This window comes from Lactuca sativa, chromosome 2 (genome assembly GCF_002870075.4).
Source record: "Lactuca sativa cultivar Salinas chromosome 2, Lsat_Salinas_v11, whole genome shotgun sequence".
NCBI classification, from domain to species: domain Eukaryota; kingdom Viridiplantae; phylum Streptophyta; class Magnoliopsida; order Asterales; family Asteraceae; genus Lactuca; species Lactuca sativa.
Window position 1 is genome coordinate 166,761,591 of NC_056624.2, and position 71,559 is coordinate 166,833,149.

The window sequence follows — 71,559 nt, forward strand, 5'->3', positions numbered from 1 at the left end:
TCGAGGGAGGAAGAGAAAAAGCTCTTCTAAGGGTACCAAGGTTCGGACCCTTGATGGCTCTTCTTCAAGTGGAACCAAGAAAGGTTTCATTACTCCTTCTTCTGACCCAAAAGAGGCTGAATGCTTCTATTGCCATGAAAAAGCTCATTGGAAGCGGAACTGCCCAAAATACCAGCAAGATGTGAAGGATGGGAAAGTTAAACCCAACCATGCAGGTATTTACACTATCATTTCTAATAACTCACCCCATTCTAATTCTTGGGTCCTTGATACCGGGTGTGGTATTCACATTTGTTGTGACTTGCAGGGACTAAGAAGAAGTGAGGATGTGGAGCAAGGAAGAATAAACTTGATCATGGGGAATAGGAAAGCTATACTTGTTACCAAGATTGGAGTTTATACTTTATCGCTAAGTAGTGGGTTTAGTTTAGATTTGAATAAGTGTTGTTATTCGCCAGGAATGGCAAGAAATATTATTTCCTTTCATGCTTTGTACAAACAAGGGTTTACCTTTTCATTTAATAATGAAGTTGGTTCTATAGATGTTTTCTATAATAATGTCTTTTATTTTAAAGCATTACCTTGTGATGGTGTGTATGAAGCTGTATCTGTTGTAGATAACTTGGGAAATAATGTTTTGTGTATTGATTCTACTAATAATAACTTGGATAAAGCATCTTTATGGCATTGTCGTCTTGGACATATAAGCAAGAAACGCATAGGCCAACTCCAAAAGGATGGAGTCTTGGAGTCGTTTGACCTAAAGTCAGATGATAGTTGCGAATCATGCTTACTTGGAAAAATAACAAAGTCACCCTTCACAGGTTCGTGTGAGAGGGGTGAAGGTTTGTTGGACCTTATACACACGGATGTGTGTGGACCATTCAAACATGCCACAAGGGATGCTAATCGTTATTATTTGACTTTTACTGATGATTATAGTAGATATGGATATGTCTACTTGATCAAGCATAAGTCAGAGACTTTCGAGAGGTTTAAGGAATTTAAACAGGAAGTCGAGAATCAATTGGGCAGGAATATTAAGATGCTTCGATCCGATCGTGGTGGTGAGTATCTTAGTTCAGAGTTCCTCGACTATCTAAGGGAATGTGGGATAGACTCACAATTGACACCTCCCAGGACACCACAGTTGAATGGTGTGGCTGAGAGGCGTAATCGAACCTTGTTGGATATGGTTCGTTCCATGATGAGTCGAGCTTCGCTACCAATCTCATTCTGGGGGTATGCCTTAGAGACTGCCGCCCATATTCTTAATCTAGTCCCTACAAAGAAAGTTGCCAAAACTCCTCACGAGATGTGGACTGGTAAAGTACCTAAACTAGACCACATCAAGATTTGGGGTTGCGAGGCTTTCGTGAGACGCGAGACTCATGATAAGCTCGAACCTCGAAGCGAGAGGTGTATTTTCATCGGTTACCCACAGCGATCCTTTGGTTACCTCTTCTACAGACCTAGTGACAATGTGGTCTTTGTAGCAAGAAGAGGAGTCTTTCGAGAAAGAGAGTTTATAAGCCAAGGAGACAGTGGGAGGCAAATTGATCTTGAAGAAATTCAAGAATCAAGCGGTGAAGGAACTTCAAACTCTAGCCCTCAACTTGAGGAGGAAACTCCTGTTGAGCCAATTGACAAATCTGTACCTCTGAGACGTTCCACGAGAGTTAGGAGTGCACCTGAGCATTACTATGGATTCCATATTACTGCAGAAGGTGAGACACTTATTAGTGATGAGACACTAGTAAGTCAAGATGACCCTAACAGCTACGAGGAAGCCATGGCAGGCCCCGAGTCTGCTAAATGGAAAGAGGCTATGGATAGCGAGATACAATCCATGTATGACAATCAAGTTTGGAACTTGGTTGAAAATGTACCAGGTCGTAAGACAGTAGGGTGCAAATGGGTCTTCAAGAAGAAGACTGACATGGATGGTAAAGTACACACTTATAAGGCTAGACTGGTTGCAAAGGGCTTCTCTCAAATTCCTGGAGTGGATTATGATGAGACCTTTTCTCCGGTAGCCAAGATTAAGTCTATTCGGGTTCTGTTAGCCATAGCTGCATTTCATGACTATGAAATATGGCAGATGGATGTCAAAAACGCTTTCCTTAATGGAAAGTTGGCTGAAGATGTTTACATGAGTCAGCCAGAGGGTTTTGTCAGCAACGAGTACCCTAATAGAGTGTGTAAGCTTGAGAAATCCATTTATGGATTGAAGCAAGCACCTCGCAGATGGAATCTTTGCTTTGATGAAAAGGTCAAGGAATTTGGCTTTTCTAGGAGTGAAGATGAATCTTGTGTGTATGTCAAGGCTAGTGGGAGTATAGTTAGCTTTTTGGTATTGTATGTGGATGACATACTACTCATAGGAAATGACATTCCAACCCTGCAGGAAGTAAAGTCCTGGCTTGGGAAGTGTTTCGCTATGAAGGACCTTGGTGAAGCTGCCTATATTCTAGGGATAAGGATCTTGAGAGATCGGAGTAAAAGACTAATTGGACTTAGTCAGAGTACCTACTTGGATAAAGTGCTGAAGCGATTCAGCATGCAGGATTCCAAGAAAGGAGAGTTACCCATCCAGAGTAACACCAGATTGAGTAAGACACAAAGCCCTAGCACTGAGGCTGAGATAGCAGAAATGAGTCGAACACCTTACGCTTCGGCTGTAGGATCGATCATGTATGCTATGACGTGTACTCGACCCGATGTAGCCTTTTCCCTGAGCATGGTTAGCAGGTATCAGGCAAACCCTGGCAAGGCACACTGGACTGCGGTAAAGAATATCCTCAAGTACCTACGGAGGACTAAGGACTGGGTTCTTACCCTCGGTGGGAGTGATGACTTGAGAGTTGTAGGGTATAGTGATGCTAGCTTCCAGACTGATAGGGATAATTTCCACTCTCAGTCGGGCTGGGTCTTTACCCTAAACGGAGGAGCAATTTCTTGGAAGAGTTCCAAGCAAGAGACAGTGGCAGATTCTACTTGTGAATCAGAGTATATTGCAGCTAGCGAAGTAGCAAAGGAAGCGATATGGCTGAAGAACTTCATTGGAGACCTTGGAGTTGTACCAGCTATTAAAGAGCCAATGGAAATTTTCTGTGATAGTGAAAGTGCTGTTGCCTTAGCTAAGGAACCAAGGGATCACGGGAGATCCAGACACATCGACAGAAAATACCATTTCATCAGACATCGGATCGAAGAAGGACTCCTCGTGGCAAAGAGGGTATCATCGGATGAGAACCCAGCAGATCCCCTCACGAAGGGACTGAGTAGGGTTAACCATCTTCAGCATGCTCGGAGCATAGGGCTGAAGGATGATATAAGTTTTAGTAGTTAGATAACCCAGAAATTTGTAAAGTGTAATTGACATTTGATGATGAATAAAAGGAGTTTTATTTATGAGTAAAGTGTTGCCATCTCTTGTCGATCGTTTACTATATTTCTTTTGCATGTTTTGACTTCCAGAATAATTTTGTTTGGTATAACATATTATTCAAACCTCCACAGTCGGTCATATGTTGGAAGTAGATATGAATCAAGACTGTCATGTTTGGTTGTAGAGGTCTTGGACAAGGCTACAACAATCATGAGTGCTCATAAGTTCTGAGCATTGGACTCAACCCACGCTCACTGGAATCACTTCATGGAATTCTATCTCGAGTGATCGTGAGACGGTAATATCATATAAGTCTTCAAACCTAGAGATATGATTTGTTACTTACGAGTTGGTTATGCATTGACTGTACGAAACCGCATTGGTAACTCGATGTTATAAAACGTACTTTTGTGTGTAATTCAATGAGTGGTAGAACAAACATATGAGTCGAAGTTTATCTGTTCCTTCTTGGATTAGAAGCTGATATCTGGGCCCCTCGATGATTTTGTTTTGACCCATGTACCGGGCCCGGTCAGAACTAAGTTGATGTGTTCAATTAAGTTCTATGTCAAACAAATCAGAAATCGGGAAACAAATGCTGGACAATAAGCAAGACAATGTTCCATGTATTTGTCCGGATGATATCTAGAACGGAGGATTATATGATCACTTATCTTAAATGGCGTACTATCATCTTCTCAGTTCCGAGAAACCTTGAAAGAGCTACGATTGCCGGTCGGTTCCTGAAGTACTAGAGATATAGTTATTAGACTTATCCAAGTGGGAGACTGTTGGATAAGGTGTCTAAGTCCATAACTATTTCGGGCTTGTACTTGACCCGACCCGGCATGGTCCATTTGGGTTGCATGGCACCATGCAATTGGATAGACTAAATGAGAGAAATAACACTTGGAGATTATTAATATATTATAAGTTCTAATATATTAATAATATTATTTGATTAGTTGATCAAAGAATTAATTTGGAATTAATTAAGTGATCAAAGGATAACTAATTAAATATATGGGTTGATTATGTAAATCATCCATATCTTGTATAGTGGGCTAAGAGGCTCCATGGATTATCAAGTTGGGCTCTACCCATAGGATACTCCATGGATGCTCCATGGGAGTTACAAACCCATGGGTCATGGAAATGAAGAGTCATGACACATTAGGGTTTACATGGTGTAACCCTAGATGTGTCAACACTATATAAGAAGCATATTCTCCACCAAAATCGGCATTACTAAGAAACTAGAGGGCTTGGCCGATTTTGAGAAGTGTGTGTTATCTCAAGAGTCTTTCCAAGAGCATTTGGTGTTGTGTGAAGCATTTGAGGCATCACACTTGGGGTGCTAGGCTCACAAGGTTTCAAGGAACACAAGCAACAACAAGGTAAGTTATTCTATCTATGATTCAAGTTAAAATTGTTCCCCATGTATGCTAGATAGGAATATAACCTTGGAATTCAACTTTGCATGATAGTTAGACAAACATAGATCCAAGGTTATTAGGGTTGCATGTACACTTAGGAAGTGTTAGAATGCTCAAAACCCTTCAGGCCGGTGGCGGCAGGAGGCGGCAACCACCACCCTACGGTGGTGGTGACAGATTTTCTTTTCCATTATTCCATTTTGTTACAATTTACAACACCATCCAATTAACACACACTCACACATATTAATAGACACACATACAAACATAGCCACCTAATAGCGGCAGGCGGCTGTTCATGGCGGCAGCCACTACCTCACGGTGGCGGTGGTGACTTTTCCGGCCAAATAAACACCCAACACCGCTTCACTATAATGAACACACGCATATACACGATTATAACTCCATACAACAACATACACACCCACCATGGCTGTCTTTGAGGCAGCAGCCACCATGGCCGGCTGCCATGGTGGTTCCTCACGGCTCCCATTCGATAGAAACCATACACATATGAAATCTCACCGCAAACCACAACCACAGTCACTAACACGAGATGCAATATCGAGAGAACACCCATCCTTGAGACGCATGGCTGAGACACACGCACGACAGCCACCCTTGGGGTGGTGGATGTTGACTGGAGTTTGGAATAAGAGTCCTATGAGCGGCGGCGGGCGGAACTGGAACATTGCACCAGAGAAATGACGACGACGATGCAATTCGTGAACGACAGCAGCGGCGACGACGGCTTCAACCGCTCATAACACACACCGGTGCTCACATATCCCAAAACGATCTTCGACGGTTCTCTCTCTCGGCCGATTACGTCATCCGACAGCAAGGTCCGCCAGTGGCCTTGGCCGATCGGAGCAGCAATTTGAGGAAGGGAGGTGGCGGCTGGGTGATGGGGAAGAAGATGGCGGCTGCACATAAAGTTTAGGGTTAGGGTTTGTGGCCGATGCATGGTGACGGGTTTAATACCCGATCATAACCAAATTTTCCTTCAATGCACACCTTTGGCCCCTCCTTCCTTATATATTTTCATTATAAGGCTATAATTTACAAATCAACCCCCATCATCCAAGATCTTTTCAATTTAAGTCCGAAATTTACTCTTTAACCCCCTGCTTCCACAATTATCTTATATTAAGCCCAAATAATACCAAATACCCCTTGAGTTGTAAAATTCTTTGCACAATAAATCCCAAAATTATACTTTAACCCCTTGAGAATCAAATCTTGTCATTTGGCTTCCCGAAAACGACTCCTAGATAATTATTATCAGATTTTGGACTATAATAACATATGATAATAATAAAAATCGCTTCTCGGGGTTCCGGGTTTATTATTAAATTATTATATTTAAATGGGATGTTACAGATGTCTTTGTGATTCATGCATGTTTATGTGTTATCTGTTATGTGTTCTGGACTTCGGTTCGATGTCGGGCAAGCCCGATGCAATATATATGATTATGCTATATGTTATGTGTTCCGGGGTAAGCCCGATGTAAGTTAGTCATTATGTCATGTATTATGTATTTCGGGGCAAGCCCGATGTATGCTAGTTTATGTGTTATATGTTGTTGTTCCGGACTCCGGTACGATGTTGGGGCAAGCCCGATGCAGATTATGTGATTATGTTATATATGTGTCGGGGTAAGTCCGATGCCGAGGTGATCCCGATGCCCGATGAGGTCGGATTCCGGGGTGAGCCCGATGTCGGACAGGAGTCCGATGTTGGGTAAGCCGATGTCGGGATTCATCCCGATGCAGTGGGAGTAGTCCCACAGTTATGTGGTTTGTTATATGTGTTTTGTATGGTATATGGTAGTTTGGGGGAGCTCACTAAGCTTCGTGCTTACGGTTTTCAGTTTTGGTTTCAGGTACTTCAGATAGCAAAGGGAAGGGCTCGGGATGATTGCATGGCACACACCACAGATTTCAGTCTGGGATTTATTGAGACTCTGATATATTTCCTCAATTGTTTTTGATACAATATTTGATTTGAGATTTTGAGACACATGATACTGGGTTTTCTTATTGATAATGGATGATTATAGTTTCTTATAATATTTTCAAACAAAATTTTTGGGTCATATTTTTGGTGTGTTACATATAGTATTGGGAAGAACTGAGGTACTCCTTTAGACGTCAGAGCTCATCTATCAGATTAGACAGAGGTTGCAGACAGCTTAGAGTCGGCAGAAGCGTTATGCCAACAAACATCGATCTAAGTTGGAGTTTCAGGTCGGTGATATGGTTTTGCTGAAGGTATCACCCAGGAAGGGTGTAATACGCTCCTGGAAGAGGGGAAAATTAGGGCCCAAGTATATCGGGACATTTCGGGTGATTTTTATGGTTGGAAAGGTAGCTTATATGTTGGATTTACTTGAGGAGCTCAGTCAGGTTCGCAACACCTTCCATGTCTTGCAGTTACGGAAGTGTATGATTGATGATTAAGTGGTTATTCCTTTGGATGATGTTCATGTTAATGATCGCCTGAGTACATTGAGAGACCGGTGGCGATTTTAGATCAGAAGACGAAGGCCTTGCGCAACAAGGTGATATCTTTGGTCAAGGTTCAGTGGGAACATTGGAAGGGTTTTGAATGGACATGGGAACCCGAGTCGGAGATGTGAGAGTATTACCCGGAGTTGTTCACAATAGCAGATTTCGAGGACGAAATCTAGTTTAAGTGGGGGAGAATAGTAACATCCTGATGATGAGGCATTTATAAATTTAACCCTAGTATGAAAAAATATTGCATTTTGACCCTTGGAATGAGTTTTGTTTGCAAATTGGTCCCATTTGGCACTTACGGAAGAGAAGCGCTCTGCATGAGTACATTGGGTGTACTCCCAGAGTACGTTGGGCATAAGGTTCATGAAAGAAAACGTCTTCATTTTGGAGTATGTTGGGCATACTTGGTCTGGATGAAAACCCTAATGTTTGGGATTTGTGCACTATTTAATCTCCTCTATCGCCTTAACACCTTTCCTTTCATCAACCTCCATCATCCATCTCAACCTTTGCAAACCCTAACCTATAGTGTAGATATTTTAACCTTGTGTGTGTGTTTTTTGTGACCTTGAAGGAATGGGAAGGTGGTGGAATCATCTTAGGAACTCAAAGGGAGCATAGATCTAGAAGTACCAAAGTACCAACATTTTAACACTAATTATAATTATATAATATAAGATATCACGAAACTATTATATAATGAAATTATTCGGTATCTATCACTTCGTTATCATATAGCATCATGCTAGAAAATAATGTTAGTAGTTAATATAGAAACATGTAATCGATATTGATTGAGTAGAAGAAATGGTTGACCAAGACCCAATAAATACAAAGTAGAATATATGGTAGGTGAGATATGAATCTATGATACATGACGGATGCATAATAATACTAATGATTTGTGTGTGCCCTTTCTTGATGCTGGCATGGCATGGGATTGTACCATAGTGACGAATGGAGGTCCATACCATTAGTTTGTAGGTATTATGTATTTATGACACCAAAATTCACTTGAATTATTGTAAACTATTGAATATATTTTTTGTACCTATATGCATTGATAATTTGATACGTAACATCTTAAATTTCACACTTTTTGGTAATGAATTACTTTTACTGATAAATAATATTAAAAAAATATTTATATAGTTTACGGATTAGTGATATGAACACAAGAGGCATTTCGTATTTTTTTTAAACAAGGATGTTATTAAAAACTAGCTTTGAACTACTAAAATTAAAATTATCAAAGCAATAGCTAGGATCATGTTTTGTGTCCTTCAGATCCAATTAATTTTAAACTTGGTACTTCTATTACAAATCTTAAATAAGATCGTGCCACAATCTTATAAAATAAAATCGTCACCTTTTTTTTTTTTTTTTTTTTTTTTTTTTTTTTTTTTTTTGTATGATTGCGAATAGTCCACAATGCCCATATTGTAGTTAGGACTACCACATCCAAACATTTTTACCGAATCATGTTAAGATAACACAATCCTTTAATCATTTTATAAAAAGGGAAAAATGACCATATGAATATCATAAATATAGGTAATTAATCTAGGTTTATATATATATATATATATATATATATATATATATATATATATATATATATATATATATATATATATATATATATATATATATATATATAGGACTAGGTTATAATGTGGATAAACAGTTATTGTACGGATGTGTGGACAGTGTTATTCTATGAGAATTACTAAAAGAATAAGTTGTTTAGTAATGCAAATACGTTCAACCTTACAAAAATATCGTCATTTTCATGCATTCTTACTAATTATTATTCATTTTTGTTTTTACACATCGTTTTTCACTCATTTTCATTATGACAGAATACGACTCAATAAACATTCTGACAGAATGAGCATAATAATAAAAATTATATAATAACCTTATAGACGATTTAATTAGTAAGAATGTGTGATAATGACAATAGTTATGTAAGATTGAACGTATTCATATTATCAAACAACATATTTTTTTGTCATTCTCACAGAATAGTACTGTCCACACGTCCGCACAATAGATGTCAATCCACATTTAAACCTATCTCTCTCTCTCTCTCTCTCTCTCTCTCTCTCTCTCTATATATATATATATATATATATATATATATATATATATATATATATATATATATATATATATATATATATCATGGTTGTAAAAATCGGTCTAGGCGGCCGATTAATCGGCGCCTAGGCGCTTGACGGCCTCCAACCGCTTACGAATAAGGGTTAGAGGGTAAAATAATCGGCCTTGGTCAATATCGGTCCAAATCGGACCCAAATCGGACCCAAAATGGAGCTCAAAGGACCCACCGGCTCAAAGGAGATAGCTAGCCCAAAGGAGAGTTAGATATGGATTTCAATAAGCCTTCTACGCTTTTTATAAAATTGTTTTCCCTTGATATTTTATCCCACCAACGATGTGGGATACTCATTTGAAAAAAACACAGGACACACAAAGATAAATCAATTTGCTTCATTTTTCTTCAATCTCGACTCCGATCAGGTCATAATCGAAGAGAACTCGATCAGGTAATACTCTACATAGGTGGAAACAATCAAGAAACATGGATTGAAAACATATAATCATGGTGAAAACAAACACTCGTTCTAAAGAGCCTTTTCGATCGACAATTCCCTGGCGTAACTCTCTTTTGCTTTGCAGAAGAAACATATTTGCAATTACAAAGACCATATACGTGAGGATTACATGCCATCAGAGGTAGAGCACTGGTTCGTTCTCATCACAGGTTATCACACCCATCAACCATCTTTGTGTACCCTACTTCCTTTTTTGTAATCGAGATTCTATTTGGCAGTTGCAAGATCTGTAATTGTTCTAGTGGGATCTAATTGCTTATTCATTTGATTAGTCTGATTCGTTTTCTTGTTTATGGATGGAATCACTTTCGACTAAAATTGTTGATTTGTTTAATTATCTGATTATTATTCTTGTTCTTGGTAAAATTGATCACTGGATTGAAGGCAAACCCATAAACTCTATTTGCTATTAAACAGATTTTAGAGAATCCCATAAAATCGATTGAAGGCAGCTTTAAATTGATACTATGTTTGTGCAAATGGTTGTTCGATCACTAGGATTCACAATTTCAGTGATTTTGGTTATATAATGCTTAAGAGAAATTTCAATGATATGGTTGATAATAACAAGCATGCCAAGTGTTTGTATAAATGCTTAAGAGAAATTTAATGTTATAATGTTATACTTATTAAAATTTTAATAAGTTTTTTAATTTACAATGTTATATCTATTAATATTATATTTAATGTAATATTCTTAGGATTAATGTTTTATTTATTAAATTTTTAATAATATTTTTAATAATTAATGGTCCCCGATTAATCCCCGCCTAGCCGATTAATCCCTTGACCTCAGTCCACCGATTAACCTACGTCGAACGATTTCTACAACCTTTATATATATATATATATATATATATATATATATATATATATATATATATATATATATATATATATATATATATATATATATATATATATATATATATATATTTCAAAATGATTATCATGCCTGACATAAGTCAATTTGGATTTATTCGATAAAATACTTGAAATTTTTTTTTATCTTTCAACACCTTGATCTCGAAAAAATACTTGAAAAAAAATAAATATTCCTTTTCAAAATCTAGATTTGAAATGTGAATATCATCATTTCTTCAACGACATGTGACATTTGCATACCCTTATATCAAAATATATTTCGTTTTTGTTAAGTTTTGTGATTTATGAATCGTATTTCAGAAATATTATTTTGGCTTTAGAGTCGGTAATACTATTTTTTATCATTTTGACTCCAAAACAAAATCAATATGTTTCTTTGTTAGTTATATCAAATAGTAAACCAAAAAAAAAAAAAAAAAATGAAATCATTTTAGACGGATGTCCCTCCCATGAAATGTAGCATTTTGAATATCCAATATTTTTACTTTCAAAATGTGCTTTCTGTTTCAGAATTTTCCGTGCGAGGATAATTATATTTAATTCGTGGTTGTTCTGTCATGTTAAAACATATCATCAATAGTCAAAAAAGGAATTTATAAAGGTCGCCAATTATCCATTCATAAATCTATATTACATTAAAAAAAAAAATCTCATTATTTTTAAAAATAGATTGAATATAATAATAATATTTTTTAAGATGTTCAAAATACAACCAAACATCAATAAAATAATATTAAAATATTAAACAACGAGTTTAAGATTTTATCTATGTTTGACTCAGCTTTTATGATGATCGAATCTTGTTGATGCCGAGATATTGACAAATATATGTGGTCGTCTTCCCCTGTACCATAGCCCCCATCCCCTTTATAAGATCAATTGAATCCACAAATTACAATGAATCATAGAAGCACATCCATTTTCTTCCGGTTAAACCTTAGTTGTCATCACCAACACCACCCCTATCCTTGTTCTATCCTCCCGTTGGCGGCCTTCACCATTGTTCGATATAATTTCCGCTTCTATGAATAAACTTGAAGAAGGGGGGGGGGTGTTGCTAATCCATTTTAGAGTTTTCAGTTTTTGTTTTTGTTCATTTTTACCTTTCTGTCTACGAACCCTAACCACCAGCCACTGCTAGCAGCATCACTAATGTACCATATTTGCTACACCTCCATTACCACCATACCTGACTAATGTACCATATTTTTTGACAGGGGTGGGCAAAAACCGAAAAATCCACATAAACGGAAACCGAAATGAAAACCAACGGTATGGTTTTTAGTTTTGCAAAAACCGAAAATGTTCGGTGCGGTGCGTTTCTAGTCTTACAAAAACTGCAAAAAAACCGAACCGACCGGATATATATATATATATATATATATATATATATATATATATATATATATATATATATATATATATATATATATATATAACTCATGATAAGTGTTGATATCTGTAAGAACGAATAACTCATGATAATTAAAATTTCTATAAATATAAATATTTATCTTATCAGAGGATGATTATATATTTTTAAGCATACATATAGTAATATTTACAAGAACAAATAATGTTTATTATCTTTTTTAACATTTAAATATGAAGAGTATTAGTGATGATTGTATCATTTTTATGAATACATTAATTGATATTATTACATGTACCTGTGAAACAAATATCATATTTAATTTGTATTATATTCAAACATTGGAAGCATGTTGGATGAGTAATTATGTCATTTGATTTCAAACCAAGAGGTGGTGGTATCATTTAATCTCTAATATATCATTTGAGTTTTAATTTTGCCAACCTTATAAGAGTATCCCCCATCGTCTTTAAGATAAAACATTCACCAATCTCACATTTCATATAAGAGAGTCAATACGACATTCCTCATCTTTATATAAAGTTTTTCAATAAATGATTAATATTCATCATCCGAGTCAAAGTAACTCGTTGAGTTACTGAGTTTTAGTAAAAATGCAAAACAAAAACCAAATAAAAAAATGACAAAAAACTGCAAAAAAAAAAACAAACCGCAAAACAAAACTAAAACTGAAGTTGCGGTTTTCGGTTCGATTTTAGCCAAAACTACACCGAACCGTATCATGTTCACACCGATTTGTTGAACATTGTTTTACAGGTATCTAGATCTATACCTTTTGTTTCTTCTTGGTTTTATTTTCATTCTCTTATGCTCCATTCCAATTTATTTTCTTTTTTAATGATTAATCAATAACAATTTCACCTTAAACGTAAGATTAGAGTTCCTAAAGTAGTTTCCGGGTAAACATAGATATTCCATTGCATCGCCCATAAATGGCATCTAGATCGATTTAATAATTTGTTCGCTGTTATAGCTATCAGATTTTTTTAATTAAGATTTTTTTGTGATTCCTTTTTGTAACAACATGACTGAGGGGCTGTTTGGTAGGATCTGAATTTTTAAGCTCTGAATTTTTAAGAGATCTGAATTTCTAAGAGGGTCTGAAATTTTAAGAGCTGAATGTTTAACATGTTGTTTGGTTGGGACCTCTGAATTGTTGTGCTGAATTATTAAAATGACCATTTTACCCTTCTGTTTTATTTTTTATTGAATTCAACTGTTTGTTTAGAAAATAACCTAATAAATTTCTTAAATATGTATTAAAAAATATAAACTCTTATAAAATCCAAATTTAGGATAAATCAAAACTACCATAATTATACATCCTTTGGTGTCATTTATTAATAATAAACCACACAAAAAGTAGCATAAATTTCCTAGAATTGTGCAACAAACCAAACAAAAAACATCTAAAGACATTTCACAATAGAAGTTGATACATGAATACATCCTTTCAAAACTCAACTTTCATTCAACAAATATAATGAATCTATATAAATCATCTACCTACAATTACATAATATCCCCCATAATCAACAAAAGTTGATACATGAATACATACTTTCAAAACTTCAACTGCTTTTATAATCAATTCATTGATTAATCTTGCTTCTTTGTTTACTCCATTGTTTCTGGTATCAAACCACAAGTCAACCTGTATGCAAATATTATATACAACCCACAATAAACCACTATCCAGCCACCATAACCAACACAACCACCATAGTATAATAACAAGAACATATATGAGTTCACTATAACATCAAACGCAAATATGATTTCAGCAACAACATTTCAACATAATAATCGAATATAAAAACATTGAACATAAAAAATTGAGTATAAAAATCAAATATAATATCAAAACCATCAAACATTGAACAAATAACATCAAAATTGAGCAAATCAAGAACAAATAACATCAAGATGAGCATATAACATCAAGATTGAACAAATAACATCAACATTGAACAAATCAGGAACTCATGCCAGGGAAATCGATTTTTGATTTCGAATTTTGAACAAATCAAGAACAAATAACATCAAGATGATTTCGAATTTTTATTTTCAGGTTTGGGAGCAGCAAGGAAATCGATTTTTAGAATAAGGAAGAAATAGAAGAACAACAAAGAAATCCAGTTTCAGAAGAAGAAAAACTTACCTGATTGGCAGATTCTGAAAACGCGTTGGAGCCGTGAGGACGTGCGGCGGCAGCGGCGGCGTTGCAGTGTGCAGCGTCATCGACGGGGAAGGTTTGAGACCTCGTCGTCGGATCCTTGTTGGTGAAGAGAACCAGGCGCGATTGGGAGAAGATACGATTGGGAGCAGATGCGAAGGGAAGAAAACTAGTCGATCGTTTATTAGGGCAAAATAGGTACGCATGTTTTTTTTAATCTTTCAGACCTTGTTCAATATCTGAAAAAATAAGAGGCAATTATAATTTTAAGTGGTAAAAAATAAGATGCAAACAAACGGTCTGAATCTGAATTTTTAAGAGTTTGCCTCTTAATTTTGCAATTAAGAGGTAAACAAACGGGCCCTGAGCTCGAGCTCAATGGTTGGAAGATTTATCTAGAGGTATTAGATTCATTCAACCAGATTCTCAGGTAGATACTAACAATGCTTATCCTTTATCTTCCTCTTCAAGGATGGTCCTGGTTACTCATAATTTTGGATTTTTGTGATTTTTAAAACATACTCCGGTTACATTTTTAGAAAATCATTCGATTGATTTTCCAAGGTGGGCTTTGCTTCTATATCTCACCAGACACAATGAGAAATTTAGTAACAATGTTTGTTGTATTTTTGGTCCCTGATTTATTTTTTTTATTTTTTTTTATTTTTTTTTTATTTTTTTATTTTTTATTTTTTTCGATGTGTGCTAGTTAATTATGAACTTCATATTGTTTAATGAAATGAGTGCTAGTTGTAAACCAATATACATATTGTTAGCCAAATTGCAATAAAACAATAAATCAGGGACCAAAAATACAACAAGTCAATCGTCTGGATTATAAATGCAACTTTTTAGGGAATATAATGATTTTATTATAAAAAATATTTTAGCTATTAATTAAATAACTTATATAATTAAACTATTTTTTAAATAATCCATACGAAAACATGTAACCATCGTTCGCAAAACCAATAAACCATTAACTTTGAAGCTTCAGAGTTCCAGTGGGGCAAGCAAGTGCAAAATCAAAAATGGAGAAGCGGATGGCTGCTGCTACTGCTTCTGCTTCTTATCGTCTACTCAACCAAAAGAATCACACCTCTAAAAGATTTCTGGATCATCGCCGATTGGTCACTAATTCCAGTGAAGTTCACCGATCGTCTTCAAGTTCACGAGGTAAGGTATCGCTCTACAGTTACACTTATAGTTATGCACCCCTCTTTTCCACGTCCTATGCTTATAGTTATCCCAATTCACTTCGCAATCCACATGAAATAATGTTTTACAATCTCTTTTTAGGTCATACATCACAACTGTTGTTTATTGTTTGTAATATTTCCTGAAGAGTTAGTAACCGGGATTAATGAACATCCAAATGAATTGGGGAAAGTGCGAATTATCTGACACTAATTCCACAGGTTTTATGCATCATTGTGGCACCGCGCCTCTCAAGAATTTTCTTGCACGTTTTCCATGGGATCTTCAGAAATCCTCTCTAATTCACATACAGAATCTTCCTGGAATCCAGCACAGAACTTTTGGTTCAGCAACTTCCACTATAATTCAACGAAACCCCTTGTTTTCAACCATAAATCATGATGATATCATCTATTTTGAAAACAAATTAGGGATGAAAAACGTAATTCAGGACGAAGAAGAACTACAAACTGCAAACACAGATTGGATGCATAAGTACAAAGGCTCAAGTAAGCTTATGCTCCTACCTGAGAACACTGATCAGGTTTGTATTATCTTTCCTTTTTCCAAAGTTGTTTCTTATGCTGTTTTTAATCACATATAGTTAGTTATCACTATGGGTGTGTTTTCATGCAGTTATCTCAAATTCTTAAGTATTGCAATTCCAGATGTTTGGCAGTTGTTCCTCAAGGTGGAAACACAGGTCTTGTTGGAGGAAGTGTTCCTGTTTTTGATGAGGTAACACTAACACCAACACTACACTAGTATCCCTTCATCTTAAATTTATTGTTTGCTTTTGTTCTAGTTTTTGATTTACTATATCAATTTCAGGTGATTATAAATACTCGGCGCATGAATAATATTATTTCCTTTGACGAGGTAGGGAGGTCAGTCTTCTTATATTACTAATCCAAAGGACTTTTTGGTCATTTTTATTAATATCAATATATATTAAAGTTGTACAATTTTACAGGTGAGTGGTGTACTGGTATGTGAAGCAGGATGCATACTGGAAAATCTAATGTCTTTCCTAGACAAACAAGGGTAATAGTTTTAAAATTTATAATATTGTTAAAAGTTATAATATTTGTGTAAACATATTTAATTTAATTTTTGTTTCAGATTTATTATGCCATTAGATTTAGGTGCAAAAGGAAGTTGTCAGATTGGTGGAAATGTTTCAACTAATGCTGGTGGATTACGCCTTGTACGTTATGGATCTCTTCATGGAACTGTTCTTGGTAAGCCTTTTTTTCTCATTTTATTTTATTCAACTATTTAAAATTTTGGAATTAAACATTTATATAATTAAAAAATATAATAATTTCAGGTCTTGAAGTTGTTTTGGCAAATGGAAATGTGATTGATATGCTTGGGACTTTGCGAAAAGACAACACTGGCTATGACCTAAAGCATTTATTTATCGGTATGACATAAAAATCAACTTTTATTTTATAAATATATAAAAATATTTTGCTGATTTATTACTCAATTATGTATGTATTTTTCAGGAAGTGAAGGGTCTTTGGGTATTATAACAAAAGTTTCCATATTAACACCTCCAAAGCTGTCTTCTGTAAACATCGCTTTCCTTGCTTGTCAAGATTATATCAGTTGCCAGGTAAAACATTGTTTTTCTTTTTATTCTCTTAAAAAATAAAAATCTTATATTATTATTATTATTATTATTATTATTATTATTATTATTTTGCTGTCTATTAGAAACTTCTATTCCAAGCTAAAAGAAGACTTGGTGAAATATTATCTGCATTTGAGTTTCTTGATGCACAAGCAATGAATCTTGTTCTTCATCATTTAGACAGTGTCAGAAATCCATTACCATCTTCAATTTACAACTTCTATGTTCTTATCGAGACAACTGGAAGCAATGAATCTGATGACAAGTAACTTTTTTTCTATTTTACTTTACCTATTTATATATTTATATATATATAATATATAATAATAATAATTATCTGATTTTTGTAGAGAGAAGGTTGAGGGTTTTCTTGTGGATGCAATGGAAAGTGGTTTAGTAAGTGATGGAGCCATAGCACAGGATTTGAATCAGGCATCATCATTTTGGCAAATTCGTGAGGGAATTCCAGAAGCATTGCAGAAAGCTGGAGCTGTATATAAATATGATTTATCAATTCCTGTTGAGAAAATGTATGATCTTGTTGAAGAAATGAGGATACGTTTAGGTAAAAGTGCAACTTTTTTTTTTTCTCAATTTGTTATGATTTGCTGATTTTGGTTTTAAAAAAGAAAAATAGGTGGTAAAGCAAATGTAGTGGGATATGGTCACCTTGGAGATGGAAACCTTCATTTGAATGTCTCGGCTCCACAGTATGATGATGCTGTAAGATTTGTGATTTTGTTTTTCAAAAATATAAAATTATATTTTGTTGTAATTGTTAAAATAAAAAAAAAATTTATATTTACAGATTTTGGGAGAAATTGAACCATTTGTGTATGAATGGACATCAAAGCAACGTGGGAGTATAAGTGCTGAACATGGATTAGGTCTTATGAAAGCTGAAAAGATTTATTATAGCAAGTCAACTGCAACTGTAAGTCTGCTTTTGTAAATATTAATTTCACTAAGTGTATTTATTACTTTTATAAATGTTGTCTAAAGACTAAATATGATATATGATAATTTGTAGGTAGAGCTGATGGCTTCTATGAAGAAGATGTTGGATCCTAATGGGATACTGAATCCTTACAAAGTTATCCCACAATCACTCCTATCCTGAATTCATCCTCCTAATATCAATGTTGTTAATTGTGGTACTACTTTTTAATTTAAATTAACAACTACTCTTTTGTAAATTACTTCATATTCAATAAATATAAAATAGTAGTTCATATTGTTTGTGTAAGTTTTGTGTGGTAGACTTAGATAAGGTAAGAGGGCATGAAGATACTGATTCAAGATGATTATGAAGTTATTAGATTTTCATCATTAATGACAGTTATTATTATGTCACACTTTATCACTACAAAGCTACTTCATTATTTTTGACCTTTTAAAAATTTGTTTTTGATGTTTTCTAGGTAGTTTTTTTTATTCGCTTAATGAAATACAGAAAAACTCATAGCATTGCCTGAAATAATTTTTTTTTTCTTTTGAAAAAACAATTACCTTGCTTTGATATTTTAGCGAAAAAAATCATATTGTTGTGTTTGCTTTAATTTTTTGTTGAAAAAACGATTACAAAGTTTATAGAAAGAAAACGTAAACCAAAATGATTTAAATGGTCATAACTCATAAGTACAAGGAGTAGTAGTTGGTGGGTGCACTTAACATCAAAGATGCATGCATTAACTTCGATTTTGGGTTTGAACCCATTCCCATTAATGGTGATTTTGAACTTTTGTTGGTTGAAAGTGATACATTTGTAGTAATAAACTATGAGCAATGTGAAGTAAAGCTCAAAATACATAGTAGAGTAAATTATAGGAATGATCCCTATGGTTTAGAGTAATTTGTACGTTTGGTCCTTAACTTATTTTTTTAACTCGGAAGGTCCTTATTGTTTGTTTTTGTTAACGCGCTCTATCTTACCTAAAAAGACTATTTTGCCATTGATTTTTTAATTTATTTAGATAAACACACCCCAAACCCATCCCCTTCATCTTACCTTATCCACCCCATCATTTTTCCACATTTAAATAATAGTCTTTTTAGGTTAGACGGGGATCGAACGCGTAACAAAAACAATAAGTAGGGACCAAGCGTGCAAAAAAAACAAACAGTAGGGACCTTCCGAGTTAAAAAAAACAATTTAGGAATTAAACACGCAAATTACCCCTAACCATAGGGACCATTTGTGTAATTTACTTAAAAAAAGTGTATTTGGAGGGTTGAATTCATAAAAGAAAATAACATTTTTACCTTATATTTTACATGTTTTCATAACACTAACTAAAGTTCTATTAGATATTTAGATTTGTATATTCTTAAAAACCAATAATGTAAAATAAACAATTCAAACACCACAAATTGAAATATACCAGCAACCTGAGGGACTATTTATGTAATTACTCGTAAATAAAATTGAGCAGCCAGCCATCCATGTATCTGTCACAACTCACAACACCGCATCACCACCCTCACACATACAAAAGTCAATCTCTCTCTCTCTCTCTCTCTCTCTCTCTCTCTCTCTCTCTCCGGCATCACCTCCGGCTTTGTGACTCGCTCTGCCGTTTACCTCCGTCATGACCGGCTCTTCCACTTCTTCTCGCAAGGTGCTCTCTCCATCTTTCACATGCACTTCTTTATCTGTTCTGTATACGTATATGCGTGTGTGTGCACGACTTTAGGGACTTTATAGTACACCCACACAGATGCGTATCTAAATTACGCGTTCCACTGACTTCGTCTCCAGAAAATTGATTGCGATCAGTTGTCAATTTGTCTAAAATTTGATGTTGATTGATCAGGTTTTGAGCAAAATAGCTAGCAATAGACTTCAAAAGGAGCTGGTAGAGTGGCAGGTCAATCCTCCTTCTGGATTTGTACACAAAGTCACCGACAATCTTCAGAGGTTATTAACTTTTCATTTCAATTATTTTTCTAGGTTTATCTATCCCAAAGTGTGATTTCCGATATTATTTCCTCGTGGTATACTCATAAAAGGGGATATAACTGTAAATTTTGATTCAAGGTTCCACGACCATGTTAAAATTCTCCACATATCCGCTGTCTAGTAACGATTTTCTTCTTACAATTCTCCATGAAATTTGCTAACAACTTTGATTTAAGGAAATTGTATGATCTTTTAATATGAAATTACCTACCATTAATAATTACCTACAATCAATGTTATTCCTCCAGTCTGTTACTTCCTTGAGCATATTGCAACCTCTAAGAATATGGAAATGGTTTGAACTTCCTTTCAGTTTGACAAAAGTAGGAATCTTGTTGAACCAAAACGATGGAAAATCTAACGTTCTTGCAATGATAATGATGAATCAACTTTTTTGCACAATACTACATAAATGGACAAAAAATGGCCATATGTAATTGTGTCCAAAGTTGGTGAAAACCCATGTGATGTGTTCCATCAAAGAAAAATCATGTTTTTTCAACATATGATATGTGAGAGTTATTGTTTTCAAATAACTATATCTGAAAAACCTAAAATCCCTCTTAGAAGGAATTGACACAACCAACTATTTTGTAACTATTTAAACATTCAACATGAAAAGTTTTGATAAAGATATTTGTTATTTCTTGTTTAAAGATGGGTGATTGAAGTGTATGGAGCTCAGGGGACAATTTATGCTAATGAAAAGTATCAACTCCAAGTTGATTTTCCTGAGAATTATCCTATGGAAGCACCTCAGGTCAGTGTCGGAAATCTGTATTGATCAAGTCAATTATGTGTTTTACTTAGCTTAGCTTAAGCTTATGTTATGGTTTGTTTGGTGGAAGGATACAGGTGATATTTTTGCATCCAGCTCCTTTACACCCACACATCTATAGCAATGGCCATATTTGTTTAGGTAAGTAATTATTATTCATGTCCATTATACCATTTTTGTTAATATTTTTTTCAACTGTTTGTTTTGTAGATATTTTATATGACTCATGGTCGCCAGCCATGACTGTTAGCTCTGTCTGTATCAGTATTCTCTCCATGCTTTCAAGTTCAACAGTCAAGGTTCGTTCGTTTTCTTTTCTTCAAAAAAAACATAGATAATATAACAAACATTTTGTATTGTTTTAGTAATAACTGATAACACAAACACTTAACCTATGGATGCAGGAAAGACCAGAAGATAATGATCGATATGTTAGAAACTGTAGAAATGGTAGATCTCCTAAAGAAACAAGATGGTGGTTTCATGATGATAAAGTTTAATGAAATCTTAATGTGATGGATGTAGCTGTAAAGTGGTAATTAATATTAATGTCTGTAAATGAAGCCAGGTCACATTTCTTGGTTATTTTACTCGGTCAGAAAGAACATCTTCTTCTTCTGGCTCTGGGCTGGCTGTTATTATGTAATTGATCAAGCTGTTGGAAAGGATGCTTTCATTTTACACATTTTATCAATCTATACCATGAGAAGTACTGCATCATTTATTTATGGGAACAATGCATTAAAAATAAAAGTACACATCAGATTTAGTTTGTTAGTAGATAGTCTTTTAACTTTGATTATAATTTATACACAAGTGTTGTGTTGGGTAAGTAACGAATATCAGCTTTATGGTGTATTTTTACTAACATTTCATAAAAGTTGGGCTTTGGGTTTGCTTATTTCGATGAGATTGGAAGACTAGTTATGTTGCTTGCCCCCTTCCTTATATTTTTGAATGCTTATAATGACTGAATGATTCAAAGGAAGTTTTGTTCTTGACAGACAATAACAGCGATAACCAATTACATGTTCCCTACATATACATTCCTTGAAAACTAAGAAAAAAAAATGAAGAAAGCAAGCGTATTAAATGAATTGTTGTTTTTATGCCAAAAGTGGTACCATAAAATAAATACAGTACATGTGTGTGTGTCAGTTGTTTGCCCTTTCGCTAGTTGTCTTTGCAAGTTTTAGCAGATGCAGAACGTTTTCATACACAATGAAAGTTATTGAAGCTGCAGGCAGGTTTTTCAAAAGGTTTGCTGTTATCCCTCTGTAAAAACCTCTTACGCCTTCTAACCTGCAGCAACCCACCCATAATTAATTTATATTTATAAATCATAATATAGTATTAATTAAGATTTTTCATAAAAAAGATAAATAAAACTGACCGAGCAGTTTCCTTCACGGCATGCCAGCTGTCCATGTATCTTGGAACCCCATTCATGGGCCGTTGCTACAGTAAGTACATACAATTCAAAATCATTAAAAAAAAAAAAAAAAAAAGAAGGAAACTTCATTGCTATATATTTCGCTTCAAAATTCAAAATTTAATGATGCTATAAAACCTACCTGCAAGCGAGAACGAATGACCTGAAACGGATACGTCGCCAGGCTGGCAGCTAGTTTCGAGGAAGCTCCTAAAACTGCGTAATCAACTGTTGTCTGTCACGAAATTATTATCATTATTATCAAAGTTTAATAATAAATCACCTAAATTAAATAATAATATTATGAATTATGAATTACCAATGACTCAGGAGTGTAAGAACTCAAGCCTCTTTGTTTATCCCTAAAGTCACGCAATTTCTTACGAAAACTTGCTAATAAGTCAGCAGCAGTGGTAATGGAGGCCATTTGTTTATCCCTTCGATCAACCAAAAGCTTACGAAGCTCCTCGTATGCTGTAAACTGAATAGCACCATGCGTCACCTGTATTTAAAAAAAAAAAAAAAAACAATAAGATTATTTTCTAATATTCAAAACCAACAATTTTGTTCTTCTATTCTAACATTTTTGAACAGAGATAACAGTACCAAATCTAACCAGAAAAAGACCCGGTAAAAGCCCTTTGTATAACGCCCTCCATCCTTCATCTTTCAGTATCGTTTTCAAAGCATCTAAATAAGGAAACAGCACAGTGAGGGTAATTTTGTCTTTTTAGTTATTAAAAGGAGGAATGGAAGAATGGGAATTGAACATACCAGCTAAGCCAGTATATGCACGAGTGTTTTGAGGAGTTTGAAGTTGTAATCGTGTTTTCACAAGCCAGATAGGATTCGTGAAAAGACATACCTGAAAAAAAGTAACAATAATAATAATAACAACCTATACATATTAGATCTATGAAATGACATATAGTAAACCAAAAAAAAAAAAAGTGAAAGAAACTCACCAATCCTCCAGCTTCTGCAGCTGATGCAAGATGAATATGAACAGTTGTTTCCTGTTGATTTTTCAGGTACCTTTGTTTGGCTCTGTTATAGCTATTCAACAAAAGGGTATATATGTCAACAAGTTGGATATGCATGATTCTAAAATACCCTCGGGTTCAACAATATTCTAAAATACCCTCGGGTTCAGCAATGTGCAATTGTATGGGTATCCATGTAGGAAAAGCTTGTATAGGTTCTAAAATCCAAAGTCGGATTTTGGTAAGCAGGGAAGGAATGGAATGGTGCATTCCATGTAATGGACTATTCCTGAGGGAATGTAATTCCTTTCATTTGACTGATTTTCATTCCATGGTTGAGTGTGTTCTTTTCCTTCCAAAATATTATATTATATATATATATATATATATATATATATATATATATATATATATATATATATATATATATATATAAAGAAATTACAATAAAGTATATATATTTTTATTGGTCTTACTTGAAGTTAATAAACTTTTACTATGTTTAATATTTTATAGAGCACTAAACTTTAATTAGCTCCGTTTTGATAGTAGCATATTTTGTAATGTCCGAGTAAACCCATACATTACTACCCAAATTTAATTACGAGAATAGAAAGCTTGAATTCTTCAACTGGCTACAGGTGTTCATATTACATATCAAGCCAGAGTAATTTATCATTGTTTATGACTGAAAGGACAAGAGCATTACAATAGATCTATTACGTACTATGCACTATGCACTATGGTGCCCTATTATAAAACCTTCAATAGAATAATTAAGTATAGCTTAAGTACTGCAGGGCTCAATGCTTCACTTACAAAAAGAAGTATAGACCCCATGAGATAGTTGATCCTAGCACTGCAGGGCAAAAGCCAGAATAGAGCCCTCTGAGACCCTGAAAAAATAAATGGCAACCATATAATTACTACATTAAGCAGAACATGTGAACAACTTCCAAAGGGATAAAATTCTACTTGGAATGATGAATACAATATGTCAATATCATATCTAGTTATAGGAGTAATTCAATTCAATAATTACAGCAGCATGAATACTGAACAGGGAAACAGAACGAAATGTTTATAGTGGTATGAGATTTTATGTTGAGTTAGATGATTCCAGACATGAGTAGTTAAGCATATCTTACTAATACTAATAAAAAATCAATGGAGTTGGATGTAGAACACTGCTTATGGTACTTGATCTGTTACTACCAAATTAAATTGAATTAGAAGTTAAGCCGGGGTTGACTCAATCTGTATAAATGCTTATTAACATGAGAAATAATCATGTTAGCTATGGGGTCATCAGCACTAGAGATTAGAGAATGGACTTTCATACGAAGCAGTATGTAAAAACCAAACCCTATCGTACCAATCATACATCATGCTTCCTTCATATATCTTTAATCTGTATCTGGAACTGAGACCAACAATAATTAAAAATGATTAAGTTCGCTTTTGAAACACTAAATTGTATCAAATCACCATATGCACGAAACAAGAACGCAATAGAATTATCAAATTCCTTTCCTAGTTGTAAGTTTACAATAAATGAGCTATAAAACGCCCGTTTGCATGAACAGGAGAAATTGAAATTTAGCAACAACGAATAGTGTTGAATAAACGCACCTCTGATCGACCAATGGTGAAGAGAGCATGAGGAGTGTGCTTGTAGGTCGGAAGGTTAGGGTTCCGACCATCATTAACTGTTAAATCGAATAAAATCAACGAAAATAGATGTAGAATAAACTTGTTATTAGAGTACGAAACTAGACACGATCAATCTGAGTAAATCAACATTTACGCACCTTGGAATCTAGTCCGGACAACATCGAGCGGATGAGAAAACGTGACGGTAGCAAGACCGGCAACGGATCCCGCGGTGGCGTTCTCCCATCGCCAATCCGTCGACTGAGTCATAATTTAGTTTTGGCGACGACAGTTAGCGTTCGTAGTATGCAAGTTTAGGTGTTTATGGAGGGAGAAGAAATGGCAGTACGTAATGTTACACCGACCTGTTTGTTTGAAGAGCATATAAGATCCCGTCTATACGGATCCACTTTTGGTAATGGAATTTCAAATTTGAGTTAATAAAAAAAAATGAGAAAACTGTTTAACACGAAACGATTTTTATATTTATAATATTTATCTTAAAATAATTATATATTTATAATAGAATTCCATTGATTCCTAAAAAAACATTTTAAGGTTTTTTGATAATGGTTAATTGAGTCGAAGCTTGTCTCATGCTAGTAAGAGGTATATCATATGTTGTTATAGTATCAAATTGTCATAATATTATTGATCTAAACCCAAAAAGACCCAATAAAAAACATATCAAACAACCCAAAACATAATATTTTGCTAACTCGTGTTTATTTAGCAAATGATATAATTCAATATTTTTTGATATGTAAATAAAATTCTGTATAGTAAAATTGGTTTCCGGTTTTTTGGGGGAAAATTATGATACTAGAAAAAACAATGCAAAATATATTTGGTCATTGTGATAAAAATATGTTGAAAAATGGTTATTTGTGTTATATTATTATATACTTACCTCTTTTGATCATTTTTGGACCAACTCATTCAAATTTTGTGCTTGGAGGTTTCATCACTTAAATTTCATTTGATTCTATTTATGTGAAAAATGTAATATACAACTTGTTTTCATGTTTTGCATGATGTTTTACTTAAAATAATTTTATTAAATAAAAAAACACAAAAACAAGCTTGAGAAGACCAATCAGGATTGTTTTTTTTTTTTTTCAGGTAAGAAATGAAGACTATTTTACTAGCGCATGCGATCATGATGCACAAATTGTTCAAAATCTGGATCACAACTCTCTGTTACAATTATTTTGGGATGAAAAAATATCAAAAAGAGAAGGTAAATGATCTTCTAAAAAGCTTCAGTTCCTATGATACCAGTGTACCAAACCTTAAAACCTTAAATGTTGCTTTTTTGGCATAGAAATATGAATGAACACTTCTACAAAGAACATAAGTATGCGTATGAGGTTAAGAAACTCTGCCATGATCTCCAAAGTTACCTGAATATGAGAAAAGGGCAAATGATTATTGATTTCTTATTACTCATGTGAAAAAGAAATTAAAAAACAATATTAAAAGAACAATTGCTAGTTATCAACATATAGATATACATAGTAGCATTTGAGAAACCTGCTCTTTTTTGCTAAAGTGTTGTTTGGATAAAGGATGATTAAAAATATTTGAGAAAATAATGGCACACTTGGGAAAATGGAAGGGAGTAAAAGGTTAGGATTTTATGGGGAAAGTCTCATTTCCAAAAAAAAAATCTGTTAAATTGTTCTTTCTGCATAAATTCAAAAAGAAGCACTCATATATAACTCACCGGATTAAGGGGCTGTTTCTTTTTAACTTAACTGGCTTAGTGGGTTAAGCATTTAATCTGGATTCAGCTATACATGGTTGTTTCTTTTTGACTTAATCTGGACACAATGACATAATGAGTTAAGACAAAAACCTGGATTAATGTATCACACTAATCCTTTGCCAATTTGCCATTCTTCATTTTTCCTCTAAAACCCGGCTTAATGTATCAAGAAACTAATCCTTTGCTAATGGCCATTTTACATTTATTTGTGTAAACCAAATTAAAATAAATGTTATGGGGAAGTCGATTTTAGCTATGTCAAATATAAGTACATGTACATCATGAGTCAACTCCATTCAACTAAAATGAAACTAAACCAGTAGTATTGAACTAAACAGCGTGTACAGAATAAAGTACATAAATTGAAAATACCTCTGATCTAAAACATGAAAAAACCATAAGTTCATGTGATTCAAAATCAAATAAACGAGTCGCAACTTAACATTTAATTCAGGATTAGTACCTTCAAAATGGAAGTATAAAATTGATTTCGCCACAAATTTACCAGCAAGATTGTTCTATTTGCAGCAATATGTGTAATGTGTAATCAACATTAACTCAAAGGTTCAAAAACACTTCTGACATCTTAAACATCAGTTCAAGATCATACATATGAAAGAACAGGATATCAACTAATTAATCTGATACTTTAAAGGATTTCAAATACAATTACCTCATTCCATAATGACTTTAGCCCCAATTGCCTTCATTTTCTCAATAATCTTCTCAGCTTCCTCTTTTGGTACTCCTTTCTTCAACAAGGTAGGAGCTTTCTCCACTAATTCTTTAGCCTCCTTCAAACCCAGATCAGTAAATGTTCTCACTTCCTTAATGATCTTAATCTTCGACCCAGCATCAAATCCACCTTCAAGTTTCAAATCAAACGCTGTCTTCTCTGCCGCCTTCTCTTCCCCACCTTTCACCGCACCGCCGGCGCCTCCTTTCATTCCGGTCTTCAGCCCCATGCCGGGCATCATCACCGCCATTACCGGCATCTCATTTATACCCATTTTCTTCCTCATAACCTCAGTCAAGTCTGCGGATTCAAGCAACGTTAAATTCATTAGCTCGTTAACGATGTCCGAGACGCGACTGGACGGCGTTGAAGGGTTTGAATTTGATTGTTGTGGAGAAGCGCAGAATCCTCGGATGGTATGCAAATTGGTACATTGTGGGGGATGAGATTCAATCAAATTGGAGCTTCGAAGCCCTAATAAACGAAATTGGTGAAGTGAGAGGGATTGGGAAAGTCTTTGGTAGTAGTATTTCTTCATGTTAATAGCCTTATTCTTGCGTGATCATGGAAAATATTGATGGGAAAAATGAAAAACCAGGAATGCAGGGTTTTAGACAAGATTTACAGTCCGACGGCGATAGGTTTTCAAGATTTGCATCAGCAGGAGGTTTTAGGGAATATAAAAGTTAAAGGGGGCACTTTGTATTTCTGATAAAAAGCAGGGGATCTCTGGTTACTTTTTGTCTTTTTGATCTATTTTTTTTTTAATTATTTTTTTAAACCATTAAAATAGCAGTTTGTAAAACAGTATAAAGAGTTACTGGACGTCGTAGTTTTTATTTATATATAAATATATATAGTTTGATATTTTTAAAACATGTAAAATTATATAAACCGAATTATCAAAAACATGCCATTTGATTTTTTTAAAATGAAATCAATTTGCAAAATTATTAAAGGTTTTTTTTGTTAGCTTTTGAATTTGAATTTTTTCGTTTTATTTAAAACCAGAATCTTTTACTGTTGAACAAAACTTTTTTTTGTTAAATGCTATTACTATTAGAAGCTTTCAAAAATTGTGTGTCAAACACGCTCCTATTTTACTCTTAATATCACTATGTTTCAAATGAGACTTTTGAACGGTTGAATCATCGTCATGGAACTGCATACTATAAGTTAATTTGTCTTTTTAGTTTATTGTAATGTAGTTTTTTTTTTTAAAATTGTTATATAATTTATTAATAATTTTTATAATATGTTCAAAATTTTCATATTTTTTTAAAATAATTTTATGTTTTATAAAACTTAATTTTTTTTTTACAACTTTATGAATCGGTTTGTATAATTTTATTAAAGATTTTTAATTTGTACCAATTAGTATTTTGTTTCAAATTCATTTTCTAAATTACTTTATATATTTATTTTTAAAATTGTAAGATTATAAACATGTAAAAAAATCATTTTTCTATATATTCGTTTTACAAATTTGTAAATATAAACCAGTAGTAATTATTTTTTGTAAATTTCTTTTTGTCAAAAACGTAATTTAAAAAAAGGTATAAATCATAAAATGGCCGTTTAAAAAAAATACATTTGTAGAAAAATAAGAGAATAATTAACAACAATTTTTAAGATCGACTAATTCTTGATGTAATAAATATATAAATTGACTTTTATAGCTATTTGAGATAGTTTGTTGGCAAATTTGGTAATTCTTGATGTAATAAATATATAAATTGATTTTTATAGCTATTTGAGATAGTTTGTTGGCAAATTTGGTGTAAACTCGTTTATAATTATAACTTTAAATGTATTTTTATGTAATTTTATATTTTCTGTCTAGTTATCTATAATTTTACTTGGGGATAAGTAAATGGATCAGCTAAACCAAACCAAACCAAACCGATCCTACATTATACAGTACGATTTACGCGTGATAAAGTTTATTATCCTTATAATTTATCATTAACCCAACTTGAAACCACATCTTTGTATTTAGTTTCTCTTTGTTTGATAATTTTTTTTTTCTAATCATCCCTATTTTTTATAACTAAGAAAGAATACAATCTCAAACAAACCTATCATTTAAACTACAATCTTGAACCATACACAATCAACTAAAGCTCGAAACATGCTTGCTTCTTTGATATGTAAACAACATAAAGCACTATAACTCTATAAGTTCAAACTCCATGAACATGATCCCACATAGGATTATTCCCAAACAATGTAAATGTAATTTTGTCACAACAAATACAGTCAAGAAACACTTAGATCCAATGCTTGTACTCCCGTGGGGAACACTAGAATCTGGTTGGAGGGCATAATAGGAAAAAGAAACGCCTTCCCTTGTATATCACTTGAAGTTAACAAGAATAGGCCAAAAGGGTAATTACGTCCCATATTTTCTCTCACTTGTTCTTGAAGATCCTGAAGCCACTTCAGTAGGCTCACGTGTCCATGAAGCTTGACTTGTAAAAACATCATTAGGATCATCCACCCTTAGGTACCCTGACCCTGACCCTGACCCCCCTCCAACACCACTCACCTGATTTTTTTAATTTTATTTTGTGTCAAAAATTATAAAACTTTTTTTTTTTTTATGTATAAAAATATTCACTTACAGTCTCCAAACATGCAGATAAAATTGTCATTCCCGGCAATGCATCAATCCCATGCTGCATTTATCAACAAAAGTTTATAAATTTTCATCAGAAAAACAAAACAAAATAATGTTTATATTTTTATAAAAGACGAAATTAGACATATATGATATATATCCTACCTGTTTTTGTACTCGAGTCTTGTAAACAAAGCCACCACAGCAGAATAGTATTGAAATGACAAAGAATCTGCTCCATTTACAATGTGTTTTGCATTAATAACACTAAGAAAGTAATCTACCCTTTGAAATATGCAATTTATTAAAGATATAAGTGCTGTGTAAATAGAGATAATTAAATTTACATACACGCAGGAAAAAATTCCAAATAGAGCCCATCCTTTAGTAGAATCCCCTCCTTTATTTTGCCTAGATTCTGCAATGTTATGAAGAAAAATCATGCATCAGATGATGCCACTATTTTTCATATTGAGGGGCATTTTAGACATTTTTGATTAATAGTCAAACACTTTGGTCAAACAGATAAGAAATTGAGTATTACCGCACATTTTTGTAAGAGTAAACTGAATGGGATCATAACCCTCCACTGGGATAGTTATTTCAACCTCATACGGATTCTCACTGGTTTTTTCACCTGAAATTTTATAAATTTTATAAAAAATTGAGTCATGATGAAATATAGAATAATAGATATATAAAATAATTGTACATCTCCAATCGATGTTCAACAATGTTGGAGACAAAGTTGTAGGTGGAGTCCCGGTTGCCCCTGAACCAGACAAAGTAACCTCCAAACCGGTCTCTGGAGAAACCTTAAAATTTACAAAAAGATTAAATTTAAAAAAAATAAAAATGAAAAATAGAATCCAATCAATGGAAACAAAAGAAACTGGGTAAATATGATTATATATATACCTTTATGGATGGTTTTTTTACTAAATGTGAAAGGGATGCAATTGCTGTCATATAGAGTGATACATCACTCTGGTCTGTATCAAACCTGCAATAAAGTAAACAAAGGGTAAAATAGTAATTTTCTAACAAAACATTAGTTTAAGAACCAATAAATGAAAGTACATCTTCTTCTCACACCTGTAATCCTTATAAGCCTTTTCGTAACCGATTTGAGTCATGCCATTGTAAACCTATGAGGAGTTAAGCAGTGAGTCAAGGGTATAACAGTAATTTTTCCAACATAACTTCAAATCAATCATGATTTATAGAATATGATACAATATCTTACAATTTCCCATGATCTTGGATGAAGACCCACTGTGAATCCTTCAAACACTCGTAAACCTGGTTTCTCACATGGAATTGCAAGTTCAACAATAATTCTGCATTCAAATATTAGAAATAATTTCAAAAAAAAAAATTATTAGCATGTAGGAGTGAAAAAATTAGTGCCAATGAAAAACACAAGTTTTGCTAGAGAAAACCTGCAATCTGACTCAAGTGTCACATTGCATACACATTCAAGTCCACCTGAGAATTGGGTACAATTGTTTTATTAAAAAAAACATGCAAATATCTTTAGAACATTTAAAAAGTTTTAAATTCAGAGAAAAAACAAAAAAGATCCAAAAAAACTCACATACCTTTGCAACGCCCATTTGGGCAATCACCACATATGATGTTTACTTGAGCTGTACGCCCCCTTTTGTCAAGACTTATTTCACAGTGTTGAAGATCACCATTATAAAATTCCTAATGCATAAAAAAAACCACTATTATAAATCAAACATATTGAAGAACAAATTTTCATGAATGAGATATAAAGATTCTCAAATTCAGCTTACTTGAACAAAATCATAACGTCCTGAACCAGCAACAAAATAATTGAAGTCATCAAATCTGCCAAAAGCAACATACCCCTGCAGTAAGCTCACACATTTACAATTTTGCCATCATGTTTATAATAAATATAATACATTTTAATCATTAAACAAAGTATGATGAGTCACCGGTTGTGATCTTGTTTCCACATCTTTACAGAATCGAATTGCATAATCAGTATCCTAAATACAAGGAAATCAAGATCAATATGTACAAAAGAAACTATCCCAAATTAAAACAACTAGAATGAAATCAAGGTCAAAATGTACAAAAGGAAATTACCACTCCATCATACTCAATAGGGTGTCCAAACCAGCTACTCTGTATAGTATGTTAGAGAAAACAAACTTTTTTTTGTCACCAAGTAATACAGAATTTAATTCCAAATTGCAGTTACTTGAGGAGGATACAAAATCATGAATGTGGCTAGAATTGTCAAGAGCATAGCAACTGGTTGCAGGTACAACCACAGAACCAACGATGCCTGTTTGATAGAGGAAAGCTAGAAATGAAACAAGAAAACGAAGTTGTCATTCAAAAAAAGAACAAAACTGATATACATTCAACAGTTTGTTTCTTAATTCTTACAGAGACGAGTAAATAACTACTAATTCATCAATTACCTGTAAAAAGGGAAAAGAAAAAACTGATCTGGAGCTTCATACTAACAGAAGGAGAAGGAAGAGACTGTAAGTAAGACATCGACATATCTTGAAGCGAAAGGCATTTAGTTTTATGTAAGGTAATGGATTTGAGATTTAATAGTAATCAGTTGGGGATAATCAAGGAACCTATACCTGGTTTCTATGCACAAACTGATCGCGATAACGAATTACAGGAGGCAGGCAAGCGATTATTACAATGGCATTTGAATCATCGAACACCTGAAGATAACTATGACAGTTACCCTGAAGTTCAACAACGACGGTTTTGTATTATTTTGGGTTTTGCAAGTTATTAGGGTTCGAATCTAGGGGTTCAATTCCGATGAAGGATCAAATATAATAAATAAACTAGCAAACAATATTATTTCATTTTTAGGGATTTTACACAAAAACATTTTAATTTTAATTATTATATTCTATTCCACTCAATAAAAACCATCTGTTTTTTTGTTTTTTAAATAATTTCCACTGCAACCTTTTATTTTCCTTGTCCGTTTAATATGTGCTAAAAGCCTAAAACTAACATAATTTTTTCATTTATTTGTCAGTTTAGCATAGGTATTCAATGAAAACTTATTTTGTTTCTTAAAATGATTTTTGTAGTTGTCCGCTATACATACAAGCTAAACAGATATATGAGAAATCATTTTAGAAAATTAAATGTTATTTTGTAAATCACATGTAATGTTATGTAAGTTAAAAAGAAATCATGGCAACTTTTATACATGCTAAACTATAAATAACAAGTTCTTACAAAAATTTTAAATTCGAAAATCAAATAATTTTTATTGAACACACAATATATTTAATAATTAACCGATAAAAACTAAAATATATTGACATATGAATATTGTCATTTGTATTAGAGAAAATGACTCAGGATGGTAACAAACTATCGTTTTTGTTCATATTTGATCAATTTTTTTGTATGTTATTTGTTAGGGATGTTAGACCTAACAAATTAGGGGTACAATAGACTTCAAATACACTACTTTAATGTACTAAAAAATATTACAAAGCAAGCATAATCAAACCACAGAGACACGACATAAAAATCTATACCTCTTTGCGCAATATTTTGGTTACAAAGGGGGTTTTATTTGCAAAAAGTTAAATAATGAAAATAACAATTTACTTTAAGAACATATAGAAAATGAATTAGGTTTGTAAACAATTTGTTGGAAATGTTCTAGTTCTAGTTTTAGTCCTGAATGTTGTCATTTAATTCTATTATGATTTGATGTAATTCATGATTGTTATTCTAAATTGGTACCGAAAGATATTAACACGCTTTAATATCTCTCGGTTGCCAAATTATCTATCCAAAACACGCTCTTTGACTAGACCTAACTTTACTAATTCGATCTAAATACGCTCTTAAATTGTATAAAAAAACTGCATTACGTTTTGTATAAATTTCCCAACAATGTTAATTTCTTCTCATACACTCGGAAGTGTGAAAACATGTGATATATGTCCTACAATAAGAAAAATGGTTATCACTAACAACTCTTAAAACTAGGGGTGACAACTTTCGACCCAACATGTAACCGGACACTGACCCTACCCGAAAATAGACAGGTTTCGGTTGAGAGTTTTGACCCGTCAACCTACCAACTCATTTATTTCATGGGTTGGGTTGGGTTATCTGTTTGGATTCACGGGTCAACCCGTCAACCCGTATATATATATATATATATATATATATATATATATATATATATATATATATATATATATATATATATATATATATATATTACATTTAAAAAAATGATATATTTAGTTATAAATGAAATTTGATTTCCATCCATATTCGTAATATTCCGTATCATTGTATTCCTTCCGTATTCGTATGTGACTAATCTGCATTTGCGGCTCGTTAATCACAAAAAGAAAAAACACATGTCATTATTTTCACGAGTCACGCACGAAGAACAGATCCACTTTCTATGAATTTTTTCATTTTTCATTTTTATTTGGATGTTATTGACTTTATGAATTTATGTTGAAAATCTTATTTTATGTTAGTTACTTTAATAATTTTATGAATGAAAAAACCTTATTTTTTAAAATGTGTTGTTTATTTATTAAACGATTTATATGGGTTGGGTTTGACCCATTAACTTGTGAACCCGCGAACCCATATACGTAAACGGGTTATATAGTGTAACGACCATAAAATTCCAACCAATTTAAATTTTTCAAAAACAACCCGATTTCATTAAATTATTACAAAAAGATTTTCAATACAATTCATTTAGAGTATTCCCAAAATCACATCACAACATAAACATGAGGAGTGGTACGATCACGCCTTTGTCTTGCCACGGTCTCCTAAAGAACCTGAAAAACATTAAACCACAACTATAAGCCCGAAAGCTTAGTGAGATATCCCCAAAATACCAACCACATATACCATACACGCATAACATGCCATATCATATCCGATCACAGAACAACCATGCACTTCGGGTCTACTGTGTGACTGGTCCGCCGCACCGGCCAACAGTCCACCTGGTCCACCCTCCGAGTCTAGCCATATACATCGAGTCTGCAGTGTGATTGGTCCGCCCGCACCGGGCCTTCAATCCACCTGGTCCACTCTCTGAGTCTACAGTATGACTGGTCCGCCCGCACCGGGCCTTTAGTCGGCCTGGTCCACTCTCCGAGCCTCGGCACGTCTGGTCCGCCCTCTTGGGCCTAAAGCCTATCCGGACCGCTTGTTGGGCCTTTAGGACAACCGGTCCGCCCTGGGTATCTTGGCTTACAGCACAAAGCAGGACCCGCCTCAACCCAACCTCAGTCCAACAACCATGTGCACATAAACATACAATCATATAACAATTCACAGTCAACAAGTCGAGCTAACAGATCACATAGCATATCATCATCCTAACCAGGATACCGACCTAACCAGTCACTAGCATAGCATCACCCTACATATCAGGATACCGACCTCATCCAGGTCTCTAACATATACCATCCTAACTACCAGGATGCAAACATATCAAGCAATAACATAATCAACAAATACCCGGATCTCAATCCGATAAAGGGCCGGCCTTGGTGCCTTAGACCCTGTTGATATAGTGAGGATAACTCACCTCGCAATTGCCGAAACTCTGAACTGAAGAATCAGATTCCCGAATCACCGACTCACCGAAACTCCCGAACTAGCCATCATAACAAAATAATCATTAGGCCAAACATACATCCACTTATTTGGGCCAAGGCCAAAGTCCAAATCTTCTACAAAGCCCAATATTGGCCCAATTTACTAAATTGGGCCCTCCGCACCAAATGGGCCTAGATTCCAAACTATAAGGCCCAAATTGAAAATGCCACAGATGGGGTACGCTAGGCGTACCCTTCTTGGTACGCTAGGCGTACCCTTCTTGGTACGCTGGGCGTACAGCAATGCTCACAACATGGGATCGGGACACTGGCCTGCTACGCTGGGCGTACTCATAGGTTACGAGGGGCGTAACCTCACTGCTCAACAACATCACATAACGTCTTAATGGTTTAAGCTCTTAAGCCCAAACTTCAGATCCTTAGGCCAAATATGCCTAAGATTCATAAAGTCTCAAACTTTATCACTTGGGACGTCCATAAAGCTCTTAATCCAAGGTCTTAATCCATTAAGACCCACTTATCTCACACATAGAACAACCTCAGCCCTTGGGACCTCATTTTTCTCACTCAAGACCTCTCCTAAGGTCTGAAAGGACAGATAATCTTGACCAACTCGAAACATGTAACAAGATGAGGACTTTTGGGGCAAGAATGGTGTCAAAGCTTCACAACACATAGATCTACACAATATGAATGTCAAGCAAGAAGCTTTATACCTCAAATAGGCTCCAAAGGATGATGTCTTTCCAGATCTATAAGCTCCAGCCGTTCCTCTCCTTCTTTGACAACTTCTCCTTTCTTCCTTTATGCTCTCCTTTGCTAATCCAAGCTTTCCAAGACCAAACACACCCAACCAAGGAGGTAGTACGGCTATCTAGGGTTTCTGAGGTTAAGAGGGTGATTATGGAGGCTAAGGAGGAAACCTTTATGTTCTTTATATAGTGGTTGCCTTAAAATTAGGGTTTTAGGGATTCTGAGAGTACATTGGGCGTACCTCTAGTACGCTGGGCGTACTCACCCAAACACCCGCGTTTCTTCCCCCACTACGTTGGGCGTACGTCCAGCTTACGCTGAGCGTACCCAGCATGATCTCTTTTCCATGCATGGTCTTCCCTTTCCACTTTTCCCATAAAAGGACCAACATTACCCTTTCTCTTAAATCTCAGGGACTCATACATAAATACTTTAAGAACGGGGCGTTACATATAGGTTGGGTTGGGTTGAGGTTTCCAACCCACCAACCCGTGATCTGTCAACTCATATATTATATGGGTTGAGTTGAGTTTATGTTTTCTGACCCGTCAACCTGCCAACCCATGACCCGCTAACCCGAACTCAACCCAATTGTCAAGCCTACCTAAAACACTCATTTTTCCTAAATAGGTGTATCAATTTCATGTATAATGGTCTTGATCTCTCGTATGCCAAAGACCTCCAAAATCCTTTTTAATCTTAGCCAAGCTAAGACCATCTCCAACGGGGGTTCTATGAAGAGTTTAATGGGATAAAAGTGGTGATGTGACATTGAATGGAGTAAATATGCATTGTAGCTAGAGTTAATTGAATGGGGGTTCAATCGCCAATTCCCCATTGAACCGTGTAGTGTAATGTTTTTTTTTTCAATTTAATACAACAATTTCTTTTTCAACAAACAAACTATATAATGTTATTTTTTGATTTATGTTTTATTTTATTTTATATTCAATAACTTAGTTTATTAAGTTACTTTATATTTTTTATTCTAAACAATAAAAAATATATAAATTAATCTTAAAATATGTTAAAAACATAACATCTTATTTAATGTATTATTCGCAACTTTTAATTTTTAAATTGTAATTTTTAATTAATTTTTAGTAATTGTAACTTTGAATTTCTAATTAATATAATATTCTACTTTTATTTATTAGTATTATTTATAAAAAATAAAATAAAATGGTGGTGTGACAATCCATTAAACTCTTAGTTTAATGGAGTGTAGAGTTTAATAGGTTAAATAATATGGTTAGTGAAATGTTGGCTTAAGAGTTCAATGTATACCAAAGGGTCAATGACATAGCGGTATGGAGTGACCATCTCATATGAGAGATCAGGGGTTCAAGTCTCAGTGGAGACATAGCTTAGTTAGTTTGCCGTTTAAAAAAAAAAGAGTTCAATGTATTGGAGATGGCTAAGTAAATTCATGCCCACATTATCGGTACGAGTCTTGATCAATGTTGTTACGTAATTACAAAACTAGTTCGTGCGTTGACTGCGAAATGCGACGTCCCTATGGACCCATACCCCATCCAAGCCATTCACCAAGTTAAGCGCCCAAACCCATTTTTGTTAACAGCTTTGATACGTGGTTACTCTATATGGAGTCTGTAATTAACGTTCTATAATTTGATGAGACGACGAGGGATTGGTCATGTGTCGTTTACATTCACGACTTTGTTGAAAGGTTGCAGTGCTGTTGGTGGGGTTAGTTAGGGTATGCAGATTCACGGGCAGGTTACAAGTCTTGGTGTGTTTACTTTTCATTTGTTTGTGGGTAATTAATACTTTGATTGACATATACGTTAGATATGTGAGTTCTTGGATAGTACTCGGAAAGTGTTGGATGAAATGACGTAAATAAATGAAATCTCATGGATGTCGTTAATTGTGGCTTATGCGAGACATGGGAACATGGAAGAAGCAAGTGAGCTGTTCGAAGGACTGCCTACAAAATGGTCATGGGATTTTTACAAAAAGCCAAGGGAGGCTTTGGACTACTTTGACAAAAGGCAAGAGGCTTAAGTCAAAACAGACGAGGTTAGCTAGTGTCATTTAAGCTTGTGCCCAATTAGTGAATTAGATGCAACTAAGTATGCGAAATGGGGTCGTGAAATTGTTGAAAAAGCTTCATCCTAATACTTTCTTTTTATCTTTTTAATCGATTAATTATATTATAATAGGAACTTAACTTGATCGTATAATATTACAAATCAGGAACCAAACATACAAAACCATATCCCCAGCTGCATGCCTTGTGTATCACTCACACACACAAACCCACAAGGCGGATTATTGTATCTACTATATCGTGTCATAAATACACGCATCATACATGATTAATTATACATGTAGACATCAAACAATTACTGCTGACTCCCTGATAACTTTTCATTTATTTGCTCCATCAGTCCCTTTTTCTCATGCCCTTCATCCTCCCCCTCATATCCAACGCCACCGCCGGTTTCAACGGTGGTTGTGGTTGAAGCGTCCTGCTCATCTCCACCAGGCAGCTTCTCCTTGATCTTCTCAACCACACCTTTCTTCTTCCTTCGTCCTCCCTCACCATCATCCTCCGACTGCACAATTAATCAAACACAACGTTAATTATTGATTTCAAAGTCTTAGAAGATTTAAGATAACGTATACATTTCACTTACAGAGGTGGAATTGCCACTGCCGGAAAGGTGGAGGATTCCCCCGGCACCGGCGCCATTATGTTTCCCTTGTTCATCGACGTGACCATGAGCAGCTCCCGTTCCTATGGTGTTAGTTTTTGTAGCTTCGATATCTTCATCATGACCTACGGCTGTTGACTGCAGTGGGTTGTGGGCTTGCTCGTCGGTGTGGTGACCCTCCTCATGGCCGTGTTGCTCTCCTCCGTATTGTGCCATTACTTCCGGTGAAAAAGATTGTTATAAAGTACAAGTGATTATGCAGAACGTGCAAACAAATAGCTGATTATAGTGGGAAAGTCGATGGGATTTGAGATGGGTGAACTCGGGATTATATAGTGTCATAGGGACTACACGATTAGAGGAGTTATAACGAGTATCTCGCACAAGTTTGGGTTAGCCCATTTTGTTAAAAAGTGTTTTTGTTTTTAATAAGGTATATCGGTTTCAATAATGTCATTCTACAAAAAATTAAAAAAAAAAAGTATCTTAATCTATGAATTTAAGTTATTTTTATCCTTATAATTCTTTTAACCGACATTTTCAATATTTCACTTTTATAATAGTTTTTTTTTTTCTTTTTTTATAAATTCATTTATTTTATTAGTTTTTTATAAATATTTATGAATATACAAAAGTTTAAGTAAACTAGGGGTTTTTTATTTTATATACAAAAATATATACTATGTTATAGTAACAGTACAGAAAACAAATACTATGTTATAGTTACGACAACATGAATAGGTCTGTTCTAGTAAGTGAGATAAGATATGAAGTCGTGATAAGTTTTTGCTATTCTTAATTTGGTTCTAAATGGTGATGAATAAAAGAGTAAAGTAGTAATTTTTGTTTTCTTGTTTTTCGTTTCTTTGTTTTATGTTGGTTCAAAAATCTATATTTATTTCTTATTTTTATTTGTGTAGTTGTCATCGTACTTTTTGATATGTTTGAGATCGAAATAAGACAAAACGTATACGTTTTCTTCTTTTATTTGGGTACTATTTGGTACCATTGGAAAAAAAAATGACAAAAGAAAACTAGCCTAACTTTATTGTATTTTAGATCAATATTTATTTTGTTATTTATCTTTAACAATTATTTTTCGTTTTTTTTTTTAATTTTTTTTATTTCATATGAATAAATATTTATTTATAATCTTTGTGTTAAATATACAATTCATAATTTATTGAGTAAATTATACAAATCGTTCTTCATACAAGTGTCAAAATACACTTTCAGTCTTTATTTTTAAAAATTAATTTGATTTGTCTCTCATTTGTTTATAACTTACACGTTTCGTCCCTGATATGCGGTTTTGTTGAAAATTTAGTCCATATCAGGTCTAAAATGACCATAATGTCATTTGTGTATTTATTTTCCAATTAATATAAAGTTATTATTATTATTATTTTTAAATTTAAAAAAATATATATGGCCCCATCCAACCAACCTTTTTAAAACTCTTAACCTAATATCTATTTCCCTCTGTATCTCTCTTTTCTCTAAATATCATCATCAGAATTATTCATTAACACCGCCGGATATCTAAACCATCACCGGATTCACTTCCTCCAGTAAGTTGCCATCACTAACAACCATCTCACATCATTGTCTAAAACCCTAAAAAACCACCTGAATCTTCGTCTCTGTCGCTACAAAAAGCTTCATTGTTCACAAAAGCCTCACCTTATTTGGATCTGTTATGTGGGTCATGATTGTCGCCTCGCCTCACCGAAGTAAGTACTGGAGCAAAGAAATTAAAAACCAACACACCTCGAGCGTTGCCATCTCCACCTGTTCGCATGAAACCCTAGTGTTGTCATGATGGGTTTTTAGCATAACTACATCATATGTGTTCATGCAACCCTAATTGTTTTGGACCTAAGTTTTGTCACTAGTTGAACATGCAGATTGAATACCAAAGCAAAACCCTAGATCTAGCATATATAAATCGAAAATTGCATAATAAAACGGTTTTGATGTTTGCCTTACTTGTTATGTAGCAATAACAAGAACACCTTGTAGATCCTTGAATCTTGAAAGTTTAGTGCCTCAAATGTTGCACCTCTAATGGTTCACAAACACCACTAACAAAAGGATGAGAGGAGAGAGGAGACAATTCTTCAGAATTTCGGCTAGGGTTTGTAGAAAGCAATCAGTGCCCAAAAATACTAATAGTTGGGGTCTTTATATAGTTGTGGGCTGCTAGGGTTTGCTAGAGGAAACCCTAATTTCCTGCTTAAGGCTTAAGCAGCCCATGGACCCTTATTAGGGAGCCTTGGACGAAATTTATAGGGCCTCCCTATAGTTTTCGTCCACTCTATTCTAAGGAGTCCAGTAGCCTAAATTCACAACTATCAATGATTTGCAAAACAACCCATATTCCTTTAATCAGTTCCTTTAATCCCAAAACTAATTCCAAATTAATTTCTGATTAAATACTAATTAAATAACGTGATTTCTAATTAATATATTCTTTTCATAATACATTAATAAATCAATTTATTATTCTAAATAATAAATTTAACATCTCTCTCCAAAAGTCATCATTTCAAGTTGCTAGGGTGAAGCCAACCCAAAAGGACCATGCTACTATCAAATCAAGTATATACCAAATTATAGTTATGGACTTAGACACCTAATCAAACAGTCTCCCACTTGGATAAGTCTAATAACCATAATTGCAAGAATGACTTCAAAATTTGTCTAACAATCGTAGCTTTCAAAAGTCGCTTTCGAACTATTGCCTAGTCAGTTATGTGTCCTTATCAGGGATCATATAATCCTCTGTTCTGCAAGATATCGTGTGGACAAAGACATGGAACAAAATCATTCTCATTGTCCAACAATTTGATTCCCGATTTCTGATTTGTATGATGAAGAACTTAATTGAACACATTAATTCAGTCCTGACCAGGCCCGACACATAAGTCAAAACAAAATCATCGATGGGCCCAATATATCCCTTTTACTCTTTGGGATAAAAGGAACAGATAAACTTTGACTTATATGCTTGTACTATTACTCATCAAATCATACACAACAATACGTTTTATAACATCAAGTTACTGATGCGTTTACGCATTGTCAATGCATAACCAACTCGTAAACAACAACTCATATATCTCGGTTTAAAGACTATATGATATTATCGTCTTATAATTACCCATGATAAATTCCATGAAGTAATTCTATGAGCGTGAGTTTAATCCAATACTCAAATCCCCATTTCAGGAGCACTCATGAACGTTGTAGGAAACATTTGTTAGCGAACAATGTCACCTCTGAACTGACGTACTGCAAATGTGGTTTATAGCTTTTCTTTGCAACCACATGTCAGGAAGGCTAATTCTATTTTCGAGATCCAATCCATTACTCCGACAGGATCTTCCTTTCCAGTGAAAGTTGACGGCTTGCAAGTCATAAAGTCTTTGTACTTGCATCTATTTCTCTCAACTCCATTCTCTTGGTTATTCCTCCTAACCACAGGCGGTTCAGCTTGACCAACATATCTACTATAATTTCCTTCCTCCGACTGATCGTCATTTAATTCCGGTTGTTTAACAGGCATTGAAGGTTCACTCCTGTTGTTCAGCAACAATTGTCTCATTTCCTCCCTTTGTTCATCCATCATGGCTTGAATCATGGCTCGCACTCCATCCCTTGTGATTGGTTCATGTGTTGCTGCTACAACAACTACTTGCTCAATCACAGGTGGTTGATTCCTGTTTTTGTTTACGTTTCCAGCTCCACTTCTGGTTCTTGCCATTTTTGATCTATACACTGAATAAGGTGAATTTAGATCCTCATTCACGGTATATATTTAAATCATCCATATCTCCCCAAAACATTTACATGCTAGTTCTAATATCGTAGTCATACGCTTAGAATCCTAAACACATAAGGTTTCCAGATCTAGTCGGCAACTGACCATAGATCCGAACAAATAATATAATATATAGCAAACATATAACATTTAGCACATAAAAGCATTTTAGGCATCTTTCCTAAAATAAACTAGTGCTCGTGTCTAAACTATAGCAGACACTTATCTCACAATCTTCACTCAGCATTCTAAGTTTAAGTCTTGAAATCCTACAAATTCCTAGTTCGCTTAAACTAATGCTCTGATACCAACTGTCACATCCCCAAATTTCACAGTCAGAAATGACCAATTTGTTTATGCTTTATTTTAAAATCGGAGTAATATTTTAAAGAAAACTGTTTCGGAATTTGTTCCCAGAAAACATGATAAATACTTTATCCAAGCATCTCTAAAGATATGTATTTATTCGTTTTAAAACATTTGGGATATCCTGGTCAATACAAACACATGAGCATAAACCAAACTTACATTCATTTACACTAATGATATACATCTCTTTAATCTCTCAATGTAATGTGTCTTTGTATCGATACATGTGATACAAAAATGTTGAGTGGGTCAGGTTTGGAAAACCTGGTGAGTACATAGGGATTTCAATCCCACAATGTTATAACATATATATAATTTAGAATTCACACAATATAAAAATGTTTCTCTCTGTGTGTGTGTGTGTGTCTATATATATATATATATATATATATATATATATATATATATATATATAACCAACTCTTACCCCACCTCGTCAATCCTCTCAACGAGACTATACATACCCTTGGACCTTAAATCTTAACTCTTACTCCCAGATCTAGTCCATATTCTCGAGTCCATAATTGTGCCCATTCCATACTCCCGGATAAGGGACAATTGGTCTATTTCTAAATCCATACTCCCGGACTAATGACAGATTCTATGTCCTGTCCATACTCCCGGACTAAGGACAACTGACTATGCCTTAGTCCATACTCCCGGATTAATGACAACTGACTAAGTCTTAATCCATACTCCCGGATTAATGATAATTAACTAAGTCCAATCCATACTCTCGGACTAGGGACGAATAACTATGTCTAATCCATGCTTCTGGATCAATGACATATTTTGAAGTTCTATTCTCCATATATATCTCGCTCGTACTCATAAAGAGATACTACCCGATAACCATTATAACAAACCTTAGGTTTACTCTTTAACCTAAGTTATCATAAACAATCAGGTATGTTCAATAATGTTCTTTAACGCATAATTCATACATCATCAAATAACTCACACAAAACATATATTTAATACATTTAAACAATACTTGTATTAAAATCATGTTCATGAAAGGGGCTATGCACTCACCTGATACGACGATTATCGAACAACACTACGGCTCTTAAAGTAGTATTCTTCGATGAAACTGGGATATCTTCACGAACCAGGCTTCTCGCGGGCAGAGCTTCAGCTCGAAAACTCTTTTCTTCTCGGGATCTTCAGAGCGTTGGGACTTGCTTCGGGTGTCAGGATGATACCTGGGCTTCGGGGGTGCTTCAAGAGGACTAGAGAGGGTATCGGGAGTGAGAGAGTGAAGGAATTAGCAACCAAAATTGGCTGCCCTTTGATTTCTATTTATAGGGCCATTTTTCTAAATTCACGTCATGAATCTCAAATATTCACGTCGTGAGTTCACTCATCATCAGGTGCGTCGTCGCATCTTGGGTCTGACAGGCTCCAGGAGACGTTATTACTGAGTTCACGTTGTGAACTGTGACATCCCTAAATTTCACGGCCAGAAAAGACCGGTTTGTTTATGCTTTATTTTAAAATCAGAGTAACCGTTTAAAGAAAACGGTTGCGGAATTTGTTCCCAAAACAAGATATGATAAAAACTTATCAAAACATTTCTCAAAGAGAATGTATTTTCATTAAATAATAAAACCTCGGGATGTCATGTTTCGATACAGACACATAAGCATAAACAGAACATACATTTATTTACTCTAGTGATTTACATCTCCTTTAATCTCTCAGTGCAAAGCAGCTTCATATCGATACCTGTGATACAATTAAACTGAGTGGGTCAGGCTTGGGAGCCTGGTGAGCATATAGGGTTTTCAACCCACAATATTATATCATATATATATATATATATATATATATATATATATATATATTCAATCATCAAACAATCAACCCAATTACCCATCCCCATTATCTTCGTTTATCTTAAGGATCTACCCTAAGAATCATCTATCCTTTATTCTTAAGGATTGACCTAAGGTATATGCACGAAGTGACATCGTTGCCAAGGTATTCAAATTACAACCGGTAAACACTTAGTTCAACAAACTTAACGGACACCTAGTTCTAACCCTCCTAGTGAACACTTAATTCAAAACATCTGGTGAATACTTAGTTCTAAAACACTTAGTTCAACTACACCAAGTGAACACATCTAGTTAAAAAACACTTAATGAACACATTGAGTTCAAACACCAAGTGAGCACATAGAGTTCAAAAATACCTAATGAACACATTGAGTTCAAACACCAAGTGAACATATAGAGTTCAAAATACCTAATGAACACATTGAGTTCTAAAATACTTAATGAACACATATAATTCAAAATACCTAATGAACACATTGAGTTCTAAAATACTTAATGAACACATATAGTTCAAAATACCTAATGAACACATTGAGTTCAAGGACACCAAGTGAACACATATAGTTCAAAATACCTAATGAACACATCGAGTTCAAAACACCTACAGGTTGCAAACCAATTATCTTTTCATTGGATTGTCTAGAACAGTCTATGGTCACCATCTCTATTCCACTAGTTGACTAGAACATCAATATCATCCAAACTTCTTATCATTTTATCTTATATCAACTATTTCATCTACCCAGGTTCTACCCAACATATTTGTAGATATAAATTACATATATAGTTTTAATCATTTAAAAACTTGTATGAAACAACCATTCAACATCTGTCTCAAGTAAACAAACAATATATAAACACATAACACATATTTCATAGCAAATACTTCATATCTATGTGTAAGGTGAAAGTAACTACACACTCATACAAAACATATACTTAATACATTCAAACAATACTTGTATTAAAATCGTGTTTATGAAAGGGACTATACACTCAGGCATATAAACAACTTTATATTATACACATAGCACGTATTTCATAGCAAATACTTAATATTTATGTGTTAGAAGAAAGTGACCACACACTCACACATATAAACAACAATATATATACACATAACACGTATTTTATAATATACTTCATATCTATGTGTAAGATGAAAGTGACTATACACTCACTTGATCAGAAGATGATCGGGCAACACTACGTCTTGTAGAAGTAGTATCCTTCGGTGAAACTGTGATCTCTCCACACACCAGACTTCTCGCAGGTAGAGCTTCGGCTCGGAAACTCTTTTCTTTTTGGGATCTTCGGGCTTCGGGACTTGCTTCGGGTCTCGGGGTTGATACCGGGGCTTCGGGGGTACTTTTTTGCACGTAAATCGAGGTAAAACGGGAGAGAGAGAAGAGAAAATAGCAACCCTAAACGGCTGGCCCTTCAAATCTATTTATAGGGCAAAATCTTCCCTTGCCACGTCGTGACACCTTTTTCCACGTCGTGGGCTTGATCGTCACCGCATGCGTCATCGCAAGTTGCATTTGGGGGACTCTCGGAGGTGTCAGAGACTTGCCACGTCGTGGCACTGCTTGCCACATCGTGGTATCTGACATTTTTGGGGTTTCGCGCCCCGAATTTCAGAAATTAATAACTTTCGCATACGAACTCTGTTTTCGACGTTCTTTATATCGACGCGTAGGTGAGATTATGCTCTACAACTCTCATTTAGACTCCATTGGCTAATTTTGAATTTATTTCTAATATATTATAAATATATTACTTATATATTATCTTTAGTAGGCCGGGACAGGAAAACTCCGTTATAAACTCATAACTCCTTCGTTTGACGTCCGTTTTCGTCTGTCTTTCTATCGTTGGACTACTATCGAAGACATATTTGAATCTTGTTTAGATCACTAAGGATAGATATCTATCTACCTTAAATTCACTATTTACGTCGTGCTGGGTCGCGCTGGGTCATGTTGGTTCTGTCGCGAAACTTCGACAGGTCATAACTTTTTCGTTATAACTCGGATTTTGGCGTTCTTTATATGCACGGAAACCTTGTGACATATACTACAACTTGGTTAAGATTAATCCTTCTAAATAATCTTCCATCAAAAAGTCATTTTTGATGCTTATCATCTCTAAATTGACTAGCCCGGATCTACGGGTGTTACATGAACCCAATGTTCACGTCGTGAACTTTGACACAGTGTCGGGGTTCGTGCCCCGAACTTCCGAAATTCATATCTTTCGCATACGAGCTCCGTTTTCGACATTCTTTATATGAACGCGTAGGTGAGATCATGTTCTACAACTCTCGTTTAGACTCCGTCAGCTAATTTTGAATTTATTTTCATTATGTTATTTTTGATAGGTCGAGACAGGAAAACTCCGTTAGAAATTCATAACTTCTTCATCTGACGTCCGTTTTCGCCTGTCTTTTCACCTTTGCATTACTATCAACGAGATCTTCAATTCTCGTTTAGATTGTTTCGGCGAGAAACCACTCGATCTCATATTCGAACTTTGGGTTGCATACTGTGACATCCCCAATTTCACGGCCAGAAAAAACCGATTTGTTTATGCTTTGTTTTATAAATCAGAGTGATCGTTTAAAGAAAACGGTTGCGGAATTTGTTCCCAAAATAAAATATGATAACCATTTATCAAAACATTTCTCGAAAAGAATGTATTTTCATTAAATAATAAAACCTCGAGATGTCATGTTCGTTACAGACCAAAAGCATAAACAATATAAAATAGATCTTACAATAGTTATTTATAACTACTGATCTATAATCCCAAAATCTCTCGTCAAGTCCACCAACTTATACCCTTGTGCCATTACCTGTAATGAAAAGAAAACTGAGTGGGTCAGGCTTGGGAGCCTGGTGAGCATATAGGGTTTTCAACCCACAATAATATAATCATTATATTTAATCAGCAAACAATCAACCCAATTACCCATCCCCATTATCTTCTTAAGGTTTTACCCTAAGAACCAACTATCCTTCATTCATTCATTCGTAAGAAATTTGGCATGAATTCCATTACTGCCAAAGCTTACTTATCAAGTACTAAATCCATAGTTATCTGGTGCTAACTCCATAGTCACCAAGGTTCACTTAACAAGCGCTAACTCCATAGTCGCCAAGGTTTACTCAACAAGCGCTAACTCCATAGTCGCCAAAGTTTACTCAATGTGCGCTAACTCCATAGTCGCCAAGGTTCATCAAATAGGCACGAAGTCACATCGTCGCCAAGATTTATACAATAGGCGCTAACTCCATAGTCACCAACAATTTCCATCTACCTATGTTCTACCCAACAATTTTGTAGATATAAATACTTACACAGTTTAAATCATTTAACACCTATATAAAACTCCAATTTCCATGCCCATCTCAAATAGACAAATAACATATAAACACATAGCACGTATTTCATAGCAAATACTTCATATTTATGTGTTAGACGAAAGTAACTACACACCCACACATATAAACAACAATATACTTAATACACTCAAACCATACTTGTATTATTATCGTGTTTATGAAAGGTAGTATACACTCACTTGATCAGAAGATGATCGGACAGCACTACAACTTGCAGAAGTAGAAATCCTCAGCAGATCTGGAAGATCTCTACAAAAATCGAACTTCTCGTAGGCAGAGCTTCGACTTGGGAACCGTACTTCTCGGGATCTTCGGGATCTCGGGACTTGCCTCGGGGCTCGAGAATAATACCGGGGCTTCAGGGTATTTCTGGCATGCAAAACGATGCAAAACAGGAGAGAGAAGAGAGGAAATTAGCAAAATAGCCGGCTGCCCTCGCATCCTATTTATAGGAGGCTGGAGCCTCGGAGTACGCGAGGCGTACTGGCCTCCGAAGTCGTCACTGCATGCGTCATCCGAAGTGTCGACACTCTTAGGAGTACGCGGGGCGTACTCGCGTACGCGGGGCGGACGTCGGATCGGACCGGTGACTCGTCTTCGGATAATGCCGGATTAAAAGATTAAAAATAAATAAAATTTATTTAATAAACTTCGGAAATTCATATCTTCTTCATACGAACTCCGTTTTCGACGTTCTTTATATCCACGCGAATGTGAGACTACGCTCTACAACTTTCATTTAGACTCCGTCGGCTAATTTCGACTTTATTTTTATTATTTATTTTTAATAGGCCGCGACAGAAAAACTTCGTTATAAATTCATAACTTCTTCGTTTGACGTCCGTTCTCGCCTAACTTTTCGTCGTTTCGCTACTAACAACAAGATCTTCGATTCTCGTTTAGATCGCTAAGGCTAAATATCGTTCCAACGTAAATTCACTTTTTACGTCGCGTTGTGTCGTGCCGGTTCTGTCGCGAAACTTCGACAGGTCATAACTTCTTCGTTATAACTCGGATTTTGGCGTTCTTTATATGCACGGAAACCTTGTGACATATACTACAATTTGGTTAAGATTAATCCTTCTAGATAATCTTCCATAAAAAAGTCATTTTTGATGCCTATCGTCTCTAAATTGACTAGCCCTGATGTACGGGCGTTACACATACTGCTAAGTTGGAACTTCGAAAAATCATAACTTCCTCATACGAAGTCAGATTTAGATGTTCTTGCACGCTCTCGGTTTAACGTATTCTACGACTTTCGTTTAGATTACTAAGACTAAATATCACTCTATCATAAATTCACAATTTACGTCCTACAACGTCGTGCTGAATCTGTCACGAAACTTCGGCAAGTCATAACTTCTTCGTTATAACTCAGATTTCAGCGTTCTTTATATGTACGGAAACCTTGTGACATATATTACAACTTGGTTAAGATTAATTTTTTTAAAAACTCTTCTATCAAAAATTCATTTTGGACGCTTATCGTCTCTGAATTGACTAGTCCGGATCTACGGGCGTTACACTATCCAAAATTAGAAGAATCTAGCATAAAAAATATCAGAGGAAACCATGGTCACAAAACTCGTAGGGGAAGCTATTGGTTTCGAATTGGATGGATTTTAAAAGCAATTGAATGAAGCAGCTATCTGAGTATCTGTTTAGGTGAGAAATTTTTCCAATGATTAGAATCGTCTCCCTTCACATTAATGGTAACTGAACTGGGGTCAAAAGGAAGTAGGTGAGGGATAATCTTCGTGACCATAAGGTGCTATTTCTGTGTCTTCAAGAGACTAAATATAACAGGCTTAATGATTTTGATGTGAACTCTCTACGGGGAAAAGACCGAAAGGTTGGATGGCCAACCTCCCCCTCTGTTGGTATTTCTAGTGGTTTACTCACGGTTTGGGACTTGGAAGCTGTTAACATCACAACAACAGTGGTTATCAGTAACCTCATGATCACACTTGGTAACTGGAAGTGCAACAAACAAAGTATGGGTTGATAAACTTAATCTCTGGAATTGCATCTCTAACAAGATTGCAAGTGAAAAACGACGAATATGGATTATTTGTGGCGACTTTAACGAAGTCAGGTGTCCACAAGAAAGAAGTGGGTCAGTTTTCTCTACTGTTGGCGCCCACAACTTCTACAACTTTATCGATAATGTTAGTCTAGTGGGCTTGAATCTTGGAGGACAAAGTTTCACCTGGATGAGACCTAATGGTGCTCAATTCAGCCGGCTGGATAGGTTTTTAATCTCGTCCAACTGCCTTAAGTGGTGGCCTAATGTTTCTTCCCCTACACTTCCCCAGCTTCATTCTAACTACTGTCCTATCCTCCTTGACACTTTTGGTCTGGATTATGCCCCCCCCCCCCTTCAGATTCTTCTCTTCGTGGTTGCTAGATAGTGGAATTGATGAGATTGTGAAAGAAAGTTGGGATAAATAAGGACAAGTGTTGGATATCCACTCTAAGACCGAAAGATTGCAAAGGAAACTTAGAGATCTTAAACACGATATCCGGATATGGAGGGGGAGATTAAAAAACAAAAACAAGGAGATGGATTCCCTAAAAAAGGAGGTGGTGGACATCGAAATGGTGAAGGAAGTCCTTGGTATGGATAATCTGTTGGTCACAGAAAGGACCAATGTGGTAATGAAGTTACAAGAAATTAAAGCGACAAGCGTCCTAGATCTCAAACAAAAATCCAGGAGTAGATGGACACTAGAAGGAGATGAGAATTCTACATTTTTTCATGGGATGTCCAACTCCAATAGTAAAAGAAATTGAATTATGGGGCTTAATATTGATGATGTATGGTGTTCCGACCCCACACTGTCAAGAATGAATGCTTTGGGTTCTTCAACTCCAAGTTTAAGGAATCGTTGCCAGTTAGACCCAACCATAGAAGTGATAACAAGTTCATGCGCTTGAACGACTTAGACAGAAACTTCCTTGAATCGTATTTCTCTCCTGACGAGGTCAAGTATGTCGTGTGGAAATACGGAAACGAAAAAGGCCTAGGCCCGAATGGCTTTAATTTTGGGTTTATTAAAAAGTATTGGGATATTTTAGGAGAGAACATTGTTGAGGCCATGAAATTTTTAATCATAAACAAGTCTTTTAAAGGGGGTTATAATAGTCCTTTCATTACCCTTATCCCCAAAGCAAACAACCTGATATGCCTTGTTGATTACCGCCTTATAAACCTTACTGGTTGTATCACAAAAATCATTTCCGAAATGCTCGCGAGATGCCTAAAGGTGGTGATTGGGAAAATCATAAGCAAGGAGCAAACAACTTTCATTAAGGGCAGAAACATTTTGGATGGTCTTCTCATTGTCAACAAGATTATCTCTTGGGTCAAGAGGGCAAATGTGACATCCCCAAAATCACGGCCAGAAAAGACCAGTTTCATTTATGCTTTTAAAATAATTTCAGAGTAAATCCATTGATTTAAAAGAGTCACGGAATTTTGTCCCCAAAACAATACATGATAAAATAAGGTTTATCAAAGCATTTCTTAAAGAAATGTATTTTCATTATATAACAAAACCTCGGGATGTCATGTTTCGATACAGACCAAAAGCATAATCAATACAAAATAGACCTTACAACAGTTACATATAACTACTGGTCTATAATCCAAATATATCTTGACAATGTCATCCAACTTATGCTCTCGTGCCACTACCTGTAATACAAAGAAAAACTGAGTGGGTCAGGCTTGGGAGCCTGGTGAGCATATAGGGTTTTCAACCCACAATAAATAATTATATTTAGTTCATCAACCAACAATAACCCGATTACACATTCTCGTTATCCTCACTTTACGTCCTTATGACAACAACTATTACAAGAGACCTAATTTAGGATTTTCATCGGGACGGGCATTAATGCAAAGGGGTCTCCTTGAAAGTAGATGTCCTAAGGGAAACCATGAGGGGGATAGAGTACACCGGTGAACATATCGTTCACAACACCTACATGTCATGAACCTGCTAGCGTTCTACTGGACTGTCTAGAAAGAGTCCGTGGTCGATATCCATACTCCGTGTCACAACTGTAAATTTTGAGCCATGTAATCTATACATTCAAGTTAATGTGAATCAAAAACTTCAAGTAAATACAACATACTAGAACTACAAATAGTCATCAAACAATTGGAGACCCTAGAAGTTCTTGTTAAGTCTAATTTAGGCTAGAACTTCCTTATTGGATCCAAATGGGCCAACAAGCTTCCAATTAGACTATCATGGGCTTAGAACCCTAATTGGGCTCTAATTGGACCCACTCTTATTTATTTTAACATTTTAGGTCATGTTGGACCTATAATGAAATGAATTGGAAGATTTGGGCCAAGGATAACCTAAACTAGCCCAACAAAATGTAAAAATCATATTATATTTTTTTTGGGCCAAAAAAATCATTCAACTTAACTCCTATGTGGGCTTAGGGGCAATAGAGCCCAAAAATCTTTTCTTCCTTCCCAAATTTCGGCCCAAGAAAAGCCCAAGAGGAGGAGTTGACTATTACCATGCCACCTCATTTTTATCTCTTGGTTTTCCATGCAACATATCTCATATCTCTATGCATATATCACTTCATGTCTATTTCTCTCTCTTTTTCTTCTTGCTCTCGGCCAAACACAACACACACACACACACAAATATCTCACAAACACTCTTTAGATTACTCAAGAAACCATCCTCCCTCTTCACTTAAAATCTCGAAACTTTGCTTGTGCATCAAGAGGATTTCAAGAAAATATCATCACTTCTTGGTAAGTTACACATATCTAAGGAATTTATAACTCTTTTTCTCATTACTAGATCCTCTCTCTTAAACAATTTTGGTAATCATGCTCCTAGAAAGCTCCTTAAACTCGAGATCTACATCAAGGAAAGCTAGGGCCGAAAATCACTTCATTTTCCTTCCATTTTCATTGCAAAACCGAGCCCCCACACCCAAGGTGAGATTCATACCCCTATTTTCTGTTTTTATGAGTTTTGTGGGGGGGGGGGAATACAAGTGAAAGTGTAGATCTATATGTGTTTGTATGCCTTGTATGATTTCCATGCTTATATGTATGCTTATATGTGTTTTAATGTTGGATCTAGCCATTAAACCCCTCAAAACCGAGATATAACTTATGTTTTATGATTTTAGCTTCAAATATATTTCTACATATAAAGTGATACAAGAAAAATAGCTAAGTGGTTAGCAACAATTTTCTTTAAGCTAAAAACACCCATTTTGGGCCAAAAATGTGAAAAATACAAAATTAAGGGCCCAAATTGACATTTCACAGATTCTGATGGTTGAAATGTGCCAAAACAGTTTCCATAAAACTATTTCTGGAATTATATTCAATTAGAGGATTAAAAACATAAATTTCAAGCTTATTGGGCTAAAAATGAAAATTTCGGCCCAAGGAGGCCCATTATGCGAATTTTTCTGTTTTGAAGGGCCAAAACTGTGAATTTCTGTAAAACAGTGGACTATAAGTGTCCCAAATCCTTTTCAAAGGTTTAAAATGCTTTTTTTTAAATTTAAAAAGGACCAAAGTTGCAAAAATTTTCCAAATTGGGCCAAAATTGTCAAAATTGCGAAAAGAAGGGCTAAAACCGAGAAAAACTGCATTTTCAGGGACTTAAACTGTTTTCTATGAAAAATATGCTGGAAAATATTAATTTCAATAATTTTTGGTGTTAAAATGTCAAGAAAAATAGTTTAAGGACCAAACCGGGAAATATTACAATAAAAGGGTTGAAAATGTAAATTTTACAAATAATGAGGGGCTGAAAACAGAAATATTTCAAGGCTAATTCAATATGTACAATTTGATCAAATAATGACACCTCGACTATCAACGAAATACAACTCATTACAATACCAAAAGTCGTTGTTAAACGAATTGGCTCGGTCTCGAGCCAATGGAAATCTACAACTACTAACTCTTCGACACTACGAATCATACAAATAACGTTTGGTAATACATATACATACGAGTGTGCACAGACGTCTACGCACCATCTTCGGGCCCCAAAAGTGTAAAATCTTGCTTGTTGGGCCTAGCTAGCCCAATGACCTGATCTTAAGGCCCGAAGACACATATTTTCTACGAAGTGTTGAGTTTCACCGACTTGGCACAACGTAGAGTGACTTTCAATGGCTTGTACCACTGGTCCCCAAGGGTCCTTGGTATTGCTAGAAGAGTCTGCATATTTTACGAGGCGGGTCGGGGACCCCTCGCACGCATATTTTCCCCAACCGGTTAATGGAGTCACCGGGGTCTTCGTGACCTCTTTCTCTTCGGATGTGGGACTACACCTTGTCCGGGCGATTGGATAACGCGATTAGTACTGACGACGCCTTCGGGAATCGTTGGTATATCTACAAACTGGGCGTTTGCGTAACGCGGGTTTGTAGTAAATAATCCTGCTCGAGAACCTTCCAACGTCGCTTGGGACTGACACTGCTATCTTCGTAATGGTTTCAACGCAACTTAATGGATTCCAAAGGAACTAGGGGAACATCGGGTTTCCCTAGGGTTTTCAATACATACAGATTTGAAATGCATACATCTTCAATGAACATTTTTTTTTTACAAGTATAGAAACAAACAAGCATACCTATGGATCTTCACAAACGTTTTCAAAAGCTTTTCTTTTCAGAAAATATCGGATTTTCTGGTGGATTTTCAAACAGTACAAACATTCGATTTCAAACACTACTTATGAACTCACCAAGATTTCATATGTTGACGTTTTTCAAAATACTTGTATTCTCAGGGAACCAGTGAATCAAGGGAAATCATATTCAGTGACGGTTGCAGTTTATTTTTGAATGAATGGAACAAATTAATTTTTGGGAATGTAATGTTTTAAACAATGTATGACATGTAAACACTACTGGTTGTACTATGTAATGAATGGTGACGAATGTTGTTATGTTTCATATATATTCAATGTTATGGTATGCAATTGAGTCACGACAGCCCCCGGACGTTTCCGCCGTCTGGTTCGGGGGTGTGACACTCCGCTAGATGACTAGATCAACAACAACATCGAGGCCTCTCATCATTTTATTTCATCACACATCCACTATCTATCCATGTTCTACCCAACATCTTTGTAGATATATATATATATATACACACACACACACACACACACACACACAAACAACATAAAACATGTATAAAACATTCAACCAATACTCATTTCAAATAACACGTAACATATAAACACATAGCACGTATTTTATGGAAATACTTCGTATTTATGTGTTAGAAGATAGTAACTACACACTCACTTGATTAAACGATGCTCGGACAACACTACCGCTCTTCGAGTAGTATTCTTTGATGAAACTAGAATATCTTCAAACATTGGGCTTCTCGCAGACAGAGCTTCGGCTCGGAAACTCTTTTTCTTCTCGGGATCATCGGGCTTTGGGATTCGCTTTGGGTCTCGGGATGATACCGGGGCTTTGGGGTACTTCTTTTCACATAAATCGAGGTAATATGGGTGAGAGAAGGGTGAATTAGCAACCTTGGCCGCCTGCCCCTTCAAATCTATTTATAGGACTGATCTCTCGATTTTCATGTCGTGAACAGTATTTTCACGTCGTGGGCTTGATCGTCACTGCATGCGTCATCACAAGTTGGGTTTGACAAACTCCAGGAGGTGTCAGAAAACATTTCGCGTCGTGAACACTGTTTTCACGTTGTGGTCTCTGACAGTTTTGGGGTTTCGCGCCCCGAATGTCAGAAATTCATAACTTTTGCATACGAACTTCATTTTTGATGTTTTTTATATCGACGAGTAGGTGAGATTATGCTCTACAACTCTCGTTTAGACTTCATCGGATAATTTTGACTTTATTTTTATTATATTATTTTTAGTAGGTCGGGACAGGAAAACTATGTTAGGAATTCATAACTCCTTCACTCAACGTCCGTTTTCGTCTGTCTTTTCACCGTTGGACTACTATTGACGAGATCTTCAATTCTTATTTAGATTATTTTGCCTAAATATCGCTCGATCTCATATTCAAACTTTAGGCTGCATACCGCTAAGTCAAAACTTCGAAAAATCGTAACTTCCTCATACGAAGTCAGATTTAGACGTTCTTTTTATGCACGCTCTCGGTTTAACATATTCTACAAATTTTGTTTAGATCACTAAAGCTTGATATTGCTCTATCTTAAATTCATATTTTACGTTATACAGCGTCGTGCCGGTTCTGTCGCGAAACTTCGAATGGTCATAACTTCTTCGTTATAACTCGGATTTCGACATTCTTTATATATTCGGAAACCTCGTCACGACCACTACCACATCCTTCATAGATATTGGACTTATCTAATATTTTATTATTACACTTAATTTTATTCTTAATTCATTTAAGTCACACAATTAAGCAATAAACACATAATACTCAAATAATACATCTTTATTATTTCAAGAAGGGTTACAAAGGTTAACCTAGACTATTACATCAACATTAATGCCTAGCCCAGAAAGACGGGCGTTGGAACAAATAGGAGAACGATGATGTTCAAAGTAGAATTTAAAAAGGCGCTTGATTTGCTGAATTTGAACTTTATCGACGACATCATGACTCAAATGGGTTTCGTTAATAGGGCACCTTCAAATGAATTCACGATGGAGAGGGGCATCAGGCAAGGGGACCCCCTCTCCCCGTTCCTGTTCATTATCGTTGCAGAAGGTCTTCGTGTGGCAATTGTTGAAGTTGTTGAAAAGGGATACTTTACCGATATTAAGCCACTGGGTATTAGGTTTATCCTATCAATCTTTCAATATGCGGATGACGCCATCCTCTTAGGCGAATGGTCGATAAACAATGTGAAAAATCTCATACGCATTTTCTCTTGTTTTCACATATTGTCTAGGCTGAAGATAAACATAAAAAATGTAAGATCTTTGGAATTGGGTGCCTCAAAGGGAAATCAACGAGATGGCCAATAGAATTGGGTATAAAGGAGGCAATCTTCCTTTTACCTAACTTGGTATAACGATTAGGGCTCGGATGAACAAGACTTCTAGTTGGTTGCCCCTAGTTGATAAAGTCAACAACAAACTCTCGGCTTGGAGGTCCAAATGCCTCTCAATTGGGGGTTGGTTAACCCTATACAAATCGGTGCTTGGATCCCCTGGTTCATATCTTTTTTCTATTTTCAAAGTTCTAGATATGGTGATTTCAAAGCTAGAATATATTAAAGGATGTTTCTTTTAGGGAAGCTCCAATGAGACTAGGAAGATTGGTTGGATCTCTTAGAGGAAATCAATGAATGACAGGGACAAAGGTGGCCTTAATATTGGTAGTTTAAAAGTGCTCAACATTTTTCTCTTGGGAAAATGGTGGTGGCATTTCAAGGCTGGCCCGGATGGTCTTCGGAAAGAAGTAATTAAATCACTCTATGGGTTAATTGTTGGTCTCGGGGAAAACATTCTTGCTTATCGCAAGTCTAGTGTTTGGGGGGCTATTAGCGGGTTGAGCAAGGATCTTCACAAAGTGGGGCTACAGATAGATAACTTATTTTGGTATGACAACTTAGTGGGTAAATGGAGGTGGTTTCTTGAAGATGAGGGGGAGTACTCGATTTGCTCTCTTAGGAAGGCGATTAATGATTGTATTTTGGATAATGCCCCTACGAACACTATATGGTTCAAGGTTGTTCCCCAAAAATTAGTCTATTTATTTGGTGTCTTAGATTGTACAGGTTACCCACCATTGACAACCTGATGCAAATAGGTGTCCTAATAAACTCCGATTTGTGCCCAACATGAAGCTGTGATCATGAATCGATCCCCCATCTATTTTTCCAATGATCAACGGCTAAGGAATTGTTGGTTACCTTGAAAAGACGGTGGTCAAAACTCCCATATCTCCAACAGTGTGTTGGAATTGATGGCCTGCTTAATCGTGGTGTGGACCCAAGTTGGTCAAAATTGGACTCTTATAAATTTGATGCAGTCATCCGAGCTTTTCTCTGAGTTCTTTTGTGTTATAGGAATGATATATGTTTTAGGAGTATGGTTAAAATCATTCCAATCCATTCTTCTGAGGTTATTTACACCTCCTTTATTTGGTTCAATGTTAGAAGCAAACTTGGTAGGAACTTGGATAAGGACCATTTGTTGTAACAATTGTTTTGGCTGTTTTGTTTCACTAGCTTCTCGCTGGTGTTGGGTTTATTGAAATTGGAATTGAGTTGTTATATATATATATATATATATATATATATATATATATATATATATATATATAGAGAGAGAGAGAGAGAGAGAATCTAGATCAAATAAGAAGTTATTTTTTTAAAAGAAGGTAAGAAGCTTTTCATGTGCATATTTTTTTTAGCGAACTAACAAAATGAATTAATTGATAAATCAAAAGTAACATGATTCACAAGATTATTTTTCGAAAAAAAACACCTTATTTTTTTTTAGTAAACCGGGCAAAAAATCACTTTACATATAATTTTAGAGAAAAACAACAAAATTATTGTAAAAATGAATCATCTAGACAATTTTTTGGAAATATTTTTTATGAATCATGTTATTTTTTTGTTCATTTTGTTGATTCACCAAAAAAATATACAGATTAAAAACTTTTTACCTTCCTATAAAAATCTTCTTTTTACTGGACTATATATATATATATATATATATATATATATATATATATATATATATATATATATATATATATATATATATATATATATATACTAGGCGAATGTTTGCGCGTTGCGTGAGATATAAAAAAATATTTTATATTAAAAATAACTAAATCATCATTATTATTAACAATTAAATAATAATTTCATAAAAAATATAAAAAATGATTTTTAGTATTGTTATTATGTTGAACTATATTATAAGAGATAAGGTTTGAACTTGAAGTTGTTTTGCATATACAAAGTTATATGATTAAAATAGAAAAAAAAATTAATTTTTAAAAGTAAATAAATTGTTATTGTTATCTATTAAATAATAATTTCATATTAAATTAAAACGTTTATATTAAATATTATCATTATGTAGAAAATAAGATAACAAAGACATCTTTTTATCTATCTTAAATTTTATCATTGTGCACAACATATGATAATAGAGACAACTTTTTTTTTTTATCTTAAATAGTAAAAAAAATGTTTTGTATCATAAATATTACCATAATTATGTAGAACATATGATAATAGTGACGTCTTTTATAAGTTTAAAACTTTAAATTGTATTACATACAAAGTTGTAAAACTTGGCTAACACAACAAAATACTTGGCACGTTACTTAAACTCGGCCTCCAATGGAAGCGAGTTTGCCTAACTCAGCCAGAAAACACTTGGATCCTTATTAAACTCGATCAAAATCTAAAAGATACGATCCAAAATCATTTTCGAAATTTTGAAATTTAATTGGTCACTTGTCGACGAAGACAATCTCACCAAAAAATACACTCAACGTTCTACAAAATTAGATGCAAGGAACATCTCATGGCTTAATCCCTTTAAAATATTTTACAATCTTTCCTATTTATAGAGGAGAATACATTTTCTTGTTTACTCTCACGATCAATGTGGGATGAAGACATTTTAATTAAACTCATTTCTTTATTTGCCAATAATTTCATTTTGTTAAATAAAATATTAAATAATAAGAATAAAACGTTATCCAGAAAATTTATTGTTCAATAGTTCTATTTTTCAGTAATCTCGTAAGTTGCTATAAAAAATCAAGTCTTTATTGAATAACTTTTTGTTAAATCCTAAAATCATAAATCTAGTTAGGTTTTGTGTATATGTATTTTCATGATTCAAAATGTCTTTATAAAATGAATTCATTTATAAAATATAATCGAGTATATATTTCGTGCTTTTGAATCAAAGTGATTTTTCAAACAATTATAATTTTATGTTTAGGTAGATTTTTTTAATATTTATATAACATTATGTAACTTATAATATTATTATAAACAATTTGAATAATCATGGGAGTTTCAAATGTATGTAGCGAAATGAAACTACTTCATTTATCGGTCCAAATTGATCAAACTCGGACCGATTCAGCTTAATATACCAAACTACATAACGTTTTTTCTATTGAAACCCGATTTTTATATATTTTTTGTTTTTGAATCAAATTTATTTTTCAAACAATTATAATTTTATGTTTAGGTAACTTATTTATAATATTCTTAGAAACAATTTGAAAAATCATGGGAGTTTCAAATGTATGTGCTGAAAGGAAAATGCTTCATTTATCGGTCCAAATTGATCAAACTCAGACCGATTCAACTCAATATACCAAACTACATAACGGGTTTTCAACTGAAACTCTGTTTGAACCTAAAAAAATCTTGTTTAAAACCATTTTCGGGATTCTAAAACTTAAATGGACAGTTGCCAATAAACACAATCTCACCAAAGAATACCCTCAACATTCTAAAAAGGTAGGCATAAGGAAGTTCTCATGGTTTGGTCCATTTGAAACAATTCACAACCTTTCCTATTTATAGAAGAGGGAATGTTCTCTTGTTTACTCTCACCATTGATGTCGGATGAAAACTTTGTAATAAAACACGTTTTTTTGTTAATAAAACATTATTCAACTTATTTAGTAAAACACCATTTCTTTTGTTTACCCTTTCTTTATTGTTCAATAGTTATATTTTTCTATAATCTCGTAAGTTACTATCCAAAAAAGTAAGTTCTTATTAAATAACTTTTTGTTTAATTCTAAAATCATAAATTCAGTTAGGTACTTAATATAGAAAGCTTGTTTATATGTATTTTCAAGATTCAAAAGTTCATTATAAAAAGAATTCATTTATAAAATATAATCTGCGTATATATTGCGTGCTTTTGATCAAATCGAATTTTCAAACAATTATAATTTTATTTTTAAGTAGATGTTTTTTTTATATTTATATAACATTATGTAACTTTTTAAAAATATCATTGAAAACAATTTGAAAAATCATGGGAGTTTTAAATGTATGTAGTGAAAGGAAAATGCTTCTTTTATGGTCCAAATAGATCAAACTCGAACCGATTCATCTAAATATACCAAACTACATATTTTTTTTTCTAGTGAAACCCGGTTTGTATATATTTCGTGCTTTTGAATCAAAGTGATTTTTCAAACAGTTATAATTTTAGGTTTAGGTGGATGTTTTTTTATATTTATATAAAATTATGTAACTTATTTATAATATTATTATAAATAATTTGAAAAATCATGGGAGTTTCAAATGTTTGTTGTGAAAGGAAAATGATTCATTTATCGGTCCAAATTGATCCAGCTCCGGTTCAACTCAATATACCCAACTACATAAAATTTTTTCTAATTGAAACACGGTTTAAACCTGAAAAAATTCGGTTCAAAACCATTTTTGGAATTCTAAAAGTTAATTGGACACTTGCCAATATAGACAATCTCACCAAATAATACCTTCAAAATCCTACAAAGGTAGGCATGAGGAAGTTCTCATGGTTTGGTCCCTTTGAAACATTTCACAACCTTTCCAATTTATAGAAGAGGAAACATTCTCTTGTTTACTCTCACCATCGATGTGGGATGAAGACATTGTAATAAAACATCCTTTCTTGTTTATAGAACATTATTTAACTTATTTATAATATTATTGTAAAGAAATTGAAAAATCATGGGAGTTTCAAATGAATGTGGTCAAATGAAGTTAAAAAAGGGGGTTTCAAATGCATGAGATTGAAAAAAATGCTAGCTTTATAAGTATGTATGATATATATATATATATATATATATATATATATATATATATATATATATGTTCAAATGTTTCTCATATCTATTGTGTGCTAAAATACACCAATAAGAATTTAGTAAACATTAAATGTATATTAAATGATATCCATACTTATAATTGTTTTTTTATGGAAACTAATTAAATTCGTCATCAATGTCAATAATAATACTTTTTCAGAATGAATTCATATATAATATAATAAGAGTGTATTCTAGCAGAACGAGAGTATATTCTATTAAAATACACCCTCATTCTTTATATTCCATACAACTTTATTGTATTTTAAGTGAGTGAGTTTTGAAAAAATGTTATTGCTGACATAAAAACCTAGATATGAATTCATTCTGAAAGAATGTTATTGCTGACATTAATGACAAATTTAATTAGTTTCTATAAAAACAAAATTATAATTATTCATATAATTTAATATACAAACAATTATGGAAATCATTTAATATCTATCTTTATTTAATTAAATTTTACTAAATTCGTATTGATGCACTCTAACACACAATAAATATAAAAAACACTTTAACCTATCCTTATATATATATATATATATATATATATATATATATATATATATATATATATATATATATATATATAGAGAGAGAGAGAGAGAGAGAGAGAGAGAGAGAGAGAGAGAGAGAGAGAGAGAGAGAGAGAGAGTTTTTATCTTAGTAAATGTATTCATGATTTCAAATGTCCGAAGATGGAAATGCATTTTACCAAAAATATTGAAGTATTTGCTTTTTTGAAGTTGAAAGATAAAAAGTTCTGTATAACCTTTGCTTTTACATAAGATAAATAAATAATTTATGATTTTTTCTACCAACTATGATTCCACCACCACCACCGTAACCTTCGATCTCCGCCACCACCACATCTACCACCTCCAGTATCGTCATCGTCTTTACTATCATCAAGAAATCGATACGGTTAATGTACAATATCATTAATTTATATGGTCAATAAATATTAAAAACAACATATATTTATTTTAGATTATTATAGAAAACATTTGAAGGTTATAGACTTTTAGTCCACATTTATTATCTAGATGTAGAAAAAGGATCATACTTCTTAAAAAAAAAAAAAAAACACCTCACTCATCTTCATTATCTAAAAAACTTTTTATTTTTTTTTATTTTTTTATCTTCTTAACCGATTTTATTATCTAAAGACACCCATGTCAATTCTCACCAATTCCTTAAAGGCTTAAACACCATTCAATAAAAAGTTTAAAAAATAAAATAAAATAAAAAGGAACTTCACTTCATCGTATAACACGAATCAGAAACCAAACATACAAAAACATATCCCAAGCATCGCCTTGTGAATAACTCAATCACCCACCGTCCACCCATAAGGCAGATTATTGTATACACTATCATGTGTACGACATACATACTTACATACAGACATACAAACATACATGCATCATACATTTTATAACAATTACTGGTGACTCCCTGGTAACTTCTCCTTTATTTTGTCCATCAGCCCCTTCTTCTCATGCCCTTCCTCTCCCTGATATCCAACGCCGACGCCGGTGCCAACAGTGGTAGTGGCTGAAGAAGTCTTCTGCTCATCTCCACCAGGAAGCTTCTCCTTGATCTTCTCAACCACACCTTTCTTCTTCCTTCGTCCTCCCTCACCATCATCCTCCGACTGCACAATCAAACCCAACGTTCGTTACTAATCTTTAAAGTCAATTAGAAGATTAATGATAACATATATATTTCACTTACAGAGCTGGAACTGCCACTGCCAGAACGGTGGAGGACACCTCCGGCACCGGCATCATTATGTTTCACTTGTTCATGGGCGTGACCATGAGCAGCTCCCGTTCCGATGCTGTTGATTTTTGTAGCGTCGATAGTGTCATGACCAACGGCGCCTGTCGACTGCAGTGGGTTGTGGGCATGCTCGTCGGTGTGGTGACCCTCCTTATGGGCGTACTGTTCTCCTCCGTATTGTGCCATTTCGTCCGGTGAAAAAGATTGTTAGAAAGTACAAGTGATGATTCAAAACGTTCAAGCAAACAGTTGATTATTGTGGGAAAGATGATGGGAATGGAGATGGATTTAAGTGGCTTTATATAGAGAATAGTCGAATAGATTGGTTAGTAAATTATGGTGTACGTGGAGGATTGACGATGCATGGAAGGGCCGACCACGAAGATACATATGATTGACTAAAACTCAAAATATAATATATTTTTTATTTATTAATAAATTAATATATAATATATTTGATAAATAACTATTTATTATTTTTCTTTTAACGGAACCACTTTTATTTAATCAAGTTAGTTAAGTAAGTATCAGGGAAGCTTGGATTATGGTTTATATTTTTAATGATTGATGGTTAATCACAAAATCGAAGTTTTTCGATAAGTAAACTATCAAATTTTTATTTCTTTAGACATAGATTATGAGATATCTACTCTAATAAATTCTAATAAATGAAAGTTTTTTGCCACATGTCCTCTTCTCTTTCATTTAGACACATGATATTTTCTATAATATTTAGATTTTCTATTTTCCACTTGTCATTTTATTGTATTTTTTATTTTATTAAATTAAAATTCCACATTTAATATGTAAGGTAATATATATGTAAGATATTAATTAGAAATGATTTATATATGTAATGTATTGCCTCATTAATTTTAATAATTCAAAATTTTTTCTCATTTTTACATAAATTCAAAATTTTCAAATTGTTAAAATTTTATATTTAATTTTTTTAAAATAAACCCCTGTAATATATGAGTCTCATACCTAGTCAATTATATATAGACAAATGCAAAAACGGTACACGTGGTATGCAGTTTTTCTAATGTTTGGTCCAAATATTGATTTTTTTGGTTACGTTGTCATTTTGAGCTAGTTTAATTGTGTTTTTAATCCCTCTACATATTGAAATGGCTGTAATACCCTTAGGGTATTTATTTTCCATTTTTAAATCAAAAACTTATTTATTTATTTTAACATTAAAAAATAAGAGGGTCTCTCTCTCTCTCTCTCTCTCTCTCTCTCTCTCTTTCTCTCTCTCCTGCATACACACTCACTAATGAACATGCTTCAACACACATATTTATGATGAACATATAAACCGACACCAGTAGACCATTGATTTAATTAAAAAAAATCCTTATTCTCAGTTCACTCAAAAACTACCACGACCTTGAGTAATTGCGATAGAGAAGACAAAATCACGACTGAGCCTTTTTCAACACATACATACACTGATTTCGTGATTTAGGGAAAAACAATTCATATATGAACCCAAACCAACACATTCTGCTATTGACCAAATTAGAAGATAAAATCATGTCTAAATCCACACCAACAAATCATATATGAACCCACATCAATACATCTAGCAATCAATGAGAATGTTTTCATGGATGATAACAAAGAGGGAGAAGATTAAGGGGGTGTTTGGATAGAGAAAAAATAGGCTGCTTATTCATTATTGCATAATCCCACCGCAATAAACAAATTTAAGTGTTTGGATAAGAGTCTTTAAAAATCAGCTTATTGCGGTAGGAATAAGCTAAATAAGCTGATTTTAATAAGGAATGGGGGAATGCTTATTGGTCATTTTACTCATATAAGTTGTTTTGTTTGTCAAACACTTAAAATGCTTATTGCTTATTGCTTATTCACACTGCAATAAGCTAATCCAAACACATTTTAAAAAAGTGTTTATTCCCACCGCAATAAGCAAATAAGCAATAAGCTAATAAGCTAAAAACTATTTATCCAAACACCCCCTAAACCTATGGATGGACATGGGAGATGATGGGTACACAAAATCAGTGACAAAATAAGCAATTGATCAAATTAGAAATCAATCCACAAAAGAATCTTGAAATCGTCAGCCCCGCCCCTACCCCGATTCATCTCCCTGCCTCACTCCTCTCCCCATACAATTGACCACCGTAACCCATCTCCTCGGGCAAACCGACCCCACCAGCCACCATCGTCGCCTTATGCTATGGAAAACTTTGCCAACATTCAGTTTTGGGGTTTATTGAAGAGATTTAGGGCTTGATTCGGTTTTATACCTTCTCAGCTCGTTTCTTAGATGTCGATTTTGTCGAGAATGAAAGATGGAGAAACACAACTTATCTAGTTTACTCCTGTAGGAAAAAGGAAACGACACCATTGATGAATGCACCACAACTTATCTGATGGTGATAGGGTTTCAATTTTGTCAAAAAGATGATCAGAATATGGATTTTTGAATGGTATCGACTATGATAATGATGAAGGTGGGCGCTGATTTATGGTGGCTGGAAGGAGGAATGATGGTGAGTAGTTGATGGTGGGTTTTAAAGAAGAAGATGTATCTTCTGGGTATTAAAATGAGAGAGAGAGAGAGGATGTAGGTCCTCTCATTTTTAATTATTAAAATGAATAAATAATTATTAAACTTATAAAAAATGAATTTAAAAATAGAAAATAAATACTCAAGGGTATTAAAGTCATTTTAGTTTACCGAGTGACCAAATCCGCAATGAAACTAACTCAAAAGGATCATGAACCCAAAATAGCTGAGGTTTGGACTAAACCTCAAAAAAAAATGCATACCACAGAAACCATTTTTGTAATTTTTTCTTATATATATAGTTAGCCTTTCCATTTACTCGTAATGTTTAGGGCCGATTGGACATGTGCGAGTGTGCGACCTCACATGGTGCGTGTCGTTCGGGGGCCTAGGGGATGACATCGGGCATGTTGGGGATGCGCAACCTCATATAGCATGTATCGTTTGGGAGCCTGCTATTTTTTACGTCCAGTAGTTGGAGATTATGATAGATTAGTGACGGGTTACTAACATTGATAATTTTTTGTTTTAATTACCTTTTTTATAATTATCGATTTATCAATGAATTTCTTGTATAAACGGTTGCATTTTGGAGCCTAGTTTTACTTTTTTTTTATAAAGTCTTCAAATTTAAAAGACCAGCTGTGATAATAAAATACTACTATAGAAGTTTAAGGGATAATGACTTAAAAGGGTAATATATATAGTTGCTGGGAGTTATATGATATCAATCATTATAAATTTGAATTTATACGATGCATTTATATTAGCTCATATATGTTGATAGTTTAGGTTGTGGAAACGTCTATCCGATGAATTTAGCTTTCTTTGGAACAACGAATTTTAATAGACCGCATGCAACGAGCAAGTCACAAAGCTGGGAAAGAAAAACAACAGAACATTACAAACACAGGAATGGGAACAACACCAGTTAGGGTCCGTTTGATAGTGAGTTGACCGGGTCCGATCAACAATTTTTGCTGACTCGGTCCGAGTCAGCCTGTTTGATAAATCCCAAAAGTGACCGACTCAGTCAACAATAGCCGACCCAAGTCCTGACTCGGTCCGCTTAAAAAATGTGGCCGACTGAAACAGAGATACAATAATCCCATTTGTGCCCTCGCCATCGCTTTCTCGCTAGTCTTCTTCCTGAAACGATAAACGAGAATTCACCCATGTGGCTCCTTCCTCCGGTCAGGCCACACTGTGCTCCTCAACCTTCACTGATGTCTGACGATCCACCATCACTGCCGCAACAAGCATGTTTGCCGATTACAATATCCTAAACGGCTTCTTTGATTTCGATTAACCGGTAAGAATCTTGATTTCACATATTTTTCATCTTTTTGTTCGATTATAGTTCCATCATATTCATAAAAAAATTATTAGAACTTGTGAGTCCATGAAATAGTATAAAAGTCGAACCTTCGATTTCAAATACAAGATTAATATGGATTTTTTTTGCAAGCATACAGTTGTAAGTTTCTACTTGTAGTTCTCGTTCGACGCTATAATATGTTATTCTAAACTTTTTTTTTCTTTTCCCCTTTGTTTTGAGCACTTGATTGTATTCATGTGATTATGTCAAGAAGGCCCAAAATGTTGTGAGGGGTGAGTTGTATCTTCGTGCTTCAGAGTTTATCAATACCCCTCCCTCAACGTTTTAGTGGTGTTTTATTTTTGTTGTTTGGAACGGTTTTAATTAGCTTATGTTTTTCCCCATTTTCTAGCAATCTCTCCAAATCTAATCATCAATGTTTACTGTTTACATCTTTTCCAGTGCTAGTTCTTATAAAAGATAGTTAATTTTAAAGTCAAGCCAATGCTACTTTCTTTGCATAACAAAGGGAATTATATTGGATTGGAGTCAAGATGGACACAGAAAGCAGCGAAAGTAGTATCAGGTGGCATGGAACATCAATATACTCATGAGTTCAAATTTTTATTGTTGTTAATTTATGATTTGTTTATATAAGCGGATCATTGTATGTCATATTTTATGTCTCACTCTTTTATGGTGTTTTCACTCTTTTATGGTGTTTTTGTATTGTGATTTTTGGCTCTTTTGGCTTTATTTATTTATTTATTATAAATGATGTATGGGCATGAGGTTAACAAATTGTTTACTTGATTGCTTTTTTCTTATGGGAACATTTTGTGTTCTATTTTCTATTTTCTTATTAAGACAGACATTGTGCATTGAATAATGTATCTAATTATAACACTGTTTTATTAAGGCATCAAAGTTCATTGTCTTTTCTAGAATCTATAATAAAATTCATTGTTATTTTTGGCTCTATATGAAGTTTTCCATCAAGGGGTAATATGGCTAATTTTCATCTTTCATCACAGTCAGTCAAATATATTATCAAACAACATGGTTTCAATCAGATGTGGACCCAATCAGAAGTTCTAACCGAGTCAGGACTAACTCAGTCAGGATTAACTCAGTCAACAACTATCAAACGACCCCTTAGTCGGATATAATTACCGGATTTACCCAAATGTTTAGTACTTTAGCATACCAAAAAACCAAAGGGATTTTATTATCCACCATTAATTTCGCCGAGATAGAAAATATTTATTAAATTCCTTGTTGTTTCTATTATTCCAAACGCACCAGATCATACCGTATGGGATAGCTTCTTCTTCTTCTTTTCTTTTTTTTTTTTTTTTTTTTTTTTTTTTTTTTTTTAATTACTTATGATAATCACATATGAAAATAGACAAATAGACAGGTGTCTCTATTGATTTTTGTATTTCTTTTCAAACTGTATCTAATAAATTAGGTGTTTAATCTCAGTGTCTTTTAATCGTACGCTTTTGGAGCAGGTGAGGTGCCTAAACCGGTCACTGGGGTCACCTTGGATGCATGGCATGGAGCCAGCCGTACACGTGCGATATCCTATAATTAATTACGTGCCACCTTAATGGATTGTTCTATTTAAATTCACATAGGGAGATATCGTATAATCACGTTCCACGTTAGCCTTAACGGAAGGTTCCATTTAAACTTACATAGGGAGATAGACATGTGTAAAGGAACGTCGGCCGAGATATGGAGTTTAGTATATTGGATTTATTATTTGCTTAGCATAAATTTTGGGATCTAAATATAATCAAAACGAATAATTGATTATATATTCTTGTTCTCCTCCGTGATATATTAAATATCTTCGTTTTAATATATCACACGTCCAAAATGGATTAAAAATGAATGAGAAATTACTTGTCAAAGTAGGACAATGGGGAGAGAAAATAAAGGAGTTAAGTGGGTTTTAAAGCTCATCCCGCACTGGTGGGAGAATCAAAAGGAAATTGGTTTATAATTACAAAGACTAACTACCTTAATAAGACTTATTAGAACCAAAGCTCTATCTTGCGTGCACACACAAGGGTGCAAATGCGAGCCAAATTGCCTTCGTGCACCAATGCACCACCTGTACATCTGAAAAGTTCAAGGATCTTTTTTCGTTTTGGTATTTAATTGTGATAGTTACGATTTCGTTTTAATCACATCGGTTACATTGGGTAGTATATATACAACGCCTACGCTTCTACTTCATCTTTTCTCTCTTGCTGCAACCAAGGTATAATCCGAGCCAAGTGAGGGTTCAGACAATCTAGAAGAATTGCTTTCTACTGTTGTATCCTGGGAAACAAACACTCATATAAGGCGAATTTGTTTTAAGAAAACTGTGTTAAACACAGGCCTCAGTCAAGAATTTTATGGTTTTGTTCTTTCGTAAAATTTTGGGTTATATTTTCCTAATAGTCTTAAAACAAATCGTTTGTACGAAACGAACTTGGAAAAAAATGTTTCTGTTTCATTTTACAGTGCTAATAAAAACGATTTTTTTTCTTCCTCACACTTACAGAATCTCTTTTCAGAAATCGTTTTCTAAGACATTTTCTATGTTTTTTTCCGTCTTTTCTGTTTACATGTATTTAATTGTTTAAGTTTATTGCACCCATAATCTGTTACTGTTTTCAGAAACTGTTTTCTAAAATAGTTTACAGATTCTTTCTTTTGTTTCACAGCTTTTCAGAACATGTTTTCTGGAAATAGACAATATTTAACAGTTTAGTTGTTAATTAATTTTAATCTTTAAGAGTTTTACATTTGCTTCCTTTTGTAGCATGACTACTGGTGAAGGTTCCCAACCACCAAAGCCTAATGGTACTCCTAATGCTCAAGGAACTCCAATGATGACCATGCCGGTCAATCATGCTGAGAAACCTTAGAAGTTCTCTGGACTAAACTTTAAAAGGTGGCAACAAAAGATACTCTTCTATCTTACCACATTGAATCTTGCTAGATTCTTAACTAAAGAGGCTCCTCGAATGCCCGAAGGAGAAGGAGATGTGCAAGCTTTAACTGCTATGATGCTTGGAAACATTCTGATTTCTTGTGTAAGAATTATGTTCTTAATGGCCTTGTTGATTCACTTTATAATGTGTATTGTGTAACAAAGACAGCCAAAGAACTATGGGACTCATTGGACAAAAAATATAAAACTGAAGATGTTGGGACAGAAATTTGTGGTTGCCCGATTCTTGACTATAAAATGGTGGATGGCAAAACTGTTATGTCCCAAGTCCAAGAACTACAAGTCCTCCTACATGACATGCATGCTGAAGGTATGGGGTTTAATGAGCCTTTTTCTGTT

At 34.4% G+C, this 71,559-nt stretch overlaps 7 protein-coding genes across 11 annotated transcripts; 2 read left to right on the top strand and 5 right to left on the bottom strand.

Moving 5' to 3' along the window:
• The first annotated feature begins 15,383 nt into the window (after positions 1-15,383).
• LOC111913333 (D-2-hydroxyglutarate dehydrogenase, mitochondrial) lies at positions 15,384-18,513 on the top strand. Of its 2 annotated transcripts, XM_023909054.3 has the most exons (13): positions 15,386-15,621; positions 15,864-16,186; positions 16,279-16,380; positions 16,474-16,521; positions 16,616-16,686; positions 16,765-16,883; positions 16,973-17,068; positions 17,154-17,263; positions 17,365-17,546; positions 17,632-17,846; positions 17,919-18,004; positions 18,090-18,215; positions 18,312-18,513. In XM_023909054.3, exons 1-13 carry the CDS (start codon positions 15,477-15,479, stop codon positions 18,399-18,401), a joined length of 1,713 nt encoding a protein of 570 aa, XP_023764822.2. In that variant the 5' UTR covers positions 15,386-15,476; the 3' UTR covers positions 18,402-18,513. The 2 variants fall into 2 exon arrangements, 1 of the variants encoding a protein (XP_023764822.2); XR_008230302.1 differs by lacking the exon at positions 18,312-18,513 and having other exon boundaries at positions 15,384-15,621; positions 17,911-18,004; positions 18,090-18,134.
• Positions 18,514-19,730: 1,217 nt separating this feature from the next.
• Positions 19,731-21,746, top strand: LOC111913332 (probable ubiquitin-conjugating enzyme E2 16). The gene is made up of 6 exons (XM_023909053.3): positions 19,731-19,899; positions 20,095-20,198; positions 20,898-21,000; positions 21,096-21,159; positions 21,229-21,317; positions 21,423-21,746. Exons 1-6 carry the CDS (start codon positions 19,870-19,872, stop codon positions 21,516-21,518), a joined length of 486 nt encoding a protein of 161 aa, XP_023764821.1. The 5' UTR covers positions 19,731-19,869; the 3' UTR covers positions 21,519-21,746.
• Positions 21,747-21,985: 239 nt separating this feature from the next.
• On the bottom strand, positions 21,986-25,513 carry LOC111913330 (folate transporter 1, chloroplastic). The gene is made up of 10 exons (XM_023909051.3): positions 25,245-25,513; positions 25,066-25,142; positions 24,253-24,329; positions 23,416-23,506; positions 23,225-23,315; positions 23,067-23,140; positions 22,770-22,952; positions 22,593-22,685; positions 22,412-22,476; positions 21,986-22,320 (listed from the first exon to the last, which is right to left on the bottom strand). The coding sequence occupies exons 1-10, from the start codon at positions 25,354-25,356 to the stop codon at positions 22,173-22,175; spliced, it is 1,011 nt and encodes a 336-aa protein (XP_023764819.1). The 5' UTR covers positions 25,357-25,513; the 3' UTR covers positions 21,986-22,172.
• A 656-nt stretch (positions 25,514-26,169) lies between these two features.
• LOC111913331 (uncharacterized) lies at positions 26,170-28,260 on the bottom strand. The gene is made up of 2 exons (XM_023909052.3): positions 27,528-28,260; positions 26,170-26,489 (listed from the first exon to the last, which is right to left on the bottom strand). The coding sequence occupies exon 1, from the start codon at positions 28,126-28,128 to the stop codon at positions 27,529-27,531; it is 600 nt and encodes a 199-aa protein (XP_023764820.1). The 5' UTR covers positions 28,129-28,260; the 3' UTR covers positions 26,170-26,489; position 27,528.
• A 1,448-nt stretch (positions 28,261-29,708) lies between these two features.
• LOC111913329 (uncharacterized) lies at positions 29,709-33,048 on the bottom strand. Of its 4 annotated transcripts, none has more exons than XM_023909049.3 (17): positions 32,847-33,048; positions 32,673-32,736; positions 32,460-32,551; positions 32,332-32,370; positions 32,178-32,231; positions 32,013-32,087; positions 31,812-31,920; positions 31,653-31,698; positions 31,457-31,550; positions 31,306-31,358; positions 31,129-31,213; positions 30,923-31,025; positions 30,755-30,847; positions 30,562-30,628; positions 30,376-30,442; positions 30,215-30,268; positions 29,709-30,138 (listed from the first exon to the last, which is right to left on the bottom strand). In XM_023909049.3, the coding sequence occupies exons 2-17, from the start codon at positions 32,710-32,712 to the stop codon at positions 29,983-29,985; spliced, it is 1,227 nt and encodes a 408-aa protein (XP_023764817.1). In that variant the 5' UTR covers positions 32,713-32,736; positions 32,847-33,048; the 3' UTR covers positions 29,709-29,982. The 4 variants fall into 4 exon arrangements, with proteins under 4 accessions (XP_023764817.1, XP_023764815.1, XP_023764816.1 ...); XM_023909047.3 differs by having other exon boundaries at positions 32,673-32,759; XM_023909048.3 differs by having other exon boundaries at positions 32,673-32,713; positions 32,847-33,047.
• Positions 33,049-38,772: 5,724 nt separating this feature from the next.
• On the bottom strand, positions 38,773-39,670 carry LOC111913328 (dehydrin Xero 1). Its single transcript, XM_023909046.3, has 2 exons — positions 39,269-39,670; positions 38,773-39,187 (listed from the first exon to the last, which is right to left on the bottom strand). The coding sequence occupies exons 1-2, from the start codon at positions 39,500-39,502 to the stop codon at positions 38,975-38,977; spliced, it is 447 nt and encodes a 148-aa protein (XP_023764814.1). The 5' UTR covers positions 39,503-39,670; the 3' UTR covers positions 38,773-38,974.
• Positions 39,671-63,802: 24,132 nt separating this feature from the next.
• Positions 63,803-64,624, bottom strand: LOC111913327 (dehydrin Rab18). The gene is made up of 2 exons (XM_023909045.3): positions 64,300-64,624; positions 63,803-64,219 (listed from the first exon to the last, which is right to left on the bottom strand). Exons 1-2 carry the CDS (start codon positions 64,531-64,533, stop codon positions 64,007-64,009), a joined length of 447 nt encoding a protein of 148 aa, XP_023764813.1. The 5' UTR covers positions 64,534-64,624; the 3' UTR covers positions 63,803-64,006.
• Between the last annotated feature and the right edge of the window lie 6,935 nt (positions 64,625-71,559).

What these genes read in the sequence shown, in the direction of transcription:
- LOC111913333 (XM_023909054.3), top strand. Translation starts at nt 15,477, where the DNA reads ATGGAGAAGCGGATGGCTGCTGCTACTGCTTCTGCTTCTTATCGTCTA. An exon ending in CTCCACAGTATGATGATGCT is followed by an intron (nt 18,005 to 18,089) that starts GTAAGATTTGTG and finishes TTATATTTACAG; the next exon opens with ATTTTGGGAGAAATTGAACC. An exon ending in ATAGCAAGTCAACTGCAACT is followed by an intron (nt 18,216 to 18,311) that starts GTAAGTCTGCTT and finishes GATAATTTGTAG; the next exon opens with GTAGAGCTGATGGCTTCTAT.
- LOC111913332 (XM_023909053.3), top strand. Translation starts at nt 19,870, where the DNA reads ATGACCGGCTCTTCCACTTCTTCTCGCAAG. An exon ending in CTTCCACTTCTTCTCGCAAG is followed by an intron (nt 19,900 to 20,094) that starts GTGCTCTCTCCA and finishes TTGATTGATCAG; the next exon opens with GTTTTGAGCAAAATAGCTAG. An exon ending in GTCACCGACAATCTTCAGAG is followed by an intron (nt 20,199 to 20,897) that starts GTTATTAACTTT and finishes TCTTGTTTAAAG; the next exon opens with ATGGGTGATTGAAGTGTATG.
- LOC111913330 (XM_023909051.3), bottom strand. Translation starts at nt 25,356, where the DNA reads ATGACTCAGTCGACGGATTGGCGATGGGAGAACGCCACCGCGGGATCC. An exon ending in TCACCATTGGTCGATCAGAG is followed by an intron (nt 24,330 to 25,065) that starts GTGCGTTTATTC and finishes TTATTTTTTCAG; the next exon opens with GGTCTCAGAGGGCTCTATTC. An exon ending in CTGCAGAAGCTGGAGGATTG is followed by an intron (nt 23,316 to 23,415) that starts GTGAGTTTCTTT and finishes ACTTTTTTTCAG; the next exon opens with GTATGTCTTTTCACGAATCC.
- LOC111913331 (XM_023909052.3), bottom strand. Translation starts at nt 28,128, where the DNA reads ATGAAGAAATACTACTACCAAAGACTTTCCCAATCCCTCTCACTTCAC.
- LOC111913329 (XM_023909047.3), bottom strand. Translation starts at nt 32,757, where the DNA reads ATGTCGATGTCTTACTTACAGTCTCTTCCTTCTCCTTCTGTTAGTATG. An exon ending in CTAGCCACATTCATGATTTT is followed by an intron (nt 32,371 to 32,459) that starts GTATCCTCCTCA and finishes CATACTATACAG; the next exon opens with AGTAGCTGGTTTGGACACCC. An exon ending in AGACTCGAGTACAAAAACAG is followed by an intron (nt 30,269 to 30,375) that starts GTAGGATATATA and finishes TGATAAATGCAG; the next exon opens with CATGGGATTGATGCATTGCC.
- LOC111913328 (XM_023909046.3), bottom strand. Translation starts at nt 39,502, where the DNA reads ATGGCACAATACGGAGGAGAGCAACACGGCCATGAGGAGGGTCACCAC. An exon ending in GCAGTGGCAATTCCACCTCT is followed by an intron (nt 39,188 to 39,268) that starts GTAAGTGAAATG and finishes TTAATTGTGCAG; the next exon opens with TCGGAGGATGATGGTGAGGG.
- LOC111913327 (XM_023909045.3), bottom strand. Translation starts at nt 64,533, where the DNA reads ATGGCACAATACGGAGGAGAACAGTACGCCCATAAGGAGGGTCACCAC. An exon ending in GCAGTGGCAGTTCCAGCTCT is followed by an intron (nt 64,220 to 64,299) that starts GTAAGTGAAATA and finishes TTGATTGTGCAG; the next exon opens with TCGGAGGATGATGGTGAGGG.